Here is a 72,089-nt window from a genome sequence, read left to right as displayed (position 1 = left end):
GTTGAGTAGAAAAGCATCTCTAGAAGTTTTTGTGCCTCTGGATAAGACACCTTTAACTTGTTATCAATATAAATGGGTAAATAAGCTCCATGAATGTAATATTCAATGTCTTTCTGTAGGTGAGCCCATCAGAGAATACCTGACTGGACCTCCAGGCCCACCTGGACCACCAGGATCTCCCGGATCAGGCTCTGAAGATTCGCTAGCTAACCGTGTCATTGAATACCTTCAAAGTGAGTGTGAAATGTGTGTGTGTGTGTGTGTTTGGCATTTGATAAACTAAATGTGGTTCAACTAATGTGGTTTATGAAAGATTTTGGTGCATCCACAATTTCTTTGGGTATTTTTAGGAGATGAGGTGAGGCAGTACCTGATTGGTCCTCCAGGGCCCCCAGGACCCCCAGGTGGGCCAGGTGGATATGGCTTTAACACTCAGGAAGTTGCTGGACGAGTGCTGGGTCTGTTGAATGGTAGGATCTGGGTCAAATGATTTGAAAGAAGTCTTTTATGTTCAACAAGACCGTGAGTTATTTGGTATTTGTTTAATATAATTGAAATGAACTGTTTTCTATTTTGATATATTTTAAAATGTAATTTATCCTTGTGATGCAAAAATCATTCCGATATGCTGAAATGTGCTCAAGAAATGTTTGTAAATTAAGCTTTTGATTATTTACAGTTTGCCAATAGCAAGAATTGGCCATAAAAAAATTAATGAAAACAACTGCAAATCTCAATATCTGGAGACAACAGCTGACAAATATGATCAAAGTTACCTTAATAGGAACAGCTTGTATTAAAAGGATTATCTGTGTTGTTTTAGATGCTGGTTTCACAGGTCTGCCAGGACCTCCCGGTCCCCCAGGACCTCAAGGACCACCAGGAGGCTCTGGAGGAATAGTGTCTTACGCTGTTAATGAAAACCAACCACAAATCCGTGCAGAGCCTCAGGAGTATATCAAAAGTAAGAAGAGGGTTTTGTTAAACACATTTCATCTTAAGTCTCTCTTCAGCAGTTCATTGGTAGCATGTTTTTCAGATGAGAACAAAACTTTAATTCAGTTGAGCTGAATGACAATATTGTCTTCTGTAGAGCTGCTTTACAGATGTATCAAATCAATTTAGTAACTGATGAATTTTGCAACATCAGCACTGTTATTGAACTGAACTGAATCTATACAGAACTGGCGTCCCTGGATAACAACACTATTGTTTCCTGTAAAGCCGCTTATCACTGAATGAAACTTGTTTTGTAATGAATTAACTGTACATTGTTATTGAACTGAACTGAATCAACATGGATTTGAGCTGAATAATGACACTATTTTAGCATTTTTAGAGCAGTTTTAAAGGTATTATTTGAATTTGTCTAATATTTGATGACGATTACATGATTGATTTGGTATTTTTCCTGCGTAATATGGTAAAGCTGCTTTAAAATGACCAGTATTGTATAAAGCGCTGTATAAATAAATGTTACTTGATGTTTGCAGGCCACCCAAGCTCTGATGAGAATTTGGATTATGCAGTCATCGCTAAAAAGGTTTCAGATTACATAATGTGTAAGTTATGCTACATGTCTTATAAATAGCCTTGAAAAAAATACAAGTATTGATTAGAATGTTTGCCTTTTCCACAGCTCGTGGCCTGTTACAAGGTCGAGATGGTTTGAAAGGCAATGGAAACCCCGGACTCCATGGACCCCCTGGAAACCCCGGACCCCCTGGACGCCCTGGAGACCATGGACCCCCTGGACGCACCGGAGCCCCTGGACGCCCTGGAGACCATGGACCCCCTGGACCCCCTGGACCCACCGGACCCCCTGGACGCACCGGAGCCCCTGGACGCCCTGGAGACCATGGACCCCCTGAACCCACCGGACCCCCTGGACCTCCAGGAATCAGTCCAGAACTTCCTTACTCTAACATGACTGCAATCATAGACTACATCAGAGGCAAGATGGAACTTGTTCAAAATTTGTTTTGAAAATCTTATATATTGACTATTTATATTAATTACAATCGACTGTTTCTATAGACCACCGTATGATTGGACCACAAGGTATACCAGGGCAGAAAGGGGATGAAGGAGCTCCTGGATTTCCAGGACCAATAGGTACATGTTCTACATTTCACATACCCATATGATGTTCATGTCAAGGTCAGCAAAGCAAGTAAAGCCAGTTAAATTTAGTATCTGTGTGAAGATAGTAGGAAGTGACATGACATGATTTAACAGTCCTGTTTACAATGAGACAAATGCATACAAATAACGTAAAAATCCATTAAAAAATCACTTATTCTTATATAGTTTCTTTTATTGAACTTTAAAATAATTTATACCCAAAAAGATAATTTAGACCTATGGCTCAGATTATAAACAGTTTGTATTTTACCAAAAAACCTAAACTCCATATTTCTGTTAAACCTTTAGCCCCATTGCCTGCTAAGTTTCAATGATAGAAATGTATTTTCTGTGGCAACTGAGAGCATTACAGCTGCAGTCAATAAACCTTAAATTGTATTAACACTATAAAGCCTACTGCATCGTGTTGATAAGCAAATTCCCAAGGCCTCTAAATGATCAACATTATCCTTTCAACTTGTCATCTGATTGATCATTTATACTTTTTTATTTATTTTATATTTTTGCAAGTAAAAGGTACTACTGTTTTACTATACAGTAAGTGTAAAAACATCCCCTCAGATTGTGGTTCACATGTCTTTTTGTATATATATGTTATAATGTATTAAATTAAATTAAATTAATGCATTTAGCAGACGCTTTTATCCAAAGCGACTTACAGTGCATTCAGGCTATCAATTTTTTACATATTATGTGTTCCCGGGGAATCGATCCCCCAACCTTGCGCTTCCTTGCTTGCTAGCGCAGTGCTCTACCAGTCAATCATCAATTACATGTTTTTACAGAACCCCCCAGACATAAAAACTGTAGAACTTTGATCATAAAACTAAGCATTTAAATAGACAATAAGAGGATATAGAAAGTGACTGATATTTATATGCATTTTAAGTATAGTATTTAAATAGTCTGTCAAACTGTTATAAAGAGCTCATTGATTTACACACAATCTGAATTTCAATGCATTTTTTGCATTTTTATTTCCAAGAGCCTCAACATCAGCAAAAGCACAGCTAGACATCTCATCAACCTTGTTTCATGTTTCAGTTTGTAATTTTACCTTTCTACAATCTCAGGCCCCCGAGGCGCCCCAGGCCCCCCAGGAATGAAAGGAGAGAAGGGTATTTGATCAGTTTACTAAACGCATGAATAATCATAACATCATTTTTTTTTTCATAAACCTTTTCTTCCCCACAGGTGAGGCTTCATATGTCACTCGTCGTCGGAGGAGGAGGAACACAGTCATTTAGAAGAGAGTGCATTTAGCTAGTGTGCCTTAAGCAGCTAAGGCTTTAAAAATGACTTGTAAATATGTATTCTTTTCAAAACAAACACACAACAACAAAAAAAATCTTTTTGGACTTCGTTGGATCAATTTATTACCAAAAGCTAAATATATTCACATTGAATTAACAAGCATTACATGATCAAATTCACCCTTTATGATGCCAGTTTTTAAATAACTTTTTTTTTTTTTGCAAATTTATTTTTTCCTCATCTTGAAAGTCTGGTTTTCTTGCATGACTGCAGAATAGGATTTAACATATTATCTGGGGATGTGCTTTTAAATGCGCTTTTTATCATTTGTGGTGTTAAAATGCTTTCATAAGTCTTAAAAGTGGCTTGACAATAAAATTGAGAATATATTATTTTAAAGCTGTGACTTACAGACAGACCTACAGTAATGTTCATACTATAGACTGTATAAAAACAGTTCATATGCAGAGAGACACTTCGATATAGAGACCCAGACAACTGAACTATTCACCACAAATGTTTTAATTACAGCAGCTTCCTAAAATCACAAAGATTTGAACATTGACACAAACACAGTACATACAACTGTTATGTAGCTAACTTTACCTCATCAGTGGAAATGCTTAAAAAGCAAACAAAAACAATCAAGAAAAATTCTATGAAAAAGCAAACAGGCATCATGAATGTGCATGCGACTACCTGCAGGAATTCCTTTGTCAGAAGGTGCATGGCACCCTTGGCTCAGTCAAATGTGCTGTACAAGATAAGCAATGCTCTCAGGACATCATACTGTAAATGACAAGAATTTCATGTTTTGACACTTGTCTTTTTTTCACAGATTTTAAATGTTTTGTTCAGATATTACAGATTACGGCACAAATGTAAATGCAGTAAACCCATTTAGAACTGAATGTTGAAAGTTGGGATGAAAGGAAATAAAAATGTTGCTACAATACACAATTCCTGACTGATTAAAGTTGTGTCGGTTCATAGGACACATCATCCACCATACAATTTTACAGAAACGTACACTAATGTATTGTAGAGATGTCTGGGTCAATCTCTGGTTATCAGTGAAACTAAAACCATTTGCCATTTTTTGGAGAATGGACATTATGAAGAGATTGGGCTCCTCAGAAGTTCACAGAAATAATTGTAGGTTGAGATGATTTACTTAGGCTACATGTTCACACTGCATAGCAGTGCAAGCACAAATGCACTTTAAACCACAGTGACGTCAGGATATTTCCATACATTGTGGATGCAATGCAAAAAACACCTCAAAGAAATGAATATTGCTGCTACTATACATGCTATAGATCCATTTAATGATAAACAAAGCTCAATAAAAGTGAGATAACAGAGTCAAATATATTTAAATCCTGTAATTCATACAGAAAATAACCAAGAAATGTCCTTTTTTACCTCTATATAATGTGCCTTTAAACTTCAATCAAATTTAAGAACATTTGACTACCCTTCAGACAAAAAAAAAAACACAAATCAACAACACCACAACTGATTCAGATTGATTTTGAGATTTAAATTATTCACTTGGTATAAAAATACCACATCGTTAAGACACTGAGACCACTGATTCGGGGGGTGGGGTTAAAGGTAAAAATCCATTTTTAAAAATGGAAAAAATTGATCAATTAAGTGGCATACAGAATCACATCATCTTTCTTAAACTATTGCAGAAATGTTTAGGGTAACCACACTGAAAATCCTCCTTTAAAATAACAAAATAAAAACAAAATGCAAAAAACTTCTCTGTGGATATCTGGATCAATGAAGTCCCTCCTTCCTTCTGACTGACTGATCAGAGGGAACAAAGCAGCAGAAGTTCATTCACAATGCAGTTTAGCGTGAACGTGTGAGTTAAAATCCGGTGGACTGGACGCTCGGGACGGGGTAGAACTTTGAGATCCGGCTCTGGGTGGAGGGGTTAAGGCATGCAGACTCCCCGCTCATTTTGAAGAACATTTCCTGTTCCTTTAGCTTACGGACGAACTCTTCCTCAAGGGCCTGCACACACAGGTTTCACAGTCTTAGTGCATTTACCAATGAAACTTTTTTAACATGATTGAAATGTTGCATATTAAAGGTGCACTTAGTAATGATTTACTGAACTTATACGGACACTTGTTGGTGTGGATGAAGCATCATCAAAAGTGTTTCATCGTCAGTTTTTATAGAGTCATTCAGTGTGAGAAAGTCTTGTAACAGGGTTAAAAAAAAAATCCTTAGCCAGATCAAAAGACTTTGAAACACCGCGGATTTTGCTCGTCACGAGTACACAAAAAGCCAAGATACCATGCAATTTCTCTGAATTATCTGAAAGAACAGCAGTTTAATTGCTTAATAATATTACAATATATTGGTTTAATTGAGATTGAAAATAACCAAAAAAAAGTTATATATATATATATATACAACCCGAATTCCGGAAAAGTTGGGACGTTTTTTACATTTTAATAAAATGAAAACTAAAAGACTTTCAAATCACATGAGCCTCTATTTTATTCACAATAGAACATAGATAACATAGCAAATGTTTAAACTGAGAAAGTTTACAATTTTATGCACAAAATGAGCTCATTTCAATTTTGATTTCTGCTACAGGTCTCAAAATAGTTGGGATGGGGCATGTTTACCATGGTGTAGCATCTCCTTTTCTTTTCAAAACAGTTTGAAGACGTCTGGGCATTGAGGCTATGAGTTGCTGGAGTTTTGCTGTTGGAATTTGGTCCCATTCTTGCCTTATATAGATTTCCAGCTGCTGAAGAGTTCGTGGTCGTCTTTGACGTATTTTTCGTTTAATGATGCGCCAAATGTTCTCTATAGGTGAAAGATCTGGACTGCAGGCAGGCCAGGTTAGCACCCGGACTCTTCTACGACGAAGCCATGCTGTTGTTATAGCTGCAGTATGTGGTTTTGCATTGTCCTGCTGAAATAAACAAGGCCTTCCCTGAAATAGACGTTGTTTGGAGGGAAGCATATGTTGCTCTAAAACCTTTATATACCTTTCAGCATTCACAGAGCCTTCCAAAACATGCAAGCTGCCCATACCGTATGCACTTATGCACCCCCATACCATCAGAGATGCTGGCTTTTGAACTGAATGCTGGAAGGTCTCCCTCCTCTTTAGCCCGGAGGACACGGCGTCCGTAATTTCCAACAAGAATGTCAAATTTGGACTCGTCTGACCATAAAACACTATTCCACTTTGAAATAGTCCATTTTAAATGAGCCTTGGCCCACAGGACACGACAGCGCTTCTGGACCATGTTCACATATGGCTTCCTTTTTACATGATAGAGCTTTAGTTGGCATCTGCTGATGGCACGGCGGATTGTGTTTACCGACAGTGGTTTCTGAAAGTATTCCTGGGCCCATTTAGTAATGTCATTGACACAATCATGCCGATGAGTGATGCAGTGTCGTCTGAGAGCCCAAAGACCACGGGCATCCAATAAAGGTCTCCGGCCTTGTCCCTTACGCACAGAGATTTCTCCAGTTTCTCTGAATCTTTTGATGATGTTATGCACTGTAGATGATGAGATTTGCAAAGCCTTTGCAATTTGACGTTGAGGAACATTGTTTTTAAAGTTTTCCACAATTTTTTTACGCAGTCTTTCACAGATTGGAGAGCCTCTGCCCATCTTTACTTCTGAGAGACTCTGCTTCTCTAAGACAAAGCTTTTATAGCTAATCATCTTACAGACCTGATATCAATTAACTTAATTAATCACTAGATGTTCTCCCAGCTGAATCTTTTCAAAACTGCTTGCTTTTTTAGCCATTTGTTGCCCCCGTGCCAACTTTTTTGAGACCTGTAGCAGGCATTAAATTTTAAATGAGCTAATTAAGTGGATAAAAGTGTAAAATTTCTCAGTTTAAACATTTGCTACGTTATCTATGTTCTATTGTGAATAAAATATTGGCTCATGTGATTTGAAATTCCTTTAGTTTTCATTTTATTTAAATTTAAAAAACGTCCCAACTTTTCCGGAATTCGGGTTGTATATACACATACATACATTTTTTTTTTTTTTTTTTTAAGAAATTCATACTTTATTCAACGATGCATTCAACTGATTAAAAGTCACATTAAAACACTGATATAAGACATAATGTTATGAAAGATGACAAATTATCATGGTTTCCACAAACATATTTAGTAGCACAACCGTTATCATCAATGATGATTATAATAGGAAAATGTTTCTTAAGCAGCAAAATATCAGTGAATGATTTTATTAGAATGATCTCTGAAGGATCATGTGAAACTGAAGACTGGAGTAATGATGCTGAAAATTCTGCTTCAATTTTAAAATAGATTCAAATAGAGAACAGCCATTTAAATTGTACAAATATTTCACAAAAGAGTTTTTGCTGTACTTAAATAGGAAATAAAAACATTTACAAATCTTACCAGCCTCTTTTGAATGGTAGTGTATATAAATTTCCACCGCAGGTTTCATGTGCAATATTTATAGTGATTCAACCATTCATAACTTCAGAACTACTGTTAATGACAGTAAGTACCTTCTTGCGGGGTTTGAGTTTGTCTCTCCAGTCCTTGAGCTCTGCGCTGTGCTCCTCATCCAGCTCCTTCAGCTTCTGAGTCTCATGCTCGATCAAAAGATGGCACTTCTCATTCTGCAAAACACACAAGACACTATTACTTTTGTTTTTATGATGAGTTAACCGATTTATAAAAATAATGCGCTTGCAGAAATGCTGTACAGTTTAAGCGTGTACCTGCAGCTGCTGTAGTTCTCTGACGTTGGCGTCACACTGCGTCTGCAGATCTCTCATCTGATTGCGATGTTTCTGTTGTTGATGGAGACGCTCGTTATTTTGTCTCTGCTCCTCCTGTGCTGCAAACTGTTCATTGGACACACAAATATACAATTTGTTTCTTACAAACACACAGCTTTTTACTTCACTAGATGTTAATTGATGGACTGGAGTGGTGCGGATAATTGTGATGTTTTTATCAGCGGTTTTTACAGGTGTTCCTGTAGCTCAAGTGGTAGAGCACTGCCTTATCAAGTGTAAGGTTGGGGGTTCGATTCCCCGGGAATACATGATATGTAAAAATTGATAGCCTGAATGCACTGTAAGTCGCTTTGGATAAAAGCGTCTGCTAAATGCATAAATTTAATTTAATTTTAATATTAAACTCTCATTCTGACGGCACCCATTCACTGCAGAGGATCCACTGTTGAGCAAGTGAAGTAATGCAAAATTTCTCCAAACCTGTTCAGATGTAGAAACAAACTCATCTACATCTTGGACGGTCTGAGGGGGAGTACATATTGACCTGTTTGACTCTCTCACGTTCCAGTTCCGGCGTGAGCCCTGTGGTCGTGATGCGCAGACTCTTTTTGAACATGGCCATGCGGGTCTTAGCATCACTGCGCTGGATCTTAGGCAGTCTGGTTCTTTCCTGCGTCTGTTTGTTCTTCATCTCCTCTATCAGACGCTGGTTATACCTCTGCATCTGCTCCATTTCCTGTACAGAAATGCATTTAGAGTAAAAATTCACACCAATAGCAGCCGAAAGAGCACATATGTGACCCTGGAGTCGCTGGGGTATATTTGTAGTAATAGCCAAAAATACATTGTATTGGTCAAAATGATTGATATTACTTTTATGAAAAAAATCATTAGGACATTAAGTAAAGATCATGTTCCATGAAGATATTTTGTAAATTTTCTACTGTAAATATATGAAAACGTAATTTTTGATAAGTAATAATGGTCGACCGATATTGTTTTTTTGACAGCCAATGCCGATATCTAGGAAAGCAGTGGGCCGATAGCCAATATATTTTTAAATGATTTATTATTATTATTATTATTTTCTTCTTCTTCTTATTGCCATTCTCAGCACTGTCAAAATAAAAGTACAGCCTCAAACACATCGGCCAAGCAGAAAAACTTATCGGCCAATGCCGATATTTGAATATTGGCAAGTATCGGCTGATATATCGGCCTTGGCGATATATCGGACAACCACTAATTAGTAATATACATTAAGAACTTCATTTGGACAACTTTAAAGGCTACTTTCTCAGTATTTTGAGTTTTTTGCACCCTCAGATTCCAGATTATCAAATAGTTGCATCTCGGGCAAATATTATCCTATCATAACAAACCATACATCAAGGGAAAGCTTATTTATTCAGCTTTCAGATGATGTATAAATCTAAATTTCGATAAATGTACCCTTTTTACTGGGGTTTTGTGGTCCAGGGATAATGTAAGACTGATCTGGAAAGTAACCTTCTCATGTCTTTTGAGTAGCTGGTGTCTTTGCATGAAGTACTGGTCTTTCAGTTGCTGTTTGTGTAGCTGGTGTTTTTCCTGTAGGTGACGCTCTTCTAGCTCCCACATCGCGGCTTCTCTGGCTGCAAGAATAAGGAAGAACAGTGTTAAATCAACTGAACACTGCTTTCAATGGCATGGCTTATATTACAATTCTCTTACAGTCTTAAAAAAAACCCCTAAAAAACAAAATTATTTTAAATTCTACAAATTTAGGAGGTCATATGGAGCATATGCCACGGTAACATTTAACAGCAGGATCAGACCAGACTGCTAAAAGCCACACGAGAGTCTGAATAGTCTGAACTGCTAAGACTGCAAAAGCTGTAAGTGGTCAGTTGGGGAGGATGAGAGTGAGACTTTTAGGGCTAGTATTGAGCGGTGATGTCTGGACGGACCTCTCAGGAGCTGCTGCTTGTTGTTGAGACAGTCTTTCTCTGTAGTGGCCAGCTCATGTTTGTGCTGCTGAATGATCTTCTTCAGAGCGCTGTCCAGATCCTGCTGCTGCTTCTGAAGAAATTCTTGCTCCTACAAACATACACACACTAAGCATTAACAACTAGCATTAAAATAGAATATAGTAATAGAACATTTGCAATTTTGACAAATGTACCCTTTTAGCCTACAAGAAACTAAAGCTCATTTGGACTGCTAATCACTACTTTCCTCTAAACGACTCTATATTTAAAGTCAGCATGAAAAGAGCTACTTTATTGTGACGTCTATTTGTTGGCCAACTGGAAGACTAATTCTGCATGGGAATTTGTAAAGGGTTTTTAGAACAGCATTTTTTTTTTTGAGGAGGAAAACAAATCGGTGGTAAATATTACATTAATGACAGTGCTGTTGAAAAGATGAAATTGCTTTAACCATCTCTACAAGTTAATACTGTACGGGCTCCTCCAGTTGAGACCAAACACTGTCAGTAAAGTGGAAAGAAAAAGGAAAGCAGAGTTCATGTTTCCCGGCACACAGTAAACAGACACACCGCTTACATCCTGCAGGGCGGCGCTGGAGAGACTGTGTGGTCACATGAGCTACATACTGTCAGTACAGTCAAATCATACGTAACGGATTCGTACTTAAACTGTATGAACAAAACACACCAACGCACACATCTGCAATCTTCTGAGCTGAAACAATTAGCTTTATCCTGCTCGTGTATCATGCAACACATAATCAGAAGTGTCACACTCTTTTAATATACTATAAAATCTGAGAGACAACACAGGAACCAAGAAAAAAAAAAATACTACAAAAACTAAAAAAAAAATGACAAAACAAGTAGTGGAAAAACAACCTCAGGAGCAATTTTTTGGATGTTGCAGTATCTCCTCACAAGGAGATCACATTAGATCCTCCCTTAATATGTTTCAGAATGATCACATGTTTGGTAGAGAGGTCCTGAACTTCCCGAAAAATGCCAGTGTCAGAGAGGGAAGATAAAAAGATTTGGGTGGATTTTACAGGGTGAAGCTCAGGCAGCGGGAATTTGATTAAGTTGAGGACACATCAGAAGCAGTCTGGGAAACGAGCCTACAAACGCATTAAAATCCATACCTCTTTCTTGCGGTTCTTGAGCGCGCTCTGAAACTTGGAAAGCTCTTTGTCCTGCTCAGCTTTGATGCGTTTGGCCTCGTCTCTGAGACGCTCGGTGTGTTCCTGCTCCAGACGCTCGATGGTCTGTTTCTGCTGCCGCTCCATATTCTCCACCTCCGTATCATACTGACGCTTCTTACTCTAGTAAACCAATTAAACAGAAATATAAAGCAGATCTACAAGAACTGACCCTATGGAGATGTGTCATGTTGAAATAGACATGAAGAACACAACTTATGTAAAACAAGAGGAAAAAGTAGGCTACACAATTAGCGACAAGATAGGATATATAAATAAATACAATTACCAGGTAAAATGACTGTCGACCAGGTTAACTGACACAGTTCCAGGTAGCTTAAAATACTGACATCCGCTTAACAGTCAGACACAGATTATGTACACTAAAAATAATGAAGCTGTTGAGCATATGTAGATCAGTGTCTCAGGCTTTGGTGTGACCAGTAGTCTCAGGAATCTATGTTTATGTCTATTAATGTAATAAATAGCTGAAAATAATCACATCAATGGAGTATCTTGACAGGCTTCGGTTCGGGTTGTGGCAACAGAGCACGGGATCAAGGGTGATCCCGGTAAATAGTTGTTTGACAGCAGTTCATATCTTAACGGCTTTTGGTTCTTGCTCACCGTGACTTCCTGTTCGAAGCGTCTGTAGATCTGCTCTCTCTGCTGCTGGAGTTTGTTGCTGAGCTGCTGTTGGGCTCGCTGCTCTTCTTTCTGCAGAAGTCTCAACTCCCTCAGCTCCTGACGCCTGAAACACACATTTTACACTCATTTTACACTGATCCAACAACAAAAATAAAGGTTCTTTATTTGCATCTAGCGTTTCGTAAAGAACATTTAACATCCACAGAAACTTTCCATTCATAAAATCTTCTATATAGTGGAAACAGGAAGTATCACTCAGCTTGTTTTCCTTTTAGCACATCTGGTGTTGGAATATGAGGCCTTTTTATCTATAAACCGCACTAATAAACACTGCACCCCATCACCTCTTTTATACGTCCAGCTATGAAAGACCATTGAGGCAACTAGCAGTCTGTGTGTATAACAGAAAACTGGTGATGTTGTTACAAGGCCCATACGAGGCAGAAGCTTTTTCTATAAGCTAAAGTCATTGTCAATGAATGCAAATATGATGCAAACAATCAAATCGTCTCGGAGCAGTTAAACAGCTGATGGCTCACCGGAGGAATCTCATCTCCTCACTTTTGGCGTCATTGTCTGTGAGGATCTTGGACGTCGTTACACTGACTTCTACACCATCCACGATGAACTTGCGAGTCTTTTTCAGAGTTTTCTTCTGCATCTTGTTGTCCTAGAACACATATTAAATATTTCGTTGGAAATACTGAATTAAAACAGTAACAAAAATTTAATGTTTAAACTTGAACACTAATTAATAATTGTAAATAATACAATAATAATAATAAAAAAAAACAATTTTATTAATGTTTAGCCTATAGGTTTAAAATGCTAACATCTTACAACTTAAACGCGCTAAAAAATAAAAATAAATAATCTATAACCTATATAAAATGTAAAACGTATAAATTTACGCCCATTAAAAAAAAGAAAAGTTAAATTAAAATGATCAAGGGATGCTGTTTTTCACTAAATTCATAAATGTAAAAAAAACAAAAAAACAATTATAATTCAATCTATTATATTTGTAATATCTAAACAGTTTAATAAAAATGCCACACTGGGAACATTTTTGAGTGACAACATGAGCAAATCATTGAATCAGAGTTTTGAACTGATTTACAATGAATATAAATAAATACGTTTTAACAACATTTGTAACAACTGAAATTTAAATCAAGGGATCGACTGGATGCTTTCATTCTTGCTAGCAACCAGACAATGTGAGATCACAGATCTAGTGTAATGACAGAAGTTGTTTCTCACCTGCTGAGAGACGGTTCCTGGCTCCTTGGATTTGCTAATGAAGCTGGAGATGGATAAGTTCAGGTCTATGCTGCTGTTGTCGGCAGAAGAACTGATCCCAGAGTCAGAGTCTTGCTTCTTCACATACCTGGGTTTCACTGGGCTTTGCTTCTCTTCCAGTTCAGGTTTCTCCTTTTCCTCAACGCTCTCTTCTTCTTTCAGTGGAGATGTTGGGATAGGTTCATCAGGCACAGCTTGTTTAACTGGTTCTGTTGGTGTCTCCAGTGAATAAATGTCTGATGCAGACACTTCCTTTAGGAGTTCACCATTGCCCACCACCTCCTTTTCCTCTTCCAGTATATCTGCCTCAGGTTTTACTCTCTGCTCCTCCGACTGGACTATTGCGTCAGCAGGTGGTTCTACAGGCATCTCTTCAGCTTTAGGTTCCTTTGGAGATACTTCCACTTGTTGTTCCTTGGATCCAGGTTCTGCTACATCCTCGATGTGTTTCTCATCTACCTTCAGAGGTACTTGTTCTGTCTTTATTCCAGTTATAACATGATCGTCTGGAGGTCTTGGTGTAGCCACCTCCTCGATCTTCTCAGGAACAGACTCCAATGTGGACGGCGTCGGAGGAAGCTTCTCGTCTTCAGAGCTTCCAACGCTAGCATCAGATGATGCACGTTTGTGTCCAGGAAGCAGCTGAGGAAAAGATTTGTTACACATGTTAGCACGATACTGAAGGAGGAACCTCAGGACATTCTACTGGCCGATGATATGCGGAGTATTCACCCAGACTTAGTAGTCTACACTAGGTTTAATCTTTCTCTGAAAAGTGTTCCTATACTCTCTTACCAGGTTTCCTTCATGATCTTCTTCCTCCTCTTCCTCCTTCAGCTCCTCTATCTCCTCTGTGACCTCTGCCTTGGCCTCTGCGATGAGCTCCCGCAGGGGTCGGTTGTCAGTCACACTACTTACAAAGGGGTGCTGCACAGAAACGGAAACTACTTTTACTACAATAAACATTAAAATTACACATGCCAATATTAATATGATAGAAATAATTTGAACATCCAGGAAAAAAATGGGATTACTCTATTCCAGATAAATTCTTTAAAGCTAGATTATAACTGATTTATGTATTATTGACAGTTGACAAATAATAATAAAAAAATAAAACAATATATATATATATATATATATATATATATATATATACACACACACACACACACACATATATATTTAAAATATATAAATTATATATTATAATATAATTCAATTCTATATCTATATAAAATTCTATCTGATACCAATAAGCTGATAATTATTTATTTCTTTAGGTTACAGTAGATTTTAAAATTCTCAAAATATGTATATTTTATATATTTTATGTATATTAATATATTATTATGAAACAAAAAATTTAATCAAACATTAAAATACTACAAGTGAAATCACAATTATATTGTACAAATTGAAAAATGAATATGCATTTTGAGGTTTGCTAAAGATTACATTTAACAGTACTATTAATATAAGTGTTTTCAAAGATCTCGAGAAAAAAATCAGTTAAATTTGTAAAATAAAAATAAAACTGAGAAAATAAATGAATTTAAAAATATAGGAAGGATATCATATTAGGAGTAAAATAACACCAACATATTTACACAAATATATTTGACATAAATCAGCCTTCACCTCATATAATTGTGAAGCCTGTTAAGAACCGGTGGCCAAGTATAATAAAAATGTATTCAAATAATAAATAGTGCTATTAAATTACTAGTGTTTTTAAAAATGTACTTTGACAGTCAGATCTAATTGTAAAAATACATGCGTAATGATCCTCCACAATTAAATAGCCAATAAAATAAAAATAAGCCTAAATATTGGCTGATAAAAAAATATGGTACTGATAAACTGTACATCACTCTATGGCATTTAGAAAATAAGGCCTAATTTAAGACTATTAAGATTTATTGCATTGTCAAAAACAGGCAAAACAGGAAACGCCTGAAACAGAAAAGAGGAAAACGAGCACAACAAAATTAGCGTCCCATGAGGATCCTAGTCTCCATTTCTTACCTTTCTTGGTTTTGAGACCTGCTGCAGACATTCTAGAGCTGGTCTGAGAATGTGCAGCTTCTTTGATATTATCACCTTAATTGGAGGAAAAGTTGAGTTCTGTATTTTCATCCCCATTCAGCCTCTACCTGCAGCGTTTAGTGAACGTGTGTGTGTCTGTTCGCAGTCAGTGTCAGGCTGGCCTACTTAAAGCCTCGGAAAGAAAATCTCCTTTGCTGACGTCAATTCTTAGGATGAAGGCTGGTACAGAAAATGCCTGACACAGACAAACTTATAAATGAACAGCTGCTGATTCATGGGGCAAGAAAGGCCACCTGGATGAGCAGCAGACCAGAGTGACAGTAAACAATGGGCTTTAACACTGAGAGGATGCTGCTATACTAGTTGAGCTTAGGTCAATGGTCTCAGATTTCAAATGTTGGACAGGTCAGTTCACCTGAAGAAGTTGTGCTGTGCTCCACCTGTTGTCCACGTTCTTTTCCAGCGCGTGTTTCAGGAAGTCATTAAACTGAGGAGACCTGCAGACGAATCATGAGAGAAATCATTACAACTCTGAAATAAACTAAATGGAAGTATAGGTGTTATATTGTGACAGAAATGTAAATAAATAAATACATATAATAAATAGAAATGATATTGCATAATAATTTGTGCCTACAAAACTAATAAGTCTTGAGAGAAAGGGGTTTTTGAGATCATGAGAAACCAATTCCATTTTCTTTCATCAATAGTGTAGATACAAACAAGCACAATTTTTAAATGAATATTAAATGATACACAATTTTTTAAATAATTGAATTTTTAATTTACTGTATATTTAAATGTGCATTTATTTTTTTTATATTTAGATTACTGTTGGTGTCATTAATAGCTCACTTAAAGTTAATCTTTGAAAACACAAATAATTTAATATACATTTTCTATATTAGAATTACCGTATTTTCCGCACTATAAGTCACACTTTTTTTCATAGTTTGGCTGGTACTGTGACTTATAGTCAGGTGCGACCTATTTATCAAAATTAATTTGACATGAACCGAGAGAAATTAACCAAGAAAAACATTACCGTCTCCAGCCGCGAGAGGGCGCTCTATGCTGCTCAGTGCTCCTGTATCCAACACTGAGCAGTATAGAGCGCCCTCTCGTGGCTGTAGACGGTAATGTTTTCTCTTGGTTCTTGGTTCTAAATAAATGCGACTTATAGTCCAGTGCGACTTATATATGTTTTTTCCTCATTATGACGTATTTTTGGACTGATGCGACTTATACTCAGGTGCGACTTATAGTCCGAAAAATACGGTAGGTACGATACAATGAAAAAGGAAAAAAAAGGAATTCTAAACTAAAGTCTTTAATAATAAAAAATCATTTAAATTATCAACAACAACTTTAGATAAATTACAAATTATGATGATATTTTTTATAAATTCAGATAAATTACCTTTTGTCTCATATTACTTTGAACCCTATTGGCTCAGTTAAAAAAATAAGTGAATTTGGTAACACTTTACTTCAAACCTCCATGCATAATTCATTATAAAGGTATTCATAATGTACATAGTAATGCATCATAACTTTTCATAAATAATTTTACTAAAATTTAAACTGCATTCTAATATGTAAAGACTTGTTTGTCTTGTTTTTAATGCATTCAACTTTCTTAAGTTGAAAATGAAGAGATAAATATTATGATGTATTATAACTGTGGTTGCAAATATTCGTAAAGTGCATTACGAGGCATAATTGATGCATTTAAACTATTTTCATAATTCATTATATATATATATATATATATATATATATATATAAACAGATTTCATTGAAGTGTTACTGACAATGTTAATATATTTTAAAAATATAAAAATGTAAGAAACTTAAATGTTTGTGTCATGTTCACACAGATGACTTGGTTTTGTACCATTTTGAAGGCTGCTGGAGAGTAGGCGGCTCAGCTTTGGCGATCTTGAGCAGAACTCTCATTGGATTCATCTCATGGTTGGGCGGTTCGATCTGGGCCAGCTCGATCAGAGTGACTCCTAGAGACCAAATATCAGCCTTATAGTCATACGGCCTGTCCTTAGACGTCTCGCACATCACGACCTCTGGGGCCATCCTGAGTGAAAGAGAGTGATCAACGTCTCAGCAATGTCAATGTGTGTGTACATACAAGTAGCTTCACTTCATGAAACTCTTAACTTGCCAGTAAGGCGTTCCAATGAAAGAGTCTCTTCGCTGGATGGTCTTTGTGTTCTTGGCAGACACCCCAAAGTCCGCTGTAAAACACAGACTCTGGTCAATGATGGGAAGTTTATTTTAGCTGTGGTTTAGTCTGACATGTAAATGACCCTCCTCAGTTGCTCTCTCTATCTTTCTGTGTCTCTCTGCTATGTTATCACGTGACTGTGAAATCGCTAATTATCCGAAACGGCTGAAATCTCCCGCTGCTCTCAGTTATACATAACTGATGAGCAATAAATCTTAAATCTCTCCAACGTCTCTCAGAGAACAAACTTTCTGAGATGATTGACTAGCTGCCCATGCATCCATCCCTCTAAACGCTCCCTACAACCCCACTCACCCAGTTTGACTTCTCCGTCGAGGGTGAGCAGGATGTTTCCAGCCTTCAGGTCTCTGTGGATCACCTTGTTGTCATGCAGATACTGCAGAGCATCAAGAGTGTGCTTACAAACCACCCTGATCTGCGGCTCCGTCAGAGGCCTTTCCAGTTCTACACACACACACACACACACACACACACACACACACACACACACACACACACACACACAAACTTGAACAGGGATATGCTACCCTACACAAACACACTTATACAAATTGTAACATAGTTTACATATACTATTACAATAAGATCACCTTATTGACAAGTAATTACATGGAGTGAACTGCCTCAGGAATTGCTATGCAATATCTGGATTAAATGTGTGTTGGCATTGGGTAATTATAGATATATTTGCCAAAAAGGTTTTTATTAGATATAAATTATTAAACAAAAATAATGAAATAATTCTTAATGTTTGACAGGTTTACCTTTAATGTGGAAACTGGTTTAAGGACCATTGCTGTTTTTGCGTTTTATTTTTAAAATAGTGTTTAAATAAAAAAAAATTACATTTTGATACGTTACCAAAAAAAAAAAAAAACGACGCATCTTTCAGCTTACAATTTTGGGGTTAGTAAGATTTAATGTTTTTCAATGTATCTTTTGTGCATTTATTTACTTGATCAAAAATACAGCAGTATTGAGAAATATTATTACAATTTAAAAATGTATAAGCATTTTCTACTTTAATACATTTTAATAGTTAATGTAATTTATTCCTTCAATGCAAAGCTGAATTTTCAGCATCATTACTAGTCTTCAGTGTCACATGATCTTTCAGATATCATTCTAATATACAGATTTGCTTCTCATGATACATTTCTTATTATTATCAACTATTATTATTATGTTTATGGAAACAGTGATACTTTAAGGATTCTTTGATGAATAGAAAGTTCAAAAGAGCAGCATTTATTTGCAGTAGAATCTTTTGGAACATTACACAAGTCTGTACTGTCACTTTTGATCGATTGAATGCATCCTTGATAAATTAAAGTATTAATTTTCTTGAAAAAAATGTTTTAACCCTTGTTCATAAACTAACGTTTTATGCTACAAAACAAATCTATATCAATGTGCATTTGAAATTCATCTTTGCCTTTAAGAAATGAAATGGGTTTTTGACTAATGACAAGGAACTGGTCATTGTAAGTGACCTTCTTCTGATGCAGTCTTGCACGTCAAACACTTTGTGTGAACTCACCGAGCATGACAGCATCGACGGCTCCGCCGGCACAGAACTCTATCAGTATCTGCAAACAGAAACACAGCGAACATAAAACTGGGTCTTTCCTAAAACACAATCACACTGTTTTACAAAAGCATGGCTCCTTGCATTACACTGCACAAGACAGATTGGCTGAGATAAGTATACAGTCGTGGCCAAAAGTTTTGAGAATCACATAAATATTAGTTTTCAAAAAGTTTGCTGCTAAACTGCTTTTAGATCTTTGTTTCAGTTGTTTCTGTGATGAACTGAAATATAATTACAAGCACTTCATACGTTTCAAAGGCTTTTATCGACAATTACATGACATTTATGCAAAGAGTCAGTATTTGCAGTGTTGGCCCTTCTTTTTCAGGACCTCTGCAATTCGACTGGGCATGCTCTCAATCAACTTCTGGGCCAAATCCTGACTGATAGCAACCCATTCTTTCATAATCACTTCTTGGAGTTTGTCAGAATTAGTGGGTTTTTGTTTGTCCACCCGCCTCTTGAGGATTGACCACAAGTTCTCAATGGGATTAAGATCTGGGGAGTTTCCAGGCCATGGACCCAAAATTTCAACATTCTGGTTCCCGAGCCACTTAGTTATCACTTTTGCCTTATGGCACGGTGCTCCATCGTGCTGGAAAATGCATTGTTCTTCACCAAACTGTTGTTGGATTGTTGGAAGAAGTTGCTGTTGGAGGCTGTTTTGGTACCATTCTTTATTCATGGCTGTGTTTTTGGGTAGAATTGTGAGTGAGCCCACTCCCTTGGATGAGAAGCAACCCCACACATGAATGCTGTCAGGATGCTTTACTGTTGGCATGACACAGGACTGATGGTAGCACTCACCTTTTCTTCTCCGGACAAGCCTTTTTCCAGATGCCCCAAACAATCGGAAAGGGGCTTCATCGGAGAATATGACTTTGCCCCAGTCCTCAGCAGTCCATTCACTATACTTTCTGCAGAAGATCAATCTGTCCCTGATGTTTTTTTTGGAGAGAAGTGGCTTCTTTGCTGCCATTCTTGACACCAGGCCATCTTCCAAAAGTCTTGGCCTCACTGTGCGTGCAGATGCGCTCACACCTGCCTGCTGCCATTCCTGAGCAAGCTCTGCACTGGTGGCACTCCGATCCCGCAGCTGAATCCTCTTTAGGAGACGATCCTGGCGCTTGCTGGACTTTCTTGGACACCCTGAAGCCTTCTTTACAAGAATTGAATCTCTTTCCTTGAAGTTCTTGATGATCCTATAAATTGTTGATTTAGGTGCAATCTTAGCAGCCACAATATCCTTGCCTGTGAAGCCATTTTTATGCAACGCAATGATAGCTGCACGCGTTTCTTTGCAGGTCACCATGGTTAACAATGGAAGAACAATGATTTCAAGCATCACCCTCCTTTTAACATATCAAGTCTGCCATTCTAACCCAATCAGCCTGACATAATGATCTCCAGTCTTGTGCTCGTCAACGTTCTCACCTGAGTTAACAAGACGATTACTGAAATGATCTCAGCAGGTCCTTTAATGACAGCAATGAAATGCAGTGGAAAGGTTTTTTTGGGATTAAGTTCATTTTCATGGCAAAGAAGGACAATGCAATTTATCTGATCACTCTTCATAACATTCTGGAGTATATGCAACTTGCTATTATAAAAACTTAAGCAGCAACTTTTCCAATTTCCAATATTTATGTAATTCTCAAAACTTTTGGCCACGACTGTACTGTCTTTATTTCTCAATGTTCAGCCAGGCACAACAGCAGCATTATATTCAGTACATAGAACGGTTTATCCTGTTGTCATGAACACATCAACATCAACCTGCAGCTAGTGGTTTAAAAAACAGACAAGATGCCATTGTTCACTCAGCTCAGTCGAGTACGGGAACACAAAAAAATCTAAAACTCTCTTTCAGTTCAAGACACAAACGCATTTAACAACATCCAAACCTGGAAAACAGGGACACACTAGCCCACATTATTACAAAACAATTCACTTAGAGCTGTGATTGGTCAACAGCGCCACATTGCAGGTTCATGAAGCTGCTGAGCCTTAAAGTGAGCCTCAATATGGTGAATGACATAACAGGATCGAGCGAGAGAGGCCTGTATGAGCACGAGGAAGGACGAAAGCTTTCTGCACATTAGCGCTGTGCCAGAATTGAGGCCTTTCTGTCCTAATAGGATTAGAACAGGAGAGTTTCCGTGAACACCAGGCGGATGAAGGGGTCACGGCTGGGGTCATCTGGAGAGGATGGGCAGGTACTGCTCACATAGTTAATACTGAACAACAACTGTGTTTCCTGCATGGCATGACAGGAGTGGCAAAACAAATACTATACAAATATCTTCGGCGAGTTATGAACTTGAGAGAACAACGTGAAATAAAGTACAGTTCAATTAACATTCAAAAGTTTTTGGTTATTATTTATTTACTTATTTTTTGTGAAATAATACTTTTAGATTCACCAACAATGCATTCAACTGGTAAAAAAAAAAAGATAGTAAAGAAATGTATAATGTTATGAAAGATTTCAAATGCCTTTGTATTCATCAAAGAATCCAGAACAAAAGTATAATGGTTTCCAAAAAAGAAAGAAAATAAATAAAGCGGTTTTCAACATTAATATTATAAATAAATGTTTCTCAATCATCAAATCAGCATATTAGAGTGATTTCTCAATGACCATGCGACACACTGAAGACCAGTGTAATGATGCTGAAAATTCAGCTTTACAATCACAGGAATAAATTACATTTTATATTGTAATAATATTCCATAATATGCAGACCCCCAAACCTTTGAAAAGTAAAATATATCGAAACAAAACTTTCACAAGCTATGTTGCCCTCACTGACTCAGAATCAGTTCAGTTCTTTTAAAATGAATCAGAGGAGTCATCTGGTTGAATCATAGATTGAATCAGTTTAAAAACTTCACTAAACAAGCATGGGTTACTTGCTTGTTCACCGCAGGTTACGTTTGACTCAAAATGATAGTAGAGAAGGCGTGCTCAACTCCCAAGTCGTTTAATGGGTGCGAGTAATAAAGAAGTTATCCAAAAGTAAAAGAGGAAAAACCGCACTCTCAAGATATCCTTTCATAAATGTATTCATACCATGTCTTACACAGGACGCGTTCCAGCCTTAGCCATCATCCAGTGTGTACCGTGAAACACAAAAAAGGATATTTTAAAACAAAGACATCACAGGTGAACCCCATTCCTCAAATCATCCGCACCATCAGGTGCATCAAGTTATGAAAATTAATAGAAGCACAAAAGAAGACCACAGATAATGCTCACATGTGACCCTTATGAACAATTATCAAAAAAGGATTAATTGCAACCCAAATGGTTTCACAAAAAAACAATTTTAAGGTAATTCTTCATTTAAACCATTGGGGTATACTGTTTGAAGTGTGTAAATCCAGAATCCAAAATGAGCTCCATTTTTTTTAAAGTGCAAATGGCTTCAGCCAAGAAACGTATGCAGATTTAAAACAGTGTTGATGTCTGATCCCTACACACCAATGCAGCACTTAGAACAGTCAGCGTTATTCATTCTCTCGAGTGCTGTGTCACTGTGGGTGAGATATTGCTTTAGACTGGCAGCTACGAGAACACAACAGCCCACAGAGAGCGGTGATTCAGTCTCAGAACTACAATGGCCATACAGATGAGAATGGGAATGTTTATTTCCATTGATCCCTCTGTCTGGATAACAGAATGCATTATTAAGCCTCATATTTACCACACAGAGATGCCCCAATTTGTATGTGGACACTTAAAAATGCCTAAATGCAAGTGGCATATGAAACTGATGTTATCTGCTAACATAATAAAATTGAGCGGAAACTGCTTTACACAGAATACTGAATGGCTTTATTGATACTTACGTTTGATTTAATCTGCTTAAGCTATAAATGGCTGATGAATAATCCAGTTTAAACATTCCTTGAATCACAGCTAAATCAAACCCCACCTACATCTTCATACGGAAATGGGTGAGGCTGATATCAGTCTATTTCCTGGTGTATGGCAGGATCACAGTAAAATATGCACACCTCTTCCAGTACACAACGAGGCAGATGAAGAAAACAGACACTGACTGAGAGGAGCCGTAAAAAAACAATTGACCACTCATGCCTGTTCGGACTGTAATTAGATATAATAAAGAAAGGTGAAGTATAAAAATATATATGTACATGTCCTTATTTTTTTAACCTCCAAGTCTCTAATGTCTGTAGTGTCCTGTAGTAAAGCTGGACTGAAGTGACCCGAGAGCTGTCTAAGGTCACTTCAGCCTTGTTTTAAACTTCCACTGCGCAGGAAGGAAATGGTTGGAGTCAACAAGAAAGCAAGCAGGGTTGTCTCTTATTCCTTTGTCCCATGGCTTTTCTTGTAGGAAACAAGGGTGATTATCTAGTCCTCATGCAATATGAAGCAGAATAACATTAAATGGGCCGAAAAAGTTATTTTTAAAGTAAGATTCCAAACTATTGGTGTGGAAAACACAATTGGAACAAAATTTGTGTGACAAGGAAACAACAAAAACAAAATCCACACTCACCCACAGTTTGGTCTCGTAGTAAAATGCGTCAAGCAGCTTGACAATATTGGGATGGTCACATGATGCCAAGATGTCGATCTCTACCATGTAGTCCTCCAGCTCATCTTCAGTTTTGGTGTCAATCACCTTTGCAGCAGCAAAAATGCCGGTCTGCTTGTTTTGAGCCTGGATAAAAAGAAGTGAATTGTTCAAGAAAACTTTTATTTATACATAGTCCTCTAAAAATATGAATTATATTAGTCTAAGTAAACCATTTTTATAACAAAGACATTTCAAAAATTTTTTGTTAGTGATGAGATTGGAAAACTGTTGATATTAATGATAGTAAATTATGTTTGTTTTTATTGTTAATTAATTATCCAACTTCTGATGATGAATCAGACATAAATTTTTGAGGCCTGATGTACATGAATACATCATGTGTAGACTACAAATGATTAAACTAAAAATCGGTTTAATAATCAGCAAAACGTGCCCTTTATAGGAACAAACTTTTAATTAGACTTGTGCAATCAGGGCGATGCAGTCCACCATTCAACAGAAATCCCATTCAGTGTCATTCATAGTAATGAGTCTTCAGTGCAGAGCAATGAAGGTCACAAAACAAGTCGACCCAATACATGGCTTCTGTAAGTGAGTGGTAATCTAAGGTGTTTAGAAGCTAATGTGATTCTGTAGTGAAAAATTAACCAGGTCAAAGTCTGCTGTTTATTGCAGGATGATTGTGAATGAAATGTGTGGAGGTGTTTGATCAGATTTTGCCACTATGTGTGATGCTTTTGATGTATTTGACATGTTATCAAGACAAGAAATTAAAAAACAACAACAACAACAAAAAAAAGAGTAATAGTATTGAAAGCGAATGTTTCTAATTTAAGCATATATTATGCATTTTTGTTTTTTTTAAATAGCCTATGTTAAAAAGTTATTAAGGGTACTAAAATGACTTGACTAATGACTTAATTATTAAGAGTACTAAAATGATTCCTGCCAGTCTAAAAAAACAATCATAGCTTCTTTAACATATTCATGGATGGTGAATACATGTCCCAACAATGCTAGATTGAAAAGTTGGAAACTTGTCTGAAAACAGTAATTGTTTCCGCAATTCTGTTTAGTGCCGACAGCAGTGGAGCTTCAATAACACACAAACCACACTGTGATGGTTTAAAATCAACAAAGTCCACTGTCCTAAAAACCCCAGACCTCAATCCAACTAATCATTAGCAACAGGCTGACTAAAAAACTACTTAACTAACCATCATCATCATACTAAATGGAAGCATGAAGTTCAATTGTCAGTGTTTTGACTGTATATAGAGGTTATGGCCTTAGACTTAATCTCCAAATCACCCTATCTCACTAACAAGCCAAGCAGCATTAGTCCTTATAACAGAGAAAGCATTCAAGGGAACAAGACGAGAAAACAGTCAAGCAGACTGGGCACTTAAGGATGAGTACCGGTATGTGCTTGATGATGTAATGCAAGAGGTGACATAATACATCTTTTTGAATTTTCATTAGTGTATGTACAGTACATGATAGATAGACAGAACACTATATTCTATTCAAAAGAAAACAACTGGGGTCCAATATCACATAAAATAGATAAAAACTCTTACAGCAAGAGGAGATTAAACAATTTCTTTGCTTTTATTGTACCTTGAACACCTTTCCAAAGGCTCCATCCCCCAGTTCTCCCACAATCTCCCAGATTTCCTCCGGATTTGCGTCCCTGTGCACATGATCATATTGCTTCTTCTTCTTCTCTGCGCCCAATTTAAAGATTTTTAGGAAATTAAAGAAGGACATAGCCAAATCCCACACGTCTCTTCTTCTAGTCGGTTGACAAAGGGATATTTCTTTCCGCTAATGTCTAAATAGGCGTAGATTAATCGATGCAACTTCTATTGCATTCCCATTGCAATTTAATACTAGTCAGACTCTTGTCTAATCAGGAAATAGTCGGAGTGTTGACATGTTTGTCTTTGCACGGAGAGCAATTGGAGAGCTTGATATATTTAACGATCAGTATGTTAATGCAATAATATACAGACAAAGAAAATGACTCTTAATTCTAGCTATTCTTTGCTCTGAGATCCAGTAAATCATATCATACCATCATACCATAAATCATATAAAAATAAATCATTAAAATGCATTAATCCACTGTGTGCAATAGTGTAAAAGCGAGCTTGATTTGAATAAATCCGGCTTCTGGCTCTTTCCAGGCAAGTCATGAGGAGGTTGTTCCTCGCAGTTCCATGGATCGGATCCTCAAAACCATATAGTTGTTTATCTTTCTCTTTAAATAAAGTCTGACAAGAGGCTGGAACAATGTTTGTATATCTGGTAAAATAACAGTCTTCACAGGTCGTACATCCTCTAGTCCTGGGTTAAAAGCGAGCCCGCTCCAAACGAACACAAACGCCGCACAATAGTTTTTGTTCGGAGAAACTCTCTGCGCCTCCCGTCCCGTGCGCGTGCGTCCTCTAATCTAGCGATAGCGGATTGGCGTCGCTGTGCGCGTTCTCGAGTCGCGGCTATTCTTCGCTGGGATTCGGTGACGCGCGCTTACGCTTACTGTCGCCTGTAGTGATGGGTCGTGGGCAAAAGATGCGGCTCTGAGAACCGATGCTTTGTAGTGAATCAGAAGAGCCGGCTCGCATCGAGTGAGAGCCGACTCCCAGTTTTTTTCTTCGTTTGTCTGCTTACCTCAAGGCAGAACTGTTTTGATTGGTCAGCAATCGCATCGCGGCCAATCAGATGTGAGTATATGGGATCATACCATTATGTAAAAACAGAGAGGGGGATGAAGTGAAGCGGCACTCCACTGCAAGTTAACAAGTTGTAACAACGTTAATGGAGGGGAGACTGTGTATTGTGGCAACATCGGGTCCTTCAGAGAGAATCCCCTAAAAAACAGGGCAGATAATCACAGAAAAATGAAATATGATCAGTCCATCAAAGCTGAGGCATCTGATTTTTTTGAATGCCAATCTTCACTGAGGACATTAATAGTGTTTGCTTGAGTTTGGTTCTAGTTCTGTGGATTTATTTGCAGTTTTGTTGTTAATTTGTGCAATAAAATGTTTGATTAAAATAATAAACAAAAGAATGGTTTTGTAACAAAATAAATGCACAAAATTAGTTAATTATAAGGATTATCATAAAAACACTGCACATGAAAGGGTTTTCAACACACAAACCATTAATTTTTGCAAAGTTATGGTAAAACAAAGCCCTACAAAAAATCCTAAATTAAGAGCCATTCAGGAGTCGAAAGAGCCGGCTCTTCTCTGAAAAGAGCCGAACTTCCCATCACTAACTTAGTCGCCTGCCGTCGTGGATGTTGACCACTGATATAGATTATAAGATTATAAGATTATAAAAATGTTATAGGTGAAAAGTCGCCAACCAGTCGCCGCAGAGTCAGGGATTGTACATATTCGGAAAGTTCCGAACCTTCTCCTGCATCCATGTTTAATAAATCCCTCCTAAAACGTGCTGCTAGCTTACGCTTGTCAACATTGCGTTCGCGCCTCTTTTTGCCTCCAGCTAAGCCCCGCCCACCAGGAGACGTTGCAATGTTTACAAACTTTTAAGGGGTCTATAGATCAGTGATGTTAACACTGATTTCTCTGGGAAAAAACGCAATTCAGTTTTTGCAGAAATTACAGTTAAATTTCACAAACAATTACAATTAAACGAAACAACATATTTAATTAAACATGAAATTTTGAAGTGGAAAAACTGATCTATATTCTTTGAAAACGTACTCCAATCGTTTTCGTTTTTCGAGAAATCATTCTACAGCGTACTTTTCAAAGTGAAAGTTAAAATTTTAATTACGACAGTTTACAGATGATTCATAGTTTTTAAAATGTTCTATGTATATTTTTGTTCATATACTATTTCAACCATTATAGATATACCATTTTCTCACACAATACTTATGTTTTGTTGCCGTATTCCGTATTTGTATATTTATTTCGTCTGGTTCCCCTTCGCTGCTTCATCTCAACTTCAAAACTACTGAACATGAGCGTTCACAACCTGTAGTCAAGGCAACGGACGCAAACGGAAAAAGGAACTTTAGGGATGGGTCGGCGTCTCTCTGATGGTCTCGACTGACAGTTATATGCTGTGTTGTGATTGGTCAATGTTGATGTTTATCCCTCCTCTGGGTGAAGAGCTTTAACGTGTTGAGATTTTCTTCAACACACTCGTTTATCATTTGCCAGAACCACTACAAGAGGTAACACAAGCTAACTTACACAAACAATGCGTTGTCTTCTGAGTTGTCTTTCATGAAAGCAGAATGTACTTGCAGCATTTGCGAGGTTCAAATTTACAGTTATATTTTTTCCGTGTGAATGATTTCATGTGCCAGTGTAACTTTACAAACACATTAGTGTCAGTGCCAAGCATACTTACTTTTAGTCAATGTTGGGACTTGTAACAATTATCAATAATCATTAAAACGGTAAAATACGTAATAATGTTATACATAATGGTCTTAAAATGTAATTGTGGCACGAGACGCATTTTCAGTGACGTGAAAAACGTAGTATCTCAGTTGCTATGACAACCTGCGTCGGCGTTGGCATTTTTATACATTTTGCTTGATCAAACTTGTTTTTAATGAGTCGAATAAAGACGTTTCTGTATAAACAGTCATGCTTTAATGAAATGTATAGCTCTCAATACCCATTAAAGTGTTTAATTAATGAGAATTAAGTGACTTTACAAAATAAATGTTTTCTTAAAGGACCCAAAATAGAGCACAAACTAATGTCAAAGTCATTTCTCTGCTAATGTCTGGTTAAACATTTAATTTAGTAAACTGAATTGCGAGACATAGGATGCCCCAAAGATGGCATTTTACGCTGTTGCATTGAATATAAATTTTTTATAGGTTGTAGTTACGTAGTAGATCCAGCAGGTGGCACCAGAAACCGTCAAACCTGGATCATGGAGCCTGAACTCTGTGAATAGGAGGTTTAGGTGAGTTTTGAGCCAGAAATGAAAGAATAATGTTTAAAACAACCATCTCCAAATGTTCATGTTCATGTTCTTCACATTTACAGTTGTCTATACAGTTGGTAGATTATTTCTCTATTTCTCAGCTGACGAGGCCGAGGCACTGAGAAGGATGCTGAGGGCTCGTCGCTCTACCAGCCCTATCAAGGGGGCGTCTACCAACTGCAGTCCCACCAGACACGCACCTGTTAAAGTACTAACAAGCCATCAGTGCATTCATATCAGTGAGATTTCTTTTCATTCTACTAATTCCTTTTTTATGTGTCTCTATTTTTAAAGGGTGGCACGTACGATTCAGAGGTAATGAGGGTGTTACGAGAAAGAGATGAACTGCAAAACATGTTGGAGAAACAAGAGCGGCACCTCTCAGAGATCCAGGCCAATGTTAAAGTGCTCACAGCTGAACGGGACAAGACCAGAATGCACTACCAGCAGGTAGACAGTGCCAAACCTCCCAGAATTCTTCAGACAGGTTGTTGTGTTCATTTTGGGCGTAACACACTCATCGTATTAAAAAAAAATAAAAAATAAAAAATAAAAAACTCACATGGTTAATTCTGAGTGACTGATATTTAACTTCATGTTAACTTTCAATTTCATGTTACTGAGGAAAGAAGAATAAAAGATTTTATAAAATTATTTTTTCATGATTCAGATATCATAACGTATCATTTACACAATATATATTTTTTAACCACATGTATCAAATTTGTTTTGGTCATATTATTATATTTATATATATTCTATATAGCTATATATTTATTAGTAGTATTACTTGCTAAATTATATATTGTTTTATTTGTTTTAGCTTCATTACAATAACGGTATACAGTGAAAATTATTTAATTTGATATTAATTAAAATATAAAATTTATATAAAACATTAATAACTTAATATTGTAGCATACTATTTTAAGTTCATGCATAAAATTAGTTTTGATCAAATTGAGTATATAATTAAGGATACATAAAGATTTATATAAATAAATAATATAAATATTAGTAGTATAATTTGCCAGATAATATCTGAAGCATTTGTTTAGTCTTCACTACAACGACAGTACAACAGTTATTAATACACCAACAGTGTAATTATATAACAATATTTTGCATTGACTTTTGCATTCTACTGGTCAAATTATTGTATTTATAGTGTAATAGTAGTATTATTTGCCAGATTATATTTTAATACAGTAAAAATAATTATTAAATTTTATGTAGATTAAAATATTAAATTACTAAAAAATATTTATTTAATATTTTAGCGTAATAGTTTTTAGTACATGCATCAAATTTGTTCTAAACAAATGAATATATATTTGGATATTTTATATAAATATATGTAATATAAATACATATATAATCATTTAATTTTGGAAACTTTTAATTTTTAATTATTTTCACACCTTATTATTTTTTTATATATATTTTCCTTACCTGGAAAGAAAGCACTTGGCAATATAGCGCCAGTATTTCACCCAACTATGTGACTTCAGAGTCAGATGTGCTCTGTCTCCCCCTGCAGGCTCAAGAGGAGATAGCAGCTCTACGACGGGAGGTCATGATGTCAAAGGCCTCACGAGGGCCCAAGAGCAGTGTGACCGCTCAGAGCATCCTGAAACGAGTGGAGGCCGAACGGGAAGAGGCCACAACAGACCTCAACCGCATGACCACAGAAAGAGACAGTCTTAAAGAGAGACTCAAGGTATGAGAAACAGCCTGAGTACACTGGCTATACATGTGCTGTATCACATTTGTATGCATTCATGTTTGCTTGTATCCATTTTATGAAGATGTTATATAGGAGTACTAAAGGAAAATCACTTACGTGCTAGAGTACAGTAATAAATTGAGTCATCTCACTGGGGAGCAGAGCGATAATGCCAGGAGAGAGGTGTGCTTTTTTTAGCCTGCTGAGTGTATGTGTGCATGTGTTCCCTTTGAACTGCACGTCGCTTCAGATCTCTCAGGAGACAGCCATCAGCGAGAGAGCTCACCTGGAGCAGAGGGTGGAGGACCTGCAGGTTGCTGTATTCACAGTAAGAGCTCTGTATTATTTATAGACTCCCATGAAACAGTGACGACAGCTTAAGATTGAACATAATATACTCACTATATTTCGCAGCAAAGCAAAATCACAAATGAGATCTCAGTTGTTGCTCAATTATACAAATGGGGATGTATTAAGGCTGTAAAGGCTGGTTATTAAAAATTTGTTTTTTTTAGAACAGTTACTGAACCTTTTTTAAAGTTTGCATATGTGTTTGATACATCAGGCTTTTATAGAGCTCATTATTGAGGAGGAAAAAGCACCTTTTATCCAGATGTTGTTATTTTTATGACCAAAAAGGAAGATGAAATTCTGAAAGCTTGTAATGTAAATCAGTGAGGTTTTTATAGCAGCATAAACAGGCTACTCACATAAAAGATAAATACTTTAGACATCAGTTTTCACTCCAATAATATATTTTATTATGATGATATTTAAATTGCACAAAATATTGTTGGGGATAAAACCTATAATGCAATGCAATACAAATATGACTGATGACTTTGATACTTAAGGTGATGATACATGGGGAAACGTTTTTTTGAGCAGTGTTGCTTGGGCACTTATCCATTGAGGATGGGCATTTTATATTTACATTTTTATCAAATTCTATAAATGATGTGTCTGAACTTCTATCCACATTTATTTATGGCTCTTTGTTCTTTCTGTATATCAACATTTCTTTGTTTCTATCAAGTCAGAATGGATACTTGAGATGAAACTTAAGTGTAATATGTGCATTACGAAAACTCTGATAAATACAGATTTCCACTGGGCTCTCCTAAAGAAAATCATGTTGATAGTACCATAGTATAACATAATATACTATACTGTATCATTTTATACTATACTATAAACTGTAGTTATTTTCATGCAGAGTGATTGTTATGGCCTAGTGTCATTGTTTTGTGTGTGTCCCAGCTGGAGCAGGAGCGGGGGGAACAGAAAAGCAGACACGCTCAGATGAGGGAGACAATGTTGAGTCTGGAGGAGGAAGTTCAAATACTTGGGCGAAAACTCAACACCAGTGAGGAAGAGCTCAGCCACCTCAGAAATGAGTGCAGCAGCCGCAGGTACACCAGCAATCAAAAATAACAAGATGTGTCCAGATTTCAATCCTGAAAGTAGGTTTAAAGTTTGTGTGTGTGTGTGTGTAATGCTGTCATTGTTCATTTATTTTTGTGTGTGTGTGTACACCAGAGTGGCAAATAATCAGTTGGAAATATCTCTGAGTGAGAATCAGCGTAGACTAACCAGCAGGATTGGAGAGCTACAAAACACTCAGGAGAGGAATAAAATGCTGGATGAGAAGAACGGTGAGAAAGCCAGAAAATACCTTTAATCTGTGCTGTTATTAATCAGTAGATATCAGGAGAAAATATGCCAGAGCTATGGGAAGAACAAAAATATACAATACCATTCAAAAGTTTCAATTTGTTTTAGAGAAATTATTACTTTTATTAATCAGGGAAATGTCGTTATTTTAAACGTTCTATTCATTAAAGAATAAAAAAAAAATACACTACGGTTTCCACAAAAATATTAAGCATCACAGCTGCTTTCAGTTTTGATTATAATAAGAAATGTTTCTTGAGCAACAAATCAGAATATTAGAATGATTTCTGAAGGATCATGTGACGTAATGATGCTGAAAAATATTTGATCAAATAAATGATCTTGGTAAGTATAAGAGACTTCTTTCAAAAGCATTACAAAATGTTTCTGAGCCCAAACATTTGAATGGTAGTGTGTTAATGAATGTTTTGAATTAATCAGTTTGACAGCTGCAATAATTGTAGTGTTTAAGGAATATATGTGTATAACTGCATCACGTTTCCTTTGTGTGTTTCAGACTATCTCCTGTGGCAGGTGACTGCTATTCAAGAGGAGATGAACACACTGCGGGGTACAGTTTCAGAGCTGGAGCAGCACAGAGTCTCGCTGCAGGAACAACTGGAGAAAAAGACAGATCTGCTCAGCACAGCAAATGACCAGCTAGGTGAAAAGGTACTACCTTTACAATTACACACTAAAACAAATACTTTTGGTTGTATATTACATTTTCTTGCTTTCCAGTTTGTTAGTACACATTTTCTGTAAAGTTGCTTTGCAATGATTTGTATTGTAAAAAGCGCTATACAAACAAACTTGAATTGAATGGAATTGAACTTGGTGTCAAGTTTAGTTATTTGTTTTTTAAGGAGAAAACCATTAGGAGCTTGAAACTGAGAACTGAGGATTTTGAGACAACTCTAATGTAAGTTCTCTATTAATTTTTACAGTTTAACAAACAGTCATGTGTAGTGATTGTATAGCATGTGATGAATGATTCTTTAAAATTTTTAAAGAGACTTAACTACAATTCTGTATAAAATAAAGCTTACTGTATTATTTTCTTTTCCTTACACAGTGTGTTATGTTCACCATCCAGGTATAAGAATAATGCTAATGTTGATGTATCATAATTAGACTATACAGTAGTATACAGGTCAAATGTTTATTTATTTTAATTTTCATGATTATAAACTGACAACTAAGGAAAATCCCAAATTCAGTATCTCAGAGCATTAGAATATTGTGAAAAGGTTCAATACTGAAGACACCTGGTGCCACACTCTAATCAGTAAATTAACTCAAAACACCTGCATAGGCCTTTAAATGGTCTCTCAGTATAGTTCTGTAGGCTACACAATCACAATCACACAATCACAATCAAATTTACTGGGGAAGACTGCTGACTTGACAGTTGTCCAAAAGACGACCATTGACACCTTGCACAAAGAGGGCAAGACCCAAAAGGTCATTGCAAAAGAGGCTGGCTATTAATAGATGCGAAGAGAAGGAAAAGTATACAAGCAATAGGGATAACCACACCCTAAAGAGGATTGTGAAACAAAACCGATTTAAAAATTTGGGGGAGATTCACAAAGAGTGGACTGCAGCTGGAGTCAGTGCTTCAAGAATCACTACGCACAGACGTATGGAAGACATGGGTTTCAGCTGTCACATTGCTGCAGTAATTCAGGCAAAAGGAGCCCCAACTAAGTTTTGAGTGCTGTACATGCTCATACTTTTCATGTTCATACTTTTCAGTTGGCCAAGATTTCTAAAAATCCTTTCTTTGTATTGGTCTTGAGTTATATTCTAATTTTCTGAGATACTTCTTTTTTTGGGATTTTCATTAGTTGTCAGTTATAATCATCAAAATTAAAAGAAATAAACATTTGAAATGTGTAATGAATGAATATAATATACAAGTTTCACTTTTTGAATGGAATTAGTGAAATCAACTTTCTGATTATATTCTAATTATGTGACCAGCACATGTATAGTCATAGTTGTTTTTGAGTCTAGTTCATGCTTACTATTTGTTGTGCATTATCAGACAGGTAATATATTCTCTGGAATATTTGATTCTGTTTGGTCACTTTCAGCATTGAAGAGTGAAAGCTTCACCCTTTATGGGTTTATTTTTCTACAATAACAAGCTGGCTTTACATTATCCCTCACATAGTCACATGGGCTCAAAATTTATGATGAGTGGTTTTGTGTAGTTTTTTTTAATATACAGTACATGAACGTTTAGATGCTTTGGGTCAGTAATATTTATTTATGTTATTTGAGAAGTCTCTTATGCTCACCAAGGCTGCATTTGCATTTGACCAAAAACACAGATAAAAACTGTAATGTTGTGAAATATTATAGAGATTTTTTTTTCTATTTTAATACTTCTTGTAACGCAATTAATTCCTGTGATGGCAAAACAAAAACTTCAGCAACATTACTCTAGTCTTCAGTGTCACACGATCCTTCAGAAATCATTCTAATATGGTGAAGAAATATTTCTGTTGAAAACAGTAGTTTTGCTGCTAAATATTGTTTGTGGAAACATGATACATTTTTCATGATTCTATGATTCGAAAGTTTAAAAGAACAGTATTTACTGTCACTTTTAATCAATTTAATTGAATGTGTCCTTGTTAAATAAAAGTATTCATTTCATGAATTCATTTTGAATGGTAGTGCAGTTTCCTCTTTGTTTGTAATACAGGAATATTTAGAGGATATAAACCGGCATTTGTAGCTTTGAGTACTTGAGTGTATGTGATGTATTAGTATTCAATAAGACTATTACATCCTAAAAATGTAACATGCTGTATTTCCTTAAATCACTTTTGACAGTGATTTATGAGTGACTATGAAAATTAGTGGTGATGATGATGTGACTTCCTGTCTACAGAGCTCTGAAGGAGACCGTAGCTGGCAGAGAAAGAGAGCTGGATTTTCTGAGGAGGAAGCTGTCAGACTGTGAAAACGAGATGGGCACACTGATGAAAGTCAAAGATGCCACATTGCACGAGAACGGCCAGCTGAGGAAAAACCTTGACAAAGCATGTCTGGAGAATCAGGTACTGTACCAAACTGTTTTATGCAAATTCATTGCAATAGATAAGGTAACAAGATCTCCAACTTTCTATATTTCTTGTCAGACTCTACAGCTCAAGCTCGATGAAGCTATTGAGGAAATAGAAGACTTGCAGGAAAAAGTACAAGTTTACATTGCTGACATCTCACGCACTGAAGATATGTTGTCTGCTAAGGTGGAGTCATTTAAACAAAAAAAGGCTGTTAAAACTGATGACAAGCATGTTCTGTGTAGTGTGTTCTTGATGGTTCTTGTTTGTTGCTCTTTAGGAGCGTGAGTGCAGAGAACTGCAAGAGTCTCAAAGGAAAGTGTCACTTCAGGTGGAAAGCTGGGAGGTGCAGGCCAGACATGCTGAAACCACTGTCACTGAACTCCGTCTTGAGCTTCACAACTCAAACTTAGAGATCCTTCGACTTAAAGAAAGAGCAGACAGCCTGGAGAGCAGTCTGCAACAGGTCACTTGGCCATCATGATGTTGGTATTGGTTAATATGCAGGAGATATCTCAACTCAGCCCAGATGCTTACTACAAGACTGAAGCTCATCAAGTCTTTGAAGCCTCATATTGTAGCAAACCCATACAGTGTGTCTGTAGCTAATGTTCTTCAGACTGGTAGTGAACTTGGCTTTAGTTAAATCAATCTCTCATAAATTGTTGTTTGTTGCTGTGTCCAGGCACTTAGTGCAGAGCGTAGCTGTACTAGTGAGCTGTCTCAGCTTAACCGAAAGATGATTCACATGGAGGAAGATCTGAGTCAGGCCCAGGCTGAATGCACACAGGTGCACACTGACCTAGAAAAAACACGAGAGCTCTGCGTCAAGCTGGAAACCAGAAAAGAAGCTGTGAGTGCTTAAATTGGTTTATAACAAGTAATTTTTTTGTATATTACCTACTTGATGTCAGGGCAACAAGTATAACTGTAGGATTACAACACTTTCGCATGGTTTTGTTTGCTATTCATTAAGTTTGGCTTTTTTACTTGAACCCTCAATTCCCAGCTCTGGAGGCCGATGCCTTATCCATTAGGCCACTTGATGTTTGCTATTTATTATTTTGAGCTTTCTGCAGAAGCACAATGCAATTTAGAAAGAGTTTATTTTTGACAAATTACCATATAATTTGCACAGCTTTTCAAACACAACCCAGGTGGGACTCGAACCCACAATTCCCAGCTCCGGGGGCTGATGCCTTATCCATTAGGCCACTGGGTCACATGCTCACTGGGTGTTTGCTATTTATTAATTTGAGCTTTTTGCAGAATCACAATGCACATTAGAAATATTTTTTTTTTTAAACAAATGACCATATAATTAGTGCAGCTTTTCAAACATTATCCAACGAGTGACTCGAACCCACAATTCCCAGCTCCAGAGGCTGATGCCTTATCCATTAGGCCACTGAGTCACTTGTTTGCTTGGTTTTTGCTATTTATTAATTTGAGCTTTTTTTTTTTTAAACAAATTACCATGTAACTTGTGCAGCTTTTCAAACACAACCCAGGTGGGACTCGAAACCAAATTTCCCACCTCCAGAGGCTGATGCCTTATCCATTAGCCCACTGGGTCACATGCTCCTTTGTTGTTTGCTATTTATTAATTTGAGCTTTTTGCAGAATCACAATACACATTAGAAGGGTATTTCTTAAAAACAAATTACCATTTAATTTTTCCAGCTTTTCAACAACACAACCCAGGTGGGACTCTAACCCACAATTCCCAGCTTTGGAGGTTGATGTCTTATCCATTAGGCCACTAGGTCCATTGTCATTTGTTCACTAATGATTAATTTGATCGTTTTGCAGGAACACAATGCAAATTAGAAAGTAGGTTTTTTTTGACAAAAATCCTCACAGAATATGTGCAGCATTTCAAACACAACCCAGGTGTGACTTCAACGCACAGTTCTCAGCTCCAGAGGCTGATGCCTTATCCATTTTGCCACTGGGTCACTTGCTGTTTGTTGTTTATTAATTTGAGCTTTCTGCAATAGCACAATGCAATTTAGAAGGAGTTTTTTTTTTTTTTTTTTTTTTTTACAAATTACCATATAATTTGAACAGCTTTTAAAACACAACCAAGGTGGAACTAGAATCCATAATTCCCAGCTCCAGAGGCTGATGCCTTATCCATTAGGCCACTGGGTCACATGCTGTCCACAAAATGAAATATAACTGAAATGTAAATAAATCACATAAATGTCTATGTGCTTATACATACAGGTGCAGAGTGAGCTGGAATCATGCCACTCTGAGATTGAGCTGTTACAGAAGCAGCTGGCCAGTGAACGTCTGTGTGTTCAGACTTTGGAGAGCCTGCTGGTGTCTTCACGAGAAAAGGAACTACAGAGGCAGCTCACCTCTCAGGAAAGACAGACCGAAATACAAATTCTCAAGGACAAACTCAGCATGGCTGACAGCAAAGTGTGAGTTTAGCACATACACATATGACATTTCATAGAGCACAGCAGCTGTTTTTGTCTTTCCCTCTGTCTTCTTCTCCCACTTACTGTCTTCTTCCCTGTCTCTAGGAGTTCTCAGAGTAGGGAAATGGCTCAGCTAAGGACACGATCAACCCAGATGGAAGCAGATCTTGATATGACCAAGAGACACCTGTCCACTGAGCGCTTTGAACGGTAAGACACAAACCTTGAAGGGTTCAGTTCAGCCAAAAAGGAAAAACCTGTCATTTACTCATTCTCATGTTGTTCCAGTTCCATTACTGAATTTATTTATTTATTTAATTATTTGTGGTCTGAACAGTAAAGACTAAGGATTTGAATGTCCTGTCCATGTTAATCAGGGAGCGTGCAGTACAGGAGCTGCATAGGCAAGGTCTCTCAGCTATTTCTCCTGTCCTCTCCTCCACTATGCGCTCCTTGTCCACTTCCCATCATCGCTCTCTGAGTCCTCACAGATCATGGTCTCCAGAACGTTCTCATCAAAGCCCACCTGACCCACTGCTTGTGCCACATTACCCTGGCAGGTGCGCAACAGTCATAGATATGTCATTCTAGGTTTAAATGAGTAGTAAATGGAAGTGCTGATTGCTTTGTTCTGTTTATTTTGTGCATTAATTTATAACACTTTATATCTATTTATTCTTTAACAGGAGTCTGACTTTCAGGGACTTTTATGACTGAGAAGATCTCAATACTCCAGTTTTGCTGGCGTCATACATTCATATCATCTGCTTATATCCTGAATTCTTGAAGACCATCAGTAGGCTCTGATCTCTGATTTCAATAAATCAAATGTTTACCATGATTTCTGTTTTGCTAAAAATGACATTGACATTTATTTTTTTTTGTATGGTACAAGTTGTCAGTCCTCTTGAATAAAAATCTCCATGTTTCTGTGTTGGGATGGGATGTGTTTCTCCGTATTTTACTCCTAGACTACTTATTTATTAGTTAATTTAGTTTTTATTTTGTCATTGATATAATATTTTTTTTTTCTTTTTGTATTTAGATTTTTTGTTTTCCCCTTATCTTTATTTTTGTATTATTTATTTAGTAATGGTAATCTTCCTCATTATAATCGCTACACTTGACTGAAAAACATAAATAAAGGACAAACAGAAAAGCAAACGCTAACCAGTGTAATGCTCAATAGAAGAGGCGCACCTGTCCGCTTCAGCACGCCACGTGTGCCGTCATCACGTGGGTGTGGCCAATCACGTGCGCTCACTAGTTTCATTCAGTCTCCTGGGCTGCGCGAGTATGACGGATGATCTATGCGCAGGTGCGCGCTTCTGCATCTTCATTTCGCAGAGGTAAGAAAACAATAAATGATTCTACTGCAATTATATTTCTTTTCATATTTATCTTCTGCACAGAAAATATCTATCTAATGACATCACTGAATCAACAGTTAACTGACTGTAACTGGAAAATTGACAGTTTACTATTGTCCTCCTACATTATTAACACACTATTTTCCTGATTAACACCATAAAGCTGCTTCGACTATCTGTATTGTACTGTATAAATAAAGTTGACTTGACTATCTATCTATCTATCTATCTATCTATCTATCTATCTATCTATCTATCTATCTATCTATCTATCTATCTATCTATCTATCTATCTATCTATCTATCTATCTGCCTGTCTATATTGTAAAATACACTTTCAAAGCAATTTTAATTTTATGCTGATGTTTTTCTCTAAGAAGAATGAGATAAAACATTTGAGAAGGTAAAGTTGAAGAACAAGGCCACCATCAGATAGAAAATTTGCAACTTTTTGGAAATTTGGAAAGAAATGATGCTATCGGAGGCTTAATTCTACAGTTCCTGCTTTTAAGTCTGATTTTGAAACAGGTTTTGAATGAATAACTCTTTGTGCATCAGGCGCATGTTCACTGTTGATGTCAAGCAGTTATTGGGGTAGTGTGTTTAGTTAGATAGTAGATGATTATAAGTCGCATGGTTACTGTACATGGCTTGTGCAGTGCCCTTCAACTTTAATGACTTTTCCATCCAAAATAAACAGGGATGTAGATGTTTCCCACAGTATTATGTATCATAACGCTATATCAGCAACCGACAGATATATTCATGTATAATTAAAGATGCTATGTAGGCCTACATACAGTAAAATTCCTTTTGAACGGCTGTTCATCAAGGGACTGTGTTGTGATTGATCTCCTACATTTGTACTAAAACAGATGTGGGATGTTTTCTAGGAAGGGAATTCTGTGTGTAGCTCACGTTCAGGTGATTGTAATCCAAAGGTCATTTGGTTTAAAATGAAAGCAGCGATTAGGAGTGGTCAGGTATCTTCAAAACACAGTTAATGTTCAAGCAGATTAGTCACTCTCTCTGTTGAGAAGTTAATGTTTGCAGAACAAACACTGTCATGAAAGGAAAACAGATTGATCATATGGAACTTCAAGGATAAAAGTGAGTGAATAAATCTTAGTTTTTCGTAATGTTTTAGAATTATATTAAAAATACTAGTACAGGAGTGACGTTTCACTCTTTGTATCATGCCAAATATCTGTTTTCAAACCGTTCCAGACCCAAAACGTATAGTACTGTACTATAATTAATCCCTGGCTACTGTACAGTATGTTATTTTTGTTAACTTTCATAGGCTAGCATGAATTTTGGCAAACAAATGTTCTTTTTGTAACATTAATAGAATGTTTTTTCAGAGTTATTTCTTTTATATGCTCAAACGTTAGCACAAAAGTGTTATTTATGCATCATTTATGGATCTTCTCACTCACACAACGTGACGGAACATTAGAAAAAAGCTCTTAGAACATTTTTGTTAGCTGGGTACTTGTTTGATAATGTTCAGAGAACATTCAAGAGTAATTTTCCCATGATGTTTGCAAAATTATAAAATGTTCGCATAACCAAGAAACAGTGTTTTTCAGACATTTAAAAAAGCAGCATTTTTAACATTCAAATATAATGTTTTCATAACTTAATGGGAACATTATCACAACATATTGTTGGTCGCTAGTTGTTTATCAAGGGATTTTAGTGAATGCAGTGAATGTAGCACAGTGTACAAAGATGATCTCGACTTAATCTGGGTAACATGGTACTTGAATTGACTCATTCATAACTGAAGAAAAGAGAAGAGAAGAGAAAGTGCGCCGGAGTGAGAGAGATGGCATTATTGGAGCAGTCTCAGGGTGTTGGCTTACATTAGGTCAGAACAACTGGTTGCCAGCTAAAGGACATAATGTTGCCCACTTCTTTGGTTGCTCATAAAGGATTCATTTTGCGTCTTTAGGAGCAGCCTAAACTTGTTGACATTCGCAAGTTGTGTAAGCTATTGATTCAAGGCTTATGTTTGAAAAGGTCTTCTGGGAAACTCCTCCGGTGTCACCTGCACTGATTAAACGTAAGCTAACCTGTCTGAGGCAAAGAAAATGGAAAATAAATTATTTAAAATAAATAAATAAAAAAACAGCCTCTATGTCCTCATAAATCAAAACTCATGCTGCCTTCATGTGCTATCAGAAATTTCCTTATTCCTACTTTTGAAGTTGTTATTACACGTTTGTTGTGTTTGAATGCTTTGTTGTCGGATATAATAGGAATCATGGAGGATGCCAGGTAACTATGCACGACCTTAACAGCATGAGAAAGCAATTCATATGTTGTGGGAAAAATGAATAAAGTGAATACAGTGAATTTTCTGGCCTGTCCAATTTAGAAGCTCAGGTATCAAAATAATTTTATATTTAATTTGATCAAAATAACTTTAGTTTCCCAGTCATAAATACAACTTGAGAGGCAGTTTGTGTACAATTTCCAACTAGGATATTTATGATAATTCCAATCTCATGTGAAGGCAGCACTGAAGTAAATATAAGTGAGTTAAGTCAACTTTATACATCTCATATTTACACATTCACATCTCAGCATTATGCTTAGTTTTTAAATCAGCATTTTTTTTAGTGCACTCTGGGCCACTGATATGCAAATACAAAAAAAATAAATAAATAAATAAATAAATGCACCTGGGATGCTTAAACCAGCAGTTTTCACATCAGTACTGGAACAGGACAGGAAACACAACTAATTAACCAAATTACATTTTTAATCAAATTTACCTTGGCCAAGTCATTGGTAAGATTAACTAACTACACAGGGGGTGGGATGTGATTTTAACATTGCAGTAATGTAGTTATAACACAATATACATGTCTTAAAATGTCACCATGTACAGAATATAGAATATATTCACTGTAAACAGTATTTAAATAATACACATAATAACATAATAAAAATACTGTACACAAAACGTACAAGTGCATACCATTGTAATAGTTAAACACATTAAGATTCAAGTTTTTGTCTTTAGGAGACATTTGTAGCTTGGTGAAAAGCCATGGCCTAGTTTCAACTCAACCTATTCAAATTCTAAACCACTATGAATGCTCTTCCTATGATATGGTGTTCAGATCATTTTCCATTTCAGACACTGACCTGCCATTTTTCATGGCAATTATTAAATATGTCTTCTGTAACTATTAACTCTTAGGACAAAGATGCTTTAGTAAGAGCTTTTACTACAGATCGTTGAGTCTATAGAGGGAATTTTTTTTTGTTTTTTTTAGTTCAAAAAAGTTGACCAGGTCAGGAAGGTGTATGCAAATAGACAGAAAAATGAATGAATAGTTCACCTAAAATTTAAATTCTGTCATCATTAACTCAGCCTCATGCTAGTCTAAAACTGTAAGATTTTCTTTCTTCTGTGGAAAGCAAAAGGAAAAATTTAGCATTACATGTATTTTTAGAATTCAGAGCCCAGTATATACACTAATGTTCAAAGATTTGGGGTTGGTGTATTTTTTTTAAATACAGTAAAAAGTAATATTGTGAAGTATAATTACAAGTTAAAATAACAGTTTTCTTCTTAAAGATATTTAAAAATGTAATTTATCCCTGCATTAACAAAGCTGAATTTTCAGACCCCATTACTTAGCAGCCAATAAATCCATATTTCTGCTTTTAATATGTAAAACACATTGATATTCATAAATATGACCTGCAGGATGAATACGTAGAACGTCGGTCTTTGGTGCCCTAGCCTTCCTCTACTATTAGAGGAACTAGTGCGTAACATGAACGTACAGCACTTTTGTCATCCTCTGCACACTCAGAGCTACATGGCTTTATGACTATGATATTAGACAGCAAGAACAACAGGGCTTATTGGTATTTCTGTCATTAGATTGTTTGGTTAAGGACGAGGACAGTAATAGCAGGTGTGTGTGTGTGATTGTGTGTGTGTGTGTGTATGCTAACGCTCATGTCATGCACGACCATGTACGTAAAATATTGTTGGAACTGACTGCTTAAGTGTTTTATACAGCCATCTCATTATATGGTTTAAGACACACACCTTGATTTACATCAATGAAAATCAGCAGATTTCAATTTAAAATCAGCGCTGTCTCTATAAAACCTAATGCATATCTGATTTTTCCCAAATCTTTACAGTCATTTATAACGTTATAACTCATTTAAGACTACGTAGTTAAGGTAACTCGACAAAACCGCGCATTTTGACAATTGTGTGTGTTTTTGTGCATTGAAGCACTACTGGCACTGTTACATGGACTTGCCATGTGATTTTTACTCGCATTTGGCAATTGACGAGTGTTAATTTTAGGCCTTGAACACACACACACACCAGAAGACACAACAGAATAAAGTTACAGGCATGAAAAAAGACAAACTGATGTTTGTTTTTATTAGCATTGTTAGCATCATTATAATTATTCCTCATATTTGGGAATAGGGTATTAAATCCTAAGTATTAAAATTTGGTGTAATAGCACACACCCATAGTAACCACAAACACTTTAGCAACCACATAGCAATGTGTTAAAACCTCTGAAAATGACTTAAATTCTGCATAGCAATGCTATCAACCACACAGAACTAATTAGCTAGCATGGTTTAGTTTACTGATCTAAACTGTGGATTAGATACTGGGAGTGTAATGAACAAACCGACAGTAAATGTCAAGGTTGCTGTTGTACAAACACTCTGAAGAATAAATCTGAGAACTGAGGGCATGTGTGTGTGGTTAATGAATTCTAAGAGCTTGGACCAGGGCTTGGTTTCCCAGGCTGCAGGTAGACACAATCTAATATTCACCAAAACTCGTGTCACTAGGCAACTGGTGCCTGAGTGAATTACCTATTTTCTTCCCTTAGAAGTTGCTGCATTTGTATAACAAGAGGCCACTGATTATATCACAACACAAAGCAAATAAAAAGACACAGGAGTCGTTTGCACAATCTGTGGTTTGCAAGTAAGACAAACCCAACAGGATGAAACAGATGCTGTTTCATGTTTGCCAATGTAAAAGAGATAAGCACGTGACTCCCATCTTCGTCATCAATCTCGTAAGCAATAGTTTGGGTAGTGTGACATAGTAGTACACATTTACAACTAGGCTATTTACATATACATATACAAGAAGCCAAGGCTGGATTCATTTGATCAAAACATTCCAAAGAAACAGTAATATTGTGAGATATTATTACAATTTACAATAACGGATTTCTATTTTAATATAATTCACACAATCCTTTAGAAATTATTCTAAAATGCTGGTTTATTATCAGTGTTGGAAACAGTGGTGCTGTTTAATATTTTTTTGGAATCTGTTATACTTTTTCAGGATTCTTTGATGAATAAAAAGTTATAAAGAACAGTATTTATTCAAAACAGAAATCTTTACTATCACTTTTAAAAAAACAATTCTTGCTTGCTGAATGAAAATATTTATTTCATAAAAAGTAAGGAAGAAATGCTTTTCTTTTAAACTTTTTATTTATTGATAATATGATATAATATTAATATTATATTACATGATTACATGAATATTATATTAGAATAATTTCTGAAGGATCATGTGACACTAAGACTGGAGTATAGATGCTGAAAATTCAGTTTTGCGTCAAAGAAATATATTTTAAAGAATAATATAATAGAAAACCATTATTTTAAACTGCTAAAATATTTAACATTATTATTATAATATATATATATATATATATATATATATATATTTATCAAATAAGTGCAGCCTTGATGAGCATAAGAGACTCCTTAAACCACACACACACACACACACACACACACACACACACACACACACACACACACACACACACACACACACACACACACACACACACACACACACACACACACACATATACCTTTAAACTGAAAAAAGGAGCAAATCAGCTCTTTCCTTAAGGGCATAAGGGCATTGCAGAAGAAACTACCAAATACTTTGAACAGGGTTTATAACCTTTGAACACGGGAAATGATGTACTAAAGTGCAAACAGGGTGTATCAGTTACCTGTGATCATCTGATGTTTACTGCTATAAAACCAGGACATGCAGCAGACACTCCTCCACACAAATGAGCAACATTCTGGATAAAGTTTGCTTTTTAATTCCATTTGTCCAGTCTCCACACTTAAAGAGACTTATACTTCTTTCTTTTTTAAGTGAATGATAGTTATTTTCCCTTCTACTGTAGATCAGCAGATAAAAACATGGAATCCAGCTCTGGAGAAATTTACAAAAACGCAGAGGAACTCTCAGGTTTGTGAACATTCTATTGGAATACATTCACATGTTTTCTGTTTAAGGGTTTATTCACAAGAAATACTAATGAAATTGGCCACAAGAATTGTTTTTTTAAACAATACTTAGCAGTGTCTAAACTCCATTAACTCTTATGGTTATATCACTGTAACAGCAGCCATATGTTATAAGACACTAATACTAAATGACTAATGTGGAATGCTGTAAATAATATCAGTCAGATCCAAATTGGACTGGACTTTACCAGTTTACCTGCCCATGAGATCATTAATCTCTATTTCTGTAAATACATTCAATCCAATCATGCTGATTTCTGGCCTCTTCAACAGGGAGGAAGAAGTCACGCTTTAAGCAGCTGAAGACGCGTCTTTTTGGGAAACTGAAGAAAAAGGAAAGTGAAGGGCTGATTAAGCAAAGCCAGTCCGCTAGTGATATCACTGCTCCAGAGGGCATAAGGGAAGGCTACGACTCTGAAGACGAGTTTTCGTAAGTGGCTGATGTGTCCCATCAGTTTAAGGAATAAGCCATGGGAGCATCTAATAAAACAAACCTACTGAATCTGATCCGCAGGTTCCCACAGGGTTTCAGCTCCAGGGCGCTTTCCCACGATAGCATCTTCATTACTGAACAGAAACCGTCCACAGAACCAACCCGGGTTCTTTCACAAGAAAACGTTCATGGCAAAATTAAGGCCTTACAAGTAAGATAATGCTGTTCGTGAAGAGACCAAAAGCTTGCAAATCTTTTAGTTCTAAAGGCTTTAGATTGTTTGAGCTACTCTTATTATGCTCTATCAGTGTGCTTTGTTAAATTTGAATTTGAGGGGGGTTATTAAACTGCATGCGGGTCATGTTTTGTTTCGGCAGTTGAAACTACAGCAGCAGAACTTACATCTAGGTCCTCCTCCAATGTTGATTCCTGGTAAACGTATAGAGGATTCTGGAGCCACTTCAGAGGACGATGGTTTACCATGCAGTCCCCCTGAGACGTCCTTCCATGAGCGAGTGATGCAAGGAGCAGTTTACAAGGTAAAAGAACATTAGAGATATGAGTTTAGGTGAGAAAAAACATGTAGTACATACAGTCTCTAGTACTTTACTTATGTACAGTGTAAATGAATGGAATCCGAATGCCATTTCCTCACTGTATCCTGAATCTTAGAAATATCTGAGCTCTCTGAGTTTAGCAGGAACGGGAAGTGAAGAAGAGGAACAGGTATTATTCATGTATAATAATAATATATATAATAATAATTATAAAAATATTCATTATATGTGACAGCAGTAAATATTGTCTCATCCAGGGGGATCCTTTCCAGCCATCATCAAGGCCTCTATCCCCAGTCTCCAGACCGTCCCCTCAGCCAATCATCTCTCCCGTCTCTGCCTCGACCACGCCCACTGCAGGAGTTGACTTCAGTAGCCCTGCAAGTTACATGCCCAGGTTGGATAACTCAGCTGCCCGGCATCGCATGTCAGTCAAACCAAGAAACCAACGGGCCAGTACAAGGGGAAAACGAGGGCCAACGGTAAGATGAAGCTGTATGTGTAATCAGATTTTAAGAGCATGAAGTCATTGTAAAAGAATTCATCTGACACAGCTTTAACACTGGATTCATAAAAACTATATCATTCCCATTGTGATTGATGATGCTGTGCACACTGCAAGTGCTTATATTATAATTATTTACAGTTAAACACTATTAATAGTGTTTATTTGTATCCTGTAACTAAAGTAAAAAAAAAATATTTTAACATTTCAAGTCAAGTCTCATTTAAAGTAAGTTTTTTTATATATACATTATACTGTTGACTAAAACTATTAAAAATTTATATATATATACATACAGGTGCTGGTCATATAATTAGAATATCAACAATAAGTTGATTTATTTCACTAATTGCATTCAAAAAGTGAAACTTGTATATTATATTCATTCATTCATTACACACAGACTGATATATTTCAAATGTTTATTTCCCATAGGTTATCCCTATTGCTTGTACACTTTTTTCTATCACATCTTTTCCTTCCTTTCGCCTCTCTATTAATGTGCTTGGACACAGAGCTCTGTGAACAGCCAGCCTCTTTTGCAGTGACCTTTTATGTCTTGCCCTCCTTGTGCAAGGTGTCAATGGTCGTCTTTTGGACAACTGTCAAGTCAGCAGTCTTTACATTACATTACATTTATTCATTTAGCTGACGCTTTTATCCAAAGTGACTAACAATTGCTATATATGTCAGAGGTCACACGCCTCTGGAGCAACTAGGGGTTAAGTGTCTTGCTCAGGGACACATTGGTGTCTCACAGTGGATTCGAACCCGGGTCTCTCACACCAAAGGCATGTGTCTTATCCACTGCGCCAACCCCACCCCACATCCCCATGAGTAGCCTACAGAACTAGACTGAGAGACCATTTAAAGGCTTTGCAGGTGTTTTGAGTTAATTTACTGATTAGAGTGTGGCACCAGGTGTCTTCAATATTGAACCTTTTCACAATATTCTAATGCTCTGAGATACTGAATTTGGGATTTTCCTTAGTTGTCAGTTATAATCATCAAAATGAAAAGAAATAAACATTTGAAATATATCAGTCTGTGTGTAATGAATAAATATAATATACAAGTTTAACTTTTTGAATGCAATTAGTGAAATAAATCCACTTTTTGATGATATTCTAATTATATGACCAGCACCTGTATATATTAGATGAAAAACCTAAATTAAAACTAAAATAAGTTTACATTTAAAATGCATAAATTAATAAAGCTAAAATGAATTAAATCTATATAGAAATAAAAAAAGCACATGAGATAAAATCTTAAATTAAAAACTGAAAATATAAAAATGAAAGCTAATTCAAAATATTAATAAATACTATAATAGTATATAAATAATACTATAATAACTCTGATCCATTGGTATTGAATAATCTCAGACAACATGAAGCTTTGACACTACTGTTGTAAAGCCTAAATTCGACATGGTTCGAAATGGAGAACACAAAGACCACTGATCACTGATAGCTTCTGCAAAAAAGTTACAAATACTTACTAATTTTAAACAAACCAAAAAAAAAACTCTCTTTCCCAGGTATCTCTTTCTCCCAGGCATCAATCAGAAAGCATCAGTGAGTTGGATAACGTTCTGTCTGAGGAGGAAGATGATGAAACCATGACGTCCACTGAGACAGTGCACCATTGCTTGTACTCTTCTCCGACTTTGGAGCTAACAGAGAAACCCAACTCTCCTGAACCTACAGAAACGACTCCTGCAGAGTCAGCACAGGACCAGGAGGAGAACTTAAACCTTAACAGAACTGAAATCATTCTCCCATCTCTGGGTGTTGAAATCCTGAAGTCGGAAGAGTCTCTTGAAACTGAAGGGAGACTCACCACAAATCCTCTTTATTTGCAGCCTATGTCCTTTGGCTTGATCTCATCACGTCCACCATCACCTTTAGGACTTCCAGAATCTCCAACACAACAAAGAGAAATAGAGTCATTAAGAGCCCAATCACCTCTCCAGATACAAGATATAAACGTTATCCAGATTCATACAAGTGAGAATCGTGTGTCTGACAACATCCAAGGGGAATCAACATTTAGACGACATCCCGTACCTCTGCCTCACTTAAAAAAGCCCAAAATAGATATAAGTAGCCCTGCGTCTCCAAAAGGAGCTGCAGAGGCCTCAACAAAACCTTTGGAAGCTGGTGTAGAAACTGCATCTGAACTGGATAGCAGGATGCTTAACGCTGGATCCTTATTTTTAATTGCATCTGCAAAGCATCGCTCCAAAGCAACCACTGAGACAAAGCAGAATGAGGGACATTTGAAACATTTTCCAGAAATCAAGACACAACCCATCAAACCCAATCCAGAGTTACAGAAAGATGAAGAGAGAGAGACAAAACCAACAGAGCTCCAGAATCTCCTCCATCAAACGCAAGAGACAAAGAGCAGTTTTCGCAGAGAAGTACCACCTCCTATTATGTCCAAACCAATAACAGGAACCAATCCTAGGAAGGCAGATACTGCTGCAGAACATGTGGAAACAGAGGAACATGAAGACAAGAGGACTGCTTTTGGGGTGCAGCTCCGCACAACCTCTCTGTCACTAAAATATCGCTCAGATGTTTCCAAAATCAAGGATGAAACCAAACGGTACAGTTTAGAGTCTAATACAGTGAGAGCAGTCTCAGAAGAGCATGCTGGGAAAGCAGAAACTAATTCCAAGAGTAAAATACTAGATCCACAGAAACTGGACTCTTCGCTTGCTGCCCAAGAAAGTGAGTGCAAATGTTTTTCTTCTTGTTATATATGTGTTAAATTTGTTCACTCAACATATTAGTTCAAGGGACTCAAAAGAAATATAATATAAATGTTCAAGGAACTAGATAACTGAACTAGAGTTATTATTTAGCTAAAACTAAAATGAAATCATTTAATAATAATAATAATTTAATTTTATATTTTCTTTCAGCTAGTTGCCAAGGCATCATTTCTCATTTTCATTTAGTAACTTTGAACTAAAATTAAATGGAAATGAACTATATAGACATGTTAAAAGAATAATAAAATGACAAAAACACAAATGTTATTAAAACTTTGAATAAAGTCATGAATTTTGAAATTAAAATATTAAATAAATATATATGAAAATATATTGATAAGAATTTTAACCGTATCTTGATACTAAAATAACCTACCTACCTACAGTACCTAATTAAAATGTTGAAAGAGCAGATTTGTTTTAAGAATCCCTCAAAAGTGTTCTTAAATACTGTATATAGCATTCTGATTTTTCAATTTGCTAATGTGACAGTAGCATAAAACCATACAAAAGTGCACTTCAAGTAGCATTAAATGTAACTAATTGTGTTAGCATCTTCTAGTATAAAGTGAGTTTTGACTATATACTGGAAAAAAGGCTAACATACACTGTAAGAGTCTGACAACCACATACAGCAGCCATTCACTGTTTGTTTACGTGCCATTTAACAGTGGTTTTCTCTGAAATTGTTGATACTATAACATCAACTATAACAATAGATGGCCTCATTCAAAACCTTATTCAAATAACAGCACAGCCAAATCAGTCAATGAAAACACAGAGGAAACTGTAAACAAAATTTGTTGTCCAAAAGTAATCAGAGTTATGCAAATCAATCATTTCAGAGACCAAAGTGAAATATATGATTGTTCTTATATGTCCATGCTTTAATAAAAACAGAGCACTGTTTTGCAGATGGAAAAGCATCTATTCAAAATACAACAGGAGCGTGTAAAGAGGCTGTGTCTAAGCCGGGCTGGATGAGTCTAGCCAGGGAGAAGACCAAAGCATACCAGCCATTCTTGGACAGATTGGCCACAAATCAGTCACCAGCCCACCCTACATCTCCAACGGCTCCTCCTGCGCAGCCTCCCAAACCAGCCTTACAGCCTAAAACACAGCCATTGACCACCTCGCTTCATCCACTGAAAGCAGCCAGCCTACAGACCTCACAGAGACCTCCGACAAAACCAGCACCTAGTGGAACAAAAGACTGGCAGGTAACATATGACTGGAGAGTGCAGCGGGTTTCTTCTTCCTTTTATTGCTTATTCTCTACCAACTATAAAATACAGCCTTCTGAACTTCATAACTATATATTAAATAGAAATTTCAGGATATTTACACTGAAAGAAAAAAATTCTGCCAGAACCCTAAAGCACAACACAATGAAAAATCAATACCGAAAACTCCTTCATATTAAAAACAGTATTGGATCTTATATTGTAATTATATTAAATTACACAAATCTTTTGTCATTTTTCATATATAATATAATGCATCCAGAATAATATAAGAAACAATAAAATATGAATTATTTACTCTTTGCAGGACAAAGGCAGGAACAATACAGCAGAAGATGACACAAAGAAAGCAGCAAAACTCACTTCACCTAACAATACTACAGAAAGTAAAGTACTGCTTTGACTGTCATTTTTAGGTGTTTGTATTATTTTACCTCTTCAAAGATTTACCATTTGGTATTGACACTGTGTGTGTGTGTGTGTGTGTGTGTGTTCCTATGCAATAGCACTTACCGTGCCTCCAGCAGCCTCATTGTCCTCAACAGACGTCTCTCAGCAGCAGCAGCAGCTATGCTCAGACGGAGCTCAGCCGTCCTGGATGGAGCTCGCCAAGAGAAAGTCTTTAGCTTGGAGTGACAAAACTTAAGAATTGAGCTGAGAAATTCAGTGATAAATTGATAAAGTGGTGCAATACCTATTGTTACAATGAATGAATGTAATACTGTGCGTGTTTTTACATGACATATCAAGTGTGATAGATTATCGATTGTATGCTAGTAGATTATTTTTAATTAGAATTTATTTGCATTAATAAGATGTGTAGTTGAACATCTTTGTAATTTGTTGTTACATCAAAACACCTGATTTCCGAATCTGAAACAGTCATAATAAACTATGAAGTTACACAGTGTATACATATGTTTAGTAGATATAGTGGGCAAAGTCATTACATTATATAACTCTTTATCAAAGTGGCATATTAAAATACAATATTGCACAAACACTTTTCAAGCTTTGAACCTATATGAGAACATGATGCTTACACTGCCCTCTGGTGGAAGCATTATTCCTGGGCTACAAAGAGTGTCAATGTGACAAATCCATCGTGGTTGTGAGAGGAGCTCAGTGGATCTACATTCTATTCAAATAGGGTGACAATTAGTTATTATATTACCTGCATTTTAATAATTTGATATATATTTCTCAACACTGATTTCATAAATTTCGACCTACCCAACGTAATTTAATGAAATACACTAAAAAGAAAAGAAAAATACCACAGTGAGGTGGTATATATATATATATATATATATATATATATATATATATATATATATATATATATATATATATTACCAGCTTCTGACCTTTTAAAAACATATCCACTGTATATTATGCAACGCGGAAGTAGGCTAAGATTGTTTCTTTTAAAATGCGAGACTTCCTATTAATTTATTATTATTGAATAACTTGACAAATTAGTGCAGTAGTGTATAAACGGTGGATATGCGATACAAACCAGTGTTCTTACCACGATTATAAAATGTAGCCTATATTACAAACCACTCTAACTCTGCAATATTAAGCAACATTTGAAAATGTATGACGCAAGCCTGGCACATCAGCTTTACAAATGGCTTTAATAATTCTGTGGATAGTAAGCAAATTACGAGCAAACGTGTCACAACTATGTTTTTAAAAGAGGTGAAAGCTGGAATTGGCGCCTAGAATTACAACAACCAATCGCAGCTTTCATAGAAGCGTCACCTGCACGCGTTTGCTCTTCAATGCGCATGCTCACTAGCTGGATATGTCAATTTTTTTTTGTGTGTGATTTGGGCTAAATAAACACAATTTATTTGACCATTGTTGTCATTTTATTCCCTATTTTTGAAAAATGACATTTAAACTTAACAATGACAAACAATTTTGGCGATTTTGATCGTTCCTCATTCCGGTAAACAGTAAACTTCTCATCGCTTGAGGTAACCAAGATGGCCGCTGAAGGGTTAACATGTTTTCAAAGTGAACTAGGCCTATATAATCATGCTAATGTCTAATAATTGTGTCTGATGCACATGTACATGTTCATTCACTTATCATCCACACTTTTCTTCCAGCAGAACACAAAGGAAAGCTCTCAAGCAGCCTTCATCAGAAGGGGGAAACAACCTAGAAAAGAATAATGCATAAAGATACTAAAAAACTGGGAAGGCACAAAAAGGGAGCAAAAGAAGAAGGTGAGTAGAAAATGAGGAGTGGATACGTCAGGCTGTTTGAAGTCGGGCATTGTATTAAGGCGTTATTGTGTCTGACAGCGAGCGATATAATGAAGGTGAAGAAAGTAAAAGATAGGGCTGATGTTAATAATGCGTCGACCCCCCGTTGCTCCGACCTACCCTCTTCATCGCCTAATTGACCGGGCAGGGCCTCTTGAGCCCTCTGCTATTATTTATTAACAATTCAAAGATAAATAATTCACGATTTGGAAAAGAAGCTAGAGGACAGAAGCTGTTAATTGAGCACTGGAAGGGAATAGCAAGGCCTCTGTCCTGATTTAACACCATCTTGGTGTTTTTATCTCAGTTTTTTCTTTGTCTAAACTTTATATCATACTAAGTGCAGATCAGGCAGTTCGTGTCTTTCTTAAGGAGTAGACACATTTAACATCATTTGGCAAAATTGCATGGATGAAATGTCAATTCCAGCAGATTTCGCAACTAGTTCAAGTAAAAAACCTGCTTGGTTTGAAAGCTTTCTTTCACATCTGTGATTGTTTTATCTTTCTGTGGATTAAAATAATGAAGTGTTTTAAATGCAGTTATAATTGCAAATAATTGCAAAGTTTACTATACAACAAATAGCTAGGCACATCTTAGCAACTGCAACGTTGTAGCAACTACTCAAACCAATTTTCCCCATCTCAAAACAATTGTAAAAGCATGTGTACCAATACATCTGACCAGTGTTATTTTAGTATAATTGAATTTTTTTTTATATTTTCTCTTTTCATTTTAGTTCAAGTTTTAGTACTTTTATTGTGTGTTCTTGTATTTTTATGTACTTTTTTTTTTTTTTTAAATATGTCTGTATAGTGTTTCTTATTTTTTTTTGTTTTATTTTGACATCCAGTTAAACCAAATGAAAATGAGACATATCTAGCTGAGATTTATTATTATTATTATTATTATTATTGTTCACTGTAAAAAATAATCCGTAAAATATATGGTAAAAAAACGGCAGCTGTGGTTGCCAGAAGTATACCTTAAAAAATAGGTCTAACGGTTATACCTTAAATTTACAGTTAAATACTGTAATGTAACTGATATAATATTAATATAACAACAAGTGGTGATGAGAAAGTCACGTGATGAAACAAAGCCCATCACAAGCAGCTTTTAAATAATAAGATATATAAGAAGGTGCACAGTGTCATTCACACAAGCACTAAACACCATCATGGTGAGACTCATTAAACTGAAATATGCAATAAACATTCATTTAACAGATAAGAAAAAAATAAAAAGTTATTTCAAAGGAAAAACAATAAATTCAAATAAAATTTTAAATGCAACGCAGAGAATTCTGGGAACGTCAGTTTACGGTTACAGGAAATTACCGTTAACCATTTAACAGGTTTGTACTTTCATTTGAATTTTCAAAATTTTTACCGTTAAAATCACAGTCATTTTTTTTTACAGTTTTGTTTTAGTTCATGTTTATTTATTTTTAGCATTGTGGTGCCACTCACGTTTTTTTTTTTTTTTTTGCAGGAAATGTGGAAATCTATTTATTCTAACGTTTTATAATCTTTTAAAGGAATATATAGGGCAGTACTTGCTTTTTTTTATTTATTTGAGAAATTCAACAGAAAAAATAGATATTGATAACTGTAAATTGTTTGTGTTAAATTATGTATGACGTGATGTAATTTGCACTTAATAGATATATCCGGAGGGATTAGCCCTGTTCTTTATATCGACTGAACAAGAAAAGCTTGAAAATTCTGCCACAGGACTTTGAAACCATCTTATTTTTTTAAAAAGTCTCATGCTTATATATGGCATGCTCAGTTTGATCAGCACGGTTCTCTAGGGCTTCAGATCATTAATAAACCAATCTTGATTCAAAGCAGCTAATGCTTAAAGTTTGCTTTTCACTGAAGTACAGTTTCTGCTGGGATATAATAAGTCAGAGAAATATCCCTCTGAAGGTCTTCTTTAGCTTGCTTCTCATCGGGGAACGGTTCATCAGAAGTTTTCAACAAGGTCCATACAAATCTCCAGCTGCCACAGTACAACATACATAGCCTTTAATGATCGCTGCTTTGGGGAAGAGTGCAGATGGGAAGATAGTTTAACTTTGCTCCCTTTATATTTGTATTTTTGAAGGCATCACTGTAGACTTCACTTAATCTAAAAGTACATCAAAGCTTCTAATGCTGCTGGTGCTAAACATTTGTCTGGTCCTTATTACCAAAGTGTATGTTATGCCCGTGGGACACTGAAGAGTCTAAAAGGAAAAACAAACATTCGCCTTTAGCTCACAAATAACTGTTTATGCTGGTACAAATGCGCATTCTGGGTAAACAAATACTCTCGAATGCTAAAATTAAAACAGTTTTGGTGCCTTGTGACTTGGTGTAAATGATCAATAACAATGGTTTATCTCAGATCAAAAGATTTTAATCAAGTGAAACGATGTACATTGTATCAATAAATGAGTGGCACCAGTTTCCAACTTATTAATGACGCTGTGCTTTTATGAGCACAGAACTGCACTGCTTCGCGAGCGGGTCCCAGTCCAAGGTGGAAACACCTCTCCGGAGATGCTGCATTTTGCTTGCTTGATCTATCTGACTATATTGCGATCCGTCTCTCGCATGCTGCTAAAGCAGATCTCCAAACCCGCTGAGAAGCCCAGGCTGGTGAATAATGGAACAAAGAGAGAATGAGCCTTCTGAGGTTCCTCTGCTCTTCAGTGCCCCTCTGTTGAACACGGGGCGGAAAGAGATATGCCTTATCATAATAAAATGCACTGATGGGTGGAAAACAATTGCTTAAAAAACATATTATTGTGTTATTGTGATGTTTGGATTAGATAACAGATGCCCACACATACACTTGTGGGGGATGATGGGTAAAACTTCATCTGAGAGGATTTTGCACATGTTTTTGAGTAGAGAAACAGAAGCTAGAGCTGGGTGATATGTTCAATGTATATTTGTGATGATTTTGCTGTTGATTGTGTGCCGTCCGTATGACTTAAGACACTTTTTTTAGTCTCTTATTTAACCCTCAAAATAGAGGTCTGCACTCCCGCGGGAAAACAGTGCGGCGCGGGACAAATTTTGAAAGGTCATTGCGGGCGCAGGCGGGATGATCCGGTGCACTTGCGGGTGCGGGCGGGAGGGATGATACGCTGCACTCCCGCAAATTAAATATTAGTGTAAAGTAAAATATATAAATGGTTAAAGTAGCGTTCATAATTTGTACTTGTGAGAGAGATTCTGTTTGTCAGCAATAAAAACGTTTTAAGCAATCTAAACTTGTGAATCAAGGAAATTATAGCATATTTTCAATTAAAAAAAGCAAAATTTAATAAATAAATTAAAAAGTTGAGTAATTTGCGTCACATACTGTCGGTAGTTGATCATTTCTATTGTAAAACAGTCAAATATTACATTTTTATCTACTTGCATTTTACCAGGCATTCGTTCGATTCTTTAATCATTTTGACATTGATGAGCTAGACCGCTGAACTTTTAGTCATCCTAACAACAAACAGAGCATTGCGTAATGTAGTGCATCAGAGCAGCATCAAGAATATCAAGTGCGCAACGCTGCTCAACGCTGCAAAAAAGCACATCGCTTTAATGCAAAATGGAAAAATATAAATAAAACTGTAATATGCACATGATTAGGTAATCACGGCTGCTGTAATCTTATTCACATTTCTTTTTCTGATTAATTGTTTTGCTCTATGAGAGACACAATTTAACAAAATTATTCGGGGCTAAAAACGTCCTAGCGCCGCCCCTGATCCTGCCTGCCGTCTTGCGGGCATTTGCGGGCGGGAGCGGGACATAATATCACAGATGCGGGCGGGAGCGGGACTAAAAATGACAAATCTTTGCGGGAGCGTGCGGGAGCGGTACTAAACACTGCGGGAGCGGGACTGAAAATTGTGTCCCGCGCAGGTCTCTACCTCAAAATGGCTTTAGAGTTCTTCAATTATCTGAATCTGTTCTAACAGTCCATTTACAATCGATTGATCCAAAACTCTGATTTATTGATTTGTATGTGTTTGAAAGTAACCGTTCAAAAGTTTAGAGATTTTTTAAATGTCTCTTATATTCACTAAGGCTGCATTTATTTGATCAAATACAGTTATATTTTGAAATATCTTTACAGTTTGTACAAGTAACTGTTTTCTATTTGAATATATTTTAAAATAAAGATTTGATGCTCAAGAAACATTTCCTAATTTCCTAAATGTTGTGCTGCTTAATGTTTTTGTGGAAACCATGATACATTTTTCAGGATTATTTTGATGAACAGAAAATTCAAAAGAACAGCATTATTTAGAAATAATCTGTAACATTATAAATGTCTTTACTGTCATTTTTGATCAATTGAATGTGTCCTTGCTGAATAAAAGTATTAATTTCTTTCCAAAAAGCCTAGTATATATTCCAAATGTGTCTATATTATAATATGTCTACTATACTGTAAACTTTGAAGTTTTATTGTAATACATGTATTGTAATATTACATATTTCACTGTGCATTTTAGGCAAATATTAAATTTACTTCTTGTACTCATGTAGTAAAATATGTAAAACTTATTTTAACCAACTTTTTACTGTATTTTACTTCTTTCTTTAAAAATGTGGAATTTGATTGGCAACAGTGGTTGATTATAGATCTATCTATCTATAATAGGTTTAACAAATACTTTTTCCGAAATAAATATTTAAACATCTCCTGATATTTCTTTGAACTGTTTTAGTCCTACTGCAAAATGTCCTTATTCATCATTTTATCTGTATCTATCTATATGGTTATATCACCCAGTCCTACTGCCATCTGATCACAGCGTTTGCACCAAAAGGCTGCATTAATAATGTTCCAAGATGGGACAGAGTCATGTGGTCCCGTGGGGCACCCCCTTACTTTTGAGCGTCCGAAGAAGAGCGAGCAAACTCTTTGGTCATCACAAAGAGCGACTGAAGTTTTGGCAGCTTTGAGGCTTCTGCCCCGATGATTATACACTTCATTAGAGCTGTCAGTCATCTGGCTCCTGTGATGGAGCGGCACTACAGGGCCCCCTCAGGGCCTAATCAATGTAGCGTCCCAAGGAACATGCCATTGAACAGATAACAGGGAGAGGTGCATGCCGGACACCCTCCCCAAATGTGCCCAGATGGCTGTCATTGATCACAGCAATCTTTTTGTGTTTTTTATAACTTAGTTAAAGCTATCGTTTATTTTTGTTCCATACAATAACAAACATTTTACTCCAGGGCCTTAAAGGGATAGTTCACCCCAAAATAAAAATGTTGTCCTTTTCTAATCCTCATGTCTTTCCAAACCAAAAAGTGCTTGACCTCCTTTCTTTTGTCCATACAAAGGAAGTCATTAAGTCCTTAGGGTCCAATGTTGTTTTGGACTCCATTAACTTCCATCGTACAGCCAAAAACAGTTATTCAAAATACAATTGTTTTCCACAGAAGAAAGAAAGTCTTACAGATTTAAAATGACATGAGGGTGAATAAATAATGACTGAATTTTCATTTTTTTTTTTTTTGGTTGAACTGTCCCTTTAAGAAAGGTTATGAAACAAACCTTCTCAGTCCTGTTGAAATGTTAATTATGCAGTTTCGAAGTAACAAAAGCTTTGTTTTATGTTATTATTCATCGTTAGTTTAATATAATATTTTTTTTTGTCTCACTATGTACAAAACATGATAAGCATGAAAAATAAATGGACAGATGGCCGCCAATCTCCAACCTGAGTCCCTGGAACAATGAGATATCCTCCATATTGTGTTTCGCAAATACATCAGGAACACACACACACAAAAAGGCTAAATATAACGTAACAAAATAGACTTTGAAGAAAAGTTCTGCAGACAGAGTTCCTTTCAACAATATACAGAGTGAGTGTTTCTCAGTACTTTGTGTTATTCAGAGCATTCCTCTAAATATTTTGAGAGAGTGAGTCGAGATGAAAAGAGCAGAAAACAATGAGGCTGCACCGTTGTTGTGGCGTCGGTGAGCCCTGGCTCGTCTTGTCTTTGTGTCTGCTCCAAAGGGTCCCAAAGACACCCTCACTAGGTCCTGCAAAGACCATAACTGTTCCCTAGTACTTCTCCAGGTGGGCCCTAGTCAGATGTTTTAACGCAATCTCAGGTAGCATTTTTCAGATATTAAAATGTTTTAGTAAAAACACTTCCATTCTAAAGTTTGGCGTTGGTAAGATTTTTAATATATATATATATATATATATATATATATATATATATATATATATATATATATTATCAATGTTAAAAACAGTTGTGCTGCTTAATATTTTTGTGGAACCGGAAAATATCCTTTAAATGTTTCAACCTTTGACCCGATATCTATATTCATAGATACAGGTTGAAAGTAATGCATCATCCCTTGGTTCCAGCTCAGTTATCTTTGAAGCTAATGCCGCAGTAGCTTCAGAGCGGGAGGTGCATGGGGGTCTGATAAAGAGTTCACCTGTGGGACGATATTCCATTCATCTCTTATTCATATGATAGACCATATACACATCACTGAGATTGAGCTCAGGTGATATGGTTGGCCACGGGAGGAAAGAAATTGTATTTGCTATGTGGCAATTATATATTTTCATAATGCTGAAAACCATTCAATGGTTTTGATTAGCAAAGACATTGGGGTCAATATTTCTTTTATAATATTAACATGAATTTTGCTGTGTTTAAATTTAAAGCCATAGCTCACCCTAAAATGAATATTTTGTCATAATTTACTCACCTTTGTGTGGTTCCAAACCGGTATGATTTTTTTCTGTAGAACATAGATATTTTGATCAAACTTTTATTGTATATTTTTATTGTTTTATTTACTTTTATTGTATGGACAAAAATAGGAAAAAAATAACACAATGAACGATGCAGATGTCATCAAATAAGAGACAAATGAGCAAACATGGTATATATGTGCAAATAAGTACATTAAGCATATTTTCAAAAGAGCAGATTCATTATAACATGATTAATTAGTGCCTGTTTTAGATGCGACTCCACGGTCTTCCACTTGAGGGAGCTGTGCATTGAGATGGAACTGGGAACAAAGGATGGTAAATCAGATCTCTCTTGGTTTTTATTCTATTTCAAGTCAAATTTCACTCAGAGGGACATTTATTATAAGGCTCTATAGACTCCTATAGTCCTTCTTTTACAAAAACAAGTTACAGTGTCAACTTCAGATGACAAAAAGCCTAAAACAACACAGAATATGACTTCCCAAACATCACATGCTCACATCTCCAGGCCTGGATTAGGAGGTAAAGACCTTAGTGAATGTTCACTGTGTGGCCGAGATTATACTTCCTCATAATGGAGTTAAACACTGCAGTCAGCAGATGACACAGCGCAGGGCTCAGTGTGTTGTACACAGTGGCTTTGGAGAGACAAGTGTGAATAGAGGGACAGATTTAATGCTCCAGCTCGGCATGGATTAGCTCGCTAAACTGCAGCCTTCGTCCTGTAGTCTCAGCAAACTCTTGGGGGGCGATAACCACGGTGAAAAGGGTCTCACGTTCAGCCCATACGAAACAGGATTATCTCCCTTCTTCCACCACCAACCCTTCACTCGATCTCATTCTAAATTCCACGTGCCACTTGCCTTTCTTTTGTCCTGTAGTTTAAAGAAATATCTCCGTTTGCCATTTTAAAAACTGCATACATGTGCCAGATAGATGGAAATATGGGCTTGGTTCATGGTCATGTGTCGGGGGGCTTGATGTGGTGAAGGTAATCCAGGTTGATCTGGTTTATTCTGTCACAGATATGCAGCTGAATAACGGTGACCACCGAGTTAGAGCCCAAAAAGGACGAGGGGCTAAAAACAGGATTATGGCGGTACATTGGCGTAAACGGACTGGGTTTATCTCTTAAATTCTCAAAAAAAAAAAAAAAAATCCAGCCTGACTTCAACGCAGCAGAACCATCTGTGTTTATGTGGAAAAAAAGCCCTGGAAAAGTTTCGGGCATCCAAGATTATCTTTGAGGCCAATGCAACAACATTTTACATCAATTTGTGCTTTAAAAAGTAATTATGGTATCATTCAGGGAGGGATAATTCTTCATGGATAGTTTCCACTCGAGCAGTGAGTGACTGCTAGAGTGTGGCTAGTGATGCACTTCCACCACACTTGCTGCCTAAACCCAATTATGATGATTTTATACATGATTAGCAAATAGTGAGCTAGACATGAAAATATGACTACCGGTAATTGTCAGTTATTTTGAGAATATGATTGTCTGTCTCCGGCAAATCTGTGCACATAAACTTGTAGCCACAGGCCTCCACTTACAGAGAACAACATATACACTGCAAAACAGTCATCTTTTTGCCTAATAATTCAGTTTAAATATCGAAAAATCTTAATCTTAACACTTAGCAACATTTCATAAGATATTACGACTTGTTTTGAGAGAATGTTTTTGATATGACATTATGTCACGTTCAAAAATTTGGGTTTGGAAATAATTCTTAATGTTTTTGAAAGAAGTCTCTTATGCCATGTTTATTTGAGTAGAAGTACAGTAGAAATGGTAATATTGTGAAATACTGATAACACTTTACAATAAGGTTTCATTTGTTTACTTGCGTTACCTACAGTATATTATTTAACATGGACTATAATTATAGCATTTATTAATGTTAGTTAATATTAAGTTCAAAACGAATAACAAACAGTAAAAAAGATTAATAAATGCTGTAAAAATGTATTGTTCGTTGTTAATTCGTGTTAGTTAATACAATAAATAATGTTAACATATGAGATTATATTATTTACCATTCACCATTAGCAGCACCAAACGATTTAAAAATGTTTTTCAGAGTGGCTAGTTGGCCATAGCATTGAGATTGGGGTGTGGCTATCTGTTTATATAGCAATGGCAGACAACGAGGGGGAGCACTTCTGAGAAAAGTCTATAAAACAGGGTCCAATGTGTGTATGCAGACTTTTGCTGGAAGTGTTTTACCCATATTTTGAATTGAGCATTGCATTGTGTTATGTTTTAGGGTTAAAAACAATGTCTATAAACTTAACTGATAATGTCTCGGGAGAAAATTAGCAGTACCTTTTTCATTTTTCTACAGATTTTATTTTCTTACTCTGAGTGTTTGAAAATTATTTGGAAGCAATCATTATTTTGCATTATATTTGCCATTTGGTGCTGCTTATTACACATAAATGACTCACTTGAGTACTTATATTTCACCTGAGCAATTTCTGAGCAATGAAATGTTCTTCTGTGAACACAAATGCAAAATACACACACACACACACACACACACACACTAAATAAAACACACACGCATATTTAAAAACATTGAGCGACAAGCGTTCCTGCACAGCCATGCACTTTGCGTTCCACGGCTCTCGGCCTCCTGACAATTACTCGCGTCTTCTCCAATCTTGCCTCGAGACCTTGCGGATATCGATCTGCGCACTTACAATGACTCCGGCAAGCATAAACAAACAGTCAGAGCTACTCACGCACACTTACAAACACTAGCTCCCACATCCCTAACCACAATCCACAGGGTGGAGGACCCGAAGCACACAGAGAAAGATTCACAGACTGTGTGGATGCTCCAATGTTTATGTTTGCAGATTAGCAATGATGAAAGAATTCCTTTTCATGTCTGTACTCGAACAACCCTCACACACACACACACCCCGCCCGAGCGTCTCACACACACACACACACTCCTGACTCCCTTCATGAGGCGAGACCTCCTCGATGAACATGGATCTCCTCTCCTGCTATGGTGGACTATCAGTTCTGGTGGTCAAGATCTTTGATACGTCACCCTCATCTTTTGTGACATCTCATCATCAATGCTTATATGAGTTCATGTGAAAGGCTTCTATTGTTTGCCAGCAGCGTGACTGTGGTCTCTATTGCGCTCTTTCTCTTTCTTTGAGACATATGTTTGGCCTGATTTTTCCTTTCCCATGTTTTTTTCTTTGTGGTGACTGGGATTATGATGTGATTTATTCATGTTAGGGTTCCCATGCCAGGAGCCTTGACTATCTCCACCACTTCCCTGCTGAAAAGACCAGCAGGGCATATGTTGTGTTTCGGATGCTGGTGTACTCGCCAGGCTTTTCAACTAGCTTAACCTGCAAAACTTCCCTGTCAACCAGCTTCATCACAAACACCATGCTTGGTCAACCATCTACAAGTTTATCAGTGAACAGTATGGCTATGACCAAGCAAACTAGCACTAATTAGTAGGTCTGCACAGTTCATCAGAAAAATAATCACATTTTTAATAACTGTTAACTGTTAATCAAAGGTTTCAACTCAAACCAGTGTTAAGAACTGAGGTTAACCCATTCTATTCCACAGATGTGTGTTAAAAATAAATAAATAAATAAATAAATAAATGAAAAATAATAAAGGAAAATAATAAATAAGATGCATTATTTACAGTAGTCACTTTCCTGTTGTTCTGAAGCTGAATGCATTTTTTTCTTTGTGAAACAAAAAAGGAAGATATTTTGAAAAATGTTTTTGTCTATATAATGAAAGAAAAGGGGGTACAATACAAAACTACACTCAAATGACTTGATTCTGTGTTATATTAGTATTATCCATCCATCCTCCAAGGTCTGTGGTTGCATGGGGAATTAATTGTATGTATATATATATATATATATATATATATATATATATATATATATAATGAATTAATTTTTATATACTATTAAGTTTTATATTTTCAGATTCGAGTTTTAGTTATTGTTATTTTGTTAGGTGCTTTTGTAATTTTTATTACTTCTATTTAATTCAATTTTTATTATTTAAAATATAATTTAAATATTTTTTTTCTTAGTTCTAGTAATTTCAATACTTCAACCTAAACTTATTTATTTCAGTAGCTAAAGCAACATTTCAGTTTTGAATGTTATAGTTATATTTTATTTGATTTCATTTTTTTTTACAAATTATTATTAAACCATTTTTTTTAAACAATTTTAGTTAACAATAACACTGCTTTCATTGTATGGATGAAAACAATGAGATTTAAAAAAATATATATATCTTCTTTTGTACTAAAAAGAAAATTGTACAGGTATGGGATGATATGAGGGTGAGTAAATGATGACAGAATCTTTTTTTTAATGTAAACTATCCCTTTAAGAAACATCATCTAATATCTTTGGAACCAAATCAAAAAGAATTGGCTGTAATTTGGAATTATTTTAGATTTGATAGATGTGGCGCCAGTCGTTTGCAACGTAGGCAGCGTAACACCCGATATGCACAGGAAAAGAGAGTGGCGCTGCAAAACTAGAACAAGGCATAGACATCGCGTAAATAATAGATTTATTGAGCAGTGTAGGCCGCTTGGTTGATCATAACGGGATGGAAGTGGTTTAGTATTGGCACATTGCTCAGTTTCTGAGTGTAATTTATTAAACATTTGAATAACAATTTTGTTTTTTATGCTGCCAAGAGGACCAGCGTTGAGTTGTTCACTGTTTTGATTTACTGTTATATGAAAGTGTCACGGTTCATGAATGCACCGTTTCCTGCTCGTCTCATGTTACGTCATGTTGATTGTTTCATGTGGGTGTTACCGCTGGTCATCTGATCAGCGGCAGCTGCAGCTCACTCCACCAGCCTACTTAATGCCCTGTCTTTCGTCTCTTTGTTTGTCAGATCGTTGTTTGAGGTCCTCTGTGATTCTTGTCTGTGTTCCATCTGCTCAGCTACGTTTGTGTCTTGTTCCTTTTCGGTCGCTATTGAAATTAACAGTCATCATACGGATCCCTCACCATCACCCACCTGCGCACTCAATCACCTCCTCACCAGTCTGTGCTGCCATCGAGGTCCCTGCTTCACCCCCCATCAACCCAGCCTGGCAATACTTCTCTAATAAACATCATTTACTTGCAACTGCTTCCTGTCCTTAATTCGAACGTGACAGAACGATCTGACCACCCATGGAAGCAGTGAGTAACCCATCACCGGCGTTGGAAGAGTTCCTCAGCACCAGTGCTCGAAGGATGGACTCCCAGGAACGGAATCTTAACGACACTGGTCGCGCTGTTCAGGTTTTGGTGGCGCAGGTGTCCGAGCTCACCCAGCAATTACAGCTTCTGCGAGCCCCCACTGCGCCGCTCACACCGCCCGTTCCTCCCACACCATCGGAGACCCCCTCCCAGCCGGAACCACGCCTTCCTATTCCGGAAACCTACTCGGGTGAGCCGAATTTCTGTAGAGCTTTCTTAAAACGATGCGATATGCACTTCTCTCTTCAACCCAGGACCTTCTCCAACGAACAAGCCAAGGTGGCGTTCGTGTTGACACTGCTCACTGGGAGGGCGGCATTATGGGGAACGGCAGTGTGGGAGAATCAAGATCCATGCTGCGCCTCGTTCCAGACACTCTCCGCTGAGATGAAGCGGGTCTTTGATCAAACCGTAGCCGGGAGAGAGGCGGCTAGGAAGCTAGCCGAATTACGTCAAGGAGAGAGATCAGTTTCAGACTTTTCTATCGAGTTCCGCACCCTGGCGGTGGAGTGTCAATGGAACGAGGAGGCGCAGTGGGACATGTTCCTGCATGGGCTGGCTGACCGCGTCCAGAGGGAGATCTACACCCTGGACCTTCCGACCTCACTCAATGGGCTCATTGAGCTGGCACTGAGGGTAGATGCACGACTAACATGAGTAGAATGACGTAACCTACCCAATCCCACACCGAGAGCCCATACGAATGTTCGAGTCAGCGGCGGGGACCCGGCCAGCCCCTCCTACGATCACGAGCCCATGCAGGTAGGGCGAGCTCGGCTTTCCCGGGAGGAGAAGGAGAGGCGGAGATTGGCCAAGTCCAGATTCCCGTAAGGCCCTACAGAGGTTTCTGGGGTTCGCCAACTTCTACCGGCATTTTATTCGCAACTTCAGTCAACTAACCGCACCTCTGACAGCCTTGACCTCCCCCAAAACTACGTTCAGGTGGTCAGACACAGCCGAGGCTGTGTTTGTCAAACTGAAGAGCTGCTTAGTTTCAGCCCCTATCCTAATCACCCCTGTTCCATCATGTCAGTTTGTGGTGGAGGTCGACGCGTCGGAGGTGTGGGTAGGTGCGGTGTTATCCCAACCCTCTCCCTCAGACAACAAGATGCACCCGTGCGCGTTTTTTTTCATATCGATTATCCCCTGCCGAACGCAATTATGATATTGGTAACCGAGAATTGTTGGCAGTCAAGATGGCATTGGAGGAATGGCGCCACTGGTTAGAAGGCTCGGGGGTTCCTTTTATAGTATCGACCGACCACAAGAATTTAGAATACATAAGTACTGCCAAAAGGTTGAACTCCAGGCAGGCTCGGTGGGCACTTTTTTTCGGATGTTTTGATTTTACTCTCTCGTACCGCCCGGGTTCCAAGAACATCAAACCCGATTCTTTGTCGTGCATTTTTGACCGTTCCAAACGCCGTCTACTCCCGAGTGTATTTTACCTGAGACATTAGTGGTCTCCACACTCACATGGGAGGTCGAATCGAAGGTCAAGACGGCCTTAGAAGGGGTAACGCCTCTGCCGGGGTGCCCACCGAATCGATTATTTGTGCCGGAGGGATTACGGTCCAACGTCATTCAGTGGGGGCATTGCTCTAATGTGGCTTGTCATCCAGGAGTTAACCGTACTAAATTTTTGGTCAAGCAACGATTCTGGTGGCCACTTATGGCTCGCGACATTCACAGTTTTGTTTTGGCTTGCTCGGTTTGCACCACTGGTAAGACTTCCAATCGACCCCCTGATGGGTTACCTCCCAGGGCAACACGGTAGTTTTGACCGTGGTGGATTGGTTCTCGAAGGCGGCCCACTTTATTCCCTTGGCCAAATTACCCTCAGCCAAGGAGACAGCGTTGACCATCGTAGATCACGTCTTTCGTTTACATGGCCTCCCGACAGACATGGTCTCCGACAGAGGACCCCAATTTGTGTCCAAATTTTGGCGTGAATTTTGTAGATTACTGGGAGCGACTGTAAGTCTGTCCTCAGGGTTTCATCCCCAGAGCAATGGTTAAACCGAGCCAACCAAGATATGGAAAGGGTGTTGCGATGTTTGGTCTCCAAGAATCTTTCCTCCTGGAGCCAACAACTGTCAATGGTGGAGTACGCCCACAATACATGACTAATATCAGCTACAGGCCTATCTCCGTTTGAGTGTAGTGTAGGATACCAGCCACCAATTTTTCCCAGTCTGGAATCCGAAGTAGCGGTCCCCTCCGTTCACGCCTTTGTCCAGAGGTGTCACCGTACTTGGACTAGAGCCCGCGAGACTCTACTCCAAGTGGGGGCGCGCACCAAGGCTAAAGCCGACCACCGGTCTAGGCCTCCCGTATACGTCGTGGGTCAAAAAGTGTGGCTTTCTACCAAGAACATTCCTCTCCGTTCCGTCTCTAATAAACTGGCTCCCAAATTTATTGGCCCGTTCACTGTCACCAAGATCATTAGTCCGGTGGCAGTTCGCCTTAAACCTCCTCCAGCGTACAGGAGAATTCATCCTGCGGAGGAGAGAAGTTGGGTGCCTGCTAGAGACATCCTGGATCACTCTTATCGATGAAAACAATCGACAGGTAAGGGAGTCTGGGGACGCCAGGAGGCATCTTTAGGAGGAGGGGTACTGTCACGGTTCATGAATGCATCGTTTCCTGCTGGTCTCATGTTACGTCATGTTGATTGTTTCATGTGGGTTTCATGGCAGCTGCAGCTCATTCCACCAGCCTACCTAATGCCCTGTCTTTCGTCTCTTGTTTGTCAGATCGTTGTTTGAGGTCCTCCGTGATTCTTTTCTGTGTTCCATCTGCACCGCTACGTTTGTGTCTTGTTCCTGTTCGGTCACTATTGGAATTACCAGTCATCATACGGATCCCTCACCATCACCCACCTGCGCACTCAATCACCTCCTCACCAGTCTGTGCTGCCATCGAGGTCCCTGCGTCACCCACCATCAACCCAGCCTGGCAATACTTCTCTAATAAACATCATTTACTTGCAACTGCTTCCTGTCCTTAATTTGAACGTGACAGAAAGAGTGATAAATTCAGAAACACAGTTCCCATGTTTAGGGTGTGAATAGAATATTACATGCAGTTTGTCAACACAAAATAAGAATTTTTATGTAATATACATATGCATTTACCGTATGAAATTTGTAATATTAATTATAATTGTAATATTTAAATATTCATTATCATTTGCATTCACAATTATTATATTAATAATAAATTCATTAAATACAATTATGGGAATGAGAGTATCAAGTAAAAAAAGTTTGTTGTTTTTATAACTTTTCAGTACTTATTCAGGGTTCTGCATTGCTCTCCATGTGATTCACTTTTCCCCTCGTTCTCTCCAGGTTGGTGGATTTGGATTAGGGAATCCCGTGGTTGAAGTGGGGACATGCTCAGACAATTTGTTTCCCATTATTTTAATGTAAGGGCGACTTCTTCCAAACAAAACAGGATTGCTGGCAGCCAAGCGGGCCTCTGGTCGGTGCCTGCAAAGTCAAGATCTGAAGACTTCTCTCTCAAACTCTGAGTCATATTTAAACGGAAGATAAGTTGCAAAAGACACTGAACATTAATCATTAAACGTTAGATCCTTAGGGCATCTATAAATCACTGATTTCACCTCTCATTAAGTAGTGTGTGGATCTAGCCAAGTCATAATTTCTACATTCATCAGATGTTATTGTTTTCTTTGAATGCAGTGTAATGAGGCAATAACAAAATGATACAAGTGAAATTCAAGGATGGATAAGTTTGTTCTTAGGGAAAATATTTGTGTGCATTTGTTTTGCTGAGTGAGCCTTTTTTGAATATGTGTAAATATATATATATATGTTATATGTCTTTTATATCATGGTAACACTATATTAATTAATTTATATATATATATATATTGTTTATAATGATTTATAGTTCTTTTTGTTGGAAATTCAGCAAAAATGGTTTATATAAAAAATGACTCATATTATATTAATAAATATGTTTATTTGTATAGCACCGTGTTGGACACTACAACTACTTCATCTCTTATTATTATTGTTTCTTTTTATTTACGTATAACTTGTATGCAAATCAAAAGACACGAATATTCATAACCAGTGAGGTAAATGCTACTCATTTGAACTTTCTATTTATCAAAGAATCCTGAAAGAAATGTCCACAAATATATTAAACAGCACAAATGTATTCAACATTGATAATAATAAGAAATATTATTACTTGAGCAGCAAATCAGCATATTAGAGTGATTTCTGAAGGATCATGTGACACTGAAGACTGGAGGAATGATGCTGAAAATACTGATTTGCATCACATGAAGAAATGACATTTTAAAATGCATTAAAATCAGTTATTATGATTTGTAATATTATTAAAAAAATACTAATTTTGGATTAAATTAATGCACATAAGAGACTTTTTTTAAAACATGAAAAAAATCTACTTGACTTTTAAACAATAGTGCAAGTCTGTCGTCAATGCAAAAAAAAAAACACTTCAGATTATGTAAAAGTTTAAAAGACACAGAACAGTATATAAATATGTACTGACTACTAATCTTCTCTTTGTGTGCCAGGTTTTTCCTCATCTTGCCTAACAGTGTCATATATCAGACATTGTAGACAGACTATAAGCCATTTTCTTGAGAATAATCTGTCTGTTCCTCCTTGTAGTGGGCGCCTCACCTCTTTGTCATTAGGTGAATTGAGGTTTGATTGCACAGAAAATCATCTTATCATTTGAACTTATACTTTACCTGCCAAAAGCTTTCCATGCAGGATGAGAAGCCCACCTCCCTCAGGCTTGTATTGGAGTTCTTATCTCTTTGATAGATAGACTTACTCCAGCCAGCGAAGGAGGGATGATCTCCGTACTCCAGGCCCAGAGGGTTGCGACCGTTCGGCTGTGGTCTGTGATATATGAGCTCTACCAGGTGCTGACACTCAGCCTGAAACAGAAGTGCAGGGCTTATTTAGACGTAGCACAACTTTACCATGAATGCTGTGATTCACACTCGTGGAATGACAGCATTAGATTACTAAGCCTATGGATCCCTGTCTGCTTGTGAATACACGAAAGACATTAGAAATCAATCAATCAATCTATCTATCTATCTATCTATCTATCTATCTATCTATCTATCTATCTATCTATCTATCTATCTATCTATCTATCTATCTATCTATCTATCTATCTATCTATCTATCTATCTATCTATCTATCTATCTATCTATCTATCTATCTGTTTATCTGTCTATCTATTTATCTATCTCTCTGTCTGTCTGTCTGTCTGTCTGTCTATAATAGGTTTCACAAATACTTTTTTTGAATAAATATTTAAGGTAACACTTTAGTATAGGGTCCAATTCACACTAATAACTAGTTGCTTATTAGCATGTCAATTATTAACAAATTGGCTGTTTATTAGTGCTTATAAAGTAGATATAATGCATGACATCCATAATCCTACCCAATACCTTACATTTACATTTTACATTTACATACCCTAAACTTAACAACTGCCTTATAAACTATTAATAAGCAGCAAATAAGGAGTTAATTGAGGCAAAAGTCATAGTTAATGGTCAGTTAATAGTGAGAATTGGACCCTAAAATAAAGTGTGACCGCATTTTTTTTCCAATAAATTAGTATTAGAATGCTAAACAAAATCAATTTTATATTCATTTATTTTTATATAGAATGACAAAAGATAGCTTTGCGATTAGCATGAATATTTTGAAGCAATTCATTTAGTCATTTAGTCTAGAAAGGTGTGACCAAGCATCTATTCCCAATAGCAATTTCAGTACAGTTTTCTAGAAGCATATGCATGCTGAACACTCTACATATTTTTCTGAAAAAAAATCGGAATTGCAATATCCCACAAGACAGCGTCAGTAGAAAAAACCCAGAGACCCAGAATGCTCTAACATGGGCAAGCGAATCTGTTTTTCTTAGTGTCTTCCCTGATATCTTCCTATGCATAAGGGCCCTCATGGACCTGCCGTTGACCCCTCTGTGTGTTCCTGTCCAGGAGCTGAACCGTGGCCTGAGTGCCCTTATCTGGTCAAACTGGGCGGCGGGGGAGTCTTTGAAGCCACACTCATGTAGCGATGTAATCAGACAGCTAGCTGTAGGGTCTCTGCCCCATCATCCACAGCAGCATCAGCCTTGCTGAACACGGTTTTACTGTAGAAGAGGCCAGAGAATCGCACTCAGTGATCACAACAAGGTCACGTAGCACTTTTCTACCTCCAGTTTTGAGAAATGTTTTGCTAATCTTTTCCTGATAACCTGGTCAGCCAAACTCCAGGGATCCAATCATGAATTTTCCAGCCTTGGCCGAAAAATAAATAAATAAATAGCAGAATCTAACAAGAAATAGAATATCAAAACAACCAGCCTGATAATTTATTTGCAAGAGTAAGAACAGAGTGAGAATGATCATTTACAGTCAGACGGTCAATGCAAAATGGATCAATTCAGATTTTGTATTATACTGGAGTTATTATAGTATTTCTGTTCTCAAAAAAAGGTTTATTTATTTATTCATTTTTTAAGTTATGCCCTGTTCTTCAACTAGAAATACTGTCATATGCTATTGTTGAAAAGTTTGGGGTTAGTAAGATTTTTCTTTAACACGTATTATTCAGCAATTCATTCACAAAAGATGAATTAAACAAATCCACGGTGTTTCCACAAAATATTAAGCAACAAAACTGTTTTCAATTATAATAATTATATTTTTTATTTTTGTATTATATACATAATTATAATAATACAAAAATGATAATCATATAAAATATTTAAAAAATAATAAAGTTTTTTGAGC

At 36.9% G+C, this 72,089-nt stretch overlaps 4 protein-coding genes and 1 long non-coding RNA gene across 9 annotated transcripts in view; 4 read left to right on the top strand and 1 right to left on the bottom strand.

The window, feature by feature from the left end:
* Positions 1–3,294, top strand: part of col17a1a (collagen, type XVII, alpha 1a) — a 15,261-nt gene extending 11,967 nt beyond the window's left edge. Inside the window, exons 45-51 of the mRNA XM_059552785.1 lie at positions 120–233; positions 351–470; positions 824–964; positions 1,494–1,562; positions 1,739–1,954; positions 2,038–2,115; positions 3,219–3,294. Coding sequence (XP_059408768.1) covers positions 120–233; positions 351–470; positions 824–964; positions 1,494–1,562; positions 1,739–1,954; positions 2,038–2,115; positions 3,219–3,271 — 791 coding nt within the window. The 3' untranslated portion in view covers positions 3,272–3,294. The remainder of the gene's footprint in view (positions 1–119; positions 234–350; positions 471–823; positions 965–1,493; positions 1,563–1,738; positions 1,955–2,037; positions 2,116–3,218) is intronic.
* A 1,185-nt stretch (positions 3,295–4,479) lies between these two features.
* Positions 4,480–25,842, bottom strand: LOC132142710 (serine/threonine-protein kinase 10-like). The gene is made up of 18 exons (XM_059552784.1): positions 25,397–25,842; positions 23,735–23,899; positions 19,158–19,206; positions 17,912–18,061; positions 17,534–17,606; positions 17,252–17,446; positions 15,770–15,851; positions 14,101–14,232; positions 13,267–13,947; positions 12,543–12,673; positions 11,983–12,106; positions 11,299–11,478; positions 10,137–10,266; positions 9,697–9,821; positions 8,732–8,923; positions 8,167–8,292; positions 7,951–8,064; positions 4,480–5,427 (listed from the first exon to the last, which is right to left on the bottom strand). Exons 1-18 carry the CDS (start codon positions 25,544–25,546, stop codon positions 5,281–5,283), a joined length of 2,946 nt encoding a protein of 981 aa, XP_059408767.1. The 5' UTR covers positions 25,547–25,842; the 3' UTR covers positions 4,480–5,280.
* Positions 25,843–27,926: 2,084 nt separating this feature from the next.
* Positions 27,927–38,602, top strand: LOC132142002 (testis-specific gene 10 protein-like). 3 transcript variants are annotated; one of them, XM_059551649.1, is made up of 18 exons: positions 27,927–27,992; positions 28,653–28,741; positions 28,864–28,970; positions 29,057–29,212; positions 30,303–30,482; positions 30,739–30,816; positions 31,749–31,900; positions 32,028–32,143; positions 32,680–32,834; positions 33,029–33,084; positions 35,068–35,236; positions 35,318–35,428; positions 35,523–35,708; positions 35,928–36,095; positions 37,472–37,674; positions 37,780–37,884; positions 38,052–38,234; positions 38,361–38,602. In XM_059551649.1, the coding sequence occupies exons 3-18, from the start codon at positions 28,890–28,892 to the stop codon at positions 38,389–38,391; spliced, it is 2,130 nt and encodes a 709-aa protein (XP_059407632.1). In that variant the 5' UTR covers positions 27,927–27,992; positions 28,653–28,741; positions 28,864–28,889; the 3' UTR covers positions 38,392–38,602. The 3 variants fall into 3 exon arrangements, with proteins under 3 accessions (XP_059407632.1, XP_059407633.1, XP_059407631.1); XM_059551650.1 differs by having other exon boundaries at positions 27,930–27,992; positions 28,844–28,970; XM_059551648.1 differs by having other exon boundaries at positions 27,930–27,992; positions 28,837–28,970.
* A 364-nt stretch (positions 38,603–38,966) lies between these two features.
* Positions 38,967–51,748, top strand: LOC132142709 (capping protein-inhibiting regulator of actin dynamics-like). Of its 2 annotated transcripts, none has more exons than XM_059552782.1 (11): positions 38,967–39,023; positions 45,287–45,351; positions 45,684–45,840; positions 45,925–46,054; positions 46,221–46,382; positions 46,516–46,569; positions 46,658–46,882; positions 48,449–49,646; positions 50,606–50,910; positions 51,242–51,320; positions 51,441–51,748. In XM_059552782.1, the coding sequence occupies exons 1-11, from the start codon at positions 38,971–38,973 to the stop codon at positions 51,578–51,580; spliced, it is 2,568 nt and encodes an 855-aa protein (XP_059408765.1). In that variant the 5' UTR covers positions 38,967–38,970; the 3' UTR covers positions 51,581–51,748. The 2 variants fall into 2 exon arrangements, with proteins under 2 accessions (XP_059408765.1, XP_059408766.1); XM_059552783.1 differs by lacking the exon at positions 38,967–39,023 and adding an exon at positions 40,089–40,154.
* A 1,012-nt stretch (positions 51,749–52,760) lies between these two features.
* Positions 52,761–69,070, top strand: LOC132142001 (uncharacterized). Of its 2 annotated transcripts, none has more exons than XR_009433992.1 (3): positions 52,761–52,919; positions 53,058–53,174; positions 68,607–69,070. It is a non-coding gene; the product is annotated as an uncharacterized LOC132142001 (long non-coding RNA). The 2 variants fall into 2 exon arrangements; XR_009433991.1 differs by having other exon boundaries at positions 53,055–53,174.
* Positions 69,071–72,089: the final 3,019 nt, after the last annotated feature.

This window comes from Carassius carassius, chromosome 6, assembly GCF_963082965.1.
Source record: "Carassius carassius chromosome 6, fCarCar2.1, whole genome shotgun sequence".
Taxonomy (NCBI): Eukaryota; Metazoa; Chordata; class Actinopteri; order Cypriniformes; family Cyprinidae; genus Carassius; species Carassius carassius.
Note: the sequence above shows the minus strand (reverse complement) of the source record. Positions and strands in the feature narration are given on the sequence as shown.

Bases quoted from the DNA above. Each gene is read 5' to 3' on its own strand.
- LOC132142710 (XM_059552784.1), bottom strand. From the start codon at position 25,546: ATGTCCTTCTTTAATTTCCTAAAAATCTTTAAATTGGGCGCAGAGAAG. The intron at 10,267-11,298 runs GTATGGATTTTA...GTATGTTTGTAG, and splicing joins TCAAGAACCGCAAGAAAGAG to GAGCAAGAATTTCTTCAGAA. The intron at 5,428-7,950 runs GTACTTACTGTC...CTGTGTGTGCAG, and splicing joins AACTCAAACCCCGCAAGAAG to GCCCTTGAGGAAGAGTTCGT.
- LOC132142002 (XM_059551649.1), top strand. From the start codon at position 28,890: ATGCTGAGGGCTCGTCGCTCTACCAGCCCTATCAAGGGGGCGTCTACC. The intron at 29,213-30,302 runs GTAGACAGTGCC...CTCCCCCTGCAG, and splicing joins CCAGAATGCACTACCAGCAG to GCTCAAGAGGAGATAGCAGC. The intron at 32,144-32,679 runs GTGAGAAAGCCA...TGTGTGTTTCAG, and splicing joins AATGCTGGATGAGAAGAACG to ACTATCTCCTGTGGCAGGTG.
- LOC132142709 (XM_059552782.1), top strand. From the start codon at position 38,971: ATGACGGATGATCTATGCGCAGGTGCGCGCTTCTGCATCTTCATTTCG. The intron at 46,055-46,220 runs GTAAGATAATGC...TTGTTTCGGCAG, and splicing joins GCAAAATTAAGGCCTTACAA to TTGAAACTACAGCAGCAGAA. The intron at 49,647-50,605 runs GTGAGTGCAAAT...ACTGTTTTGCAG, and splicing joins TTCGCTTGCTGCCCAAGAAA to ATGGAAAAGCATCTATTCAA.